Raw genomic sequence first — 72089 nt, 5'->3', positions numbered from 1 at the left:
AGAAATTAAACTCCAGGTCTACACTCTTGTTTGCTCTCAGTTTGTGGGAGTAAACCTATTTTGTCTGCTTCTGGTGCACCATGATCGGTGCAGGTAGGGGAGCCTGCATGGGCTGTAGGGTCCATGGGTCTCCCCTGTGGCCCCAAAGGTTGTCATTGCTGTGGGTGTCCCAGGAGATCCTCAAACGGACTTGGGAGATCTGCGCACCACCTCCCCAATAATTAACATATCAGTCCCATGGGATGGGGTTATCAGGCCTTGAAAAGTCACGGGTGGGGGGGCCTCATACCCCCACTCCCAAATAATTCACATATTGGCCTAGGGGGTGGGGTTTCGGGAGTCCATCAGAAGTCTACGGGATGGGGGCCACACACCCTCCTTCCCAATATAATACAAAGGTCTGACCCCTTGGGCCCTGGTCCAACCCTGGTGGTCCTATACATTAAAAAGGTTGGAGCCTGTGTTCTTTTTAAGCAGAACCTTGAACCACAGAACCTCTGTTGATCCTCAGTCCTGTATAAAAAAAAAATGTTGGCCCGAGAGGGGATTCCTTTGTGTCTTGCTTCCTACTTAGTCAGATAATACAAAATACCACACAGTGGCTCAAACACAATGAAGCAATACATATAACACAAAACCACCTACAAAGGAGTTTCACTCCATAAAACGAAACACATCAACAACTCTCTTTTCAGAATAAGGCTTCGGGTTTTATTTATGCTATGCTCTCTAACAGAAAGACTTGCCCAGATGTCAAATGAATAACATTCAAATGTATATAGATACATATGTGTATATGCAAGCAATAATACCATACTTGGAAAATGAAACAGTTAAATGCATGGATAATAATAAACAGAAGAATAAGCAAGGAATACTGGACATCCTGCAAGAAATCAGAAAGACATATACACTAAATACATCAGATGATTACTTTGGATGTGCACTCTGACTCACTCACACATCACAAAGTCAAAACTCAAAAACAAATCACCTCACAGGTTGCAAACACTGCATCTTAGCCCACTCCAGACTGGGGGATTCACAGCCAGGGTTAAGAGCATCAGCAAACCAGGTACTGCTGTACCGAAGTAGATGCGTCCATCCCCATTCGGCTTCCAAAATCCCGGGGCCCGATTCACAGAACTAACTTAAGACAAAATCCTAAACTTACTACCATTTTGGTATTCACAGAAGGCACTTACTCATTTCGGTATTCACAGAAGTTAGGAGTCCTAACTTTAGGAATCCTGAATGCCTTCTGTGAATACCGAAAGTCTTAAAGTTAGGATTTTTCTCAGTGTAGGAGTAGTTAAGTTAGGACTCCTAACTTTCGGAGTCCTAAATGCCTTCTGTGAATACCGAAAGTCTTAAAGTTAGGATTATTCTCAGTTTAGGAGTAGTAAAGTTAGGACTCCTTACTTTAGGACTCCTAAATGCCTTCTGTGAAAACCAAAAGTCTTAAAGTTAGGATTTTTCTCAGTTTAGGAGTGCTAAAGTTAGGACTCCTAACTTTAGGAGAGCCTTTAACAAGGGAGAGGGACTTTAACAGCCAGTATAGCCCAGCTACGAAGGTCTGTAAGGCTATTAAAACATTCTGCCACTAGAGGGCAGAATGTTCTAACAAATAAAACAAAGGCTTTAGGGAGCGCAAGGGAATTTAAATCCCCCAGGCTCCCTGAAGCCTTTCTTCACAGCCACAGCTGTGAACAAAGAAGCATTGGAATGTTGGAGCCCTGGGCTTATACTAGCCATTATAAGCCCATAGCACTCCATTGATTTAAATTGAGTTTTTTAACATTCCAATGTTCTAATATGCATTTTATTTAGCGCTCCTCCCACAATAGATTTTGTAATTTTCTATTAATCAACTGATACATGGAATAGTACATTTACTATCATTGTCAAGATAGGTTTATGCATCATGCAAGGCAAGATCAGCTTTTACACTGCATCACTATTTTGCCTAATTACTAATAGTTAGATCAAGTATTCGACCAAACCGAAGCTCAAAAACAGACAACCTTATAAAAAGGTGTGTAAAACACTTTCACGGTCGCAGATTTCATGTATTACGTTTATTCACACACAGACATGAAAGCCAGACTGTGTTATCAGAAAGTAAATGTTTAACTCACAATCCCTTAAATTATACATTTTTAACTTAATATATTTTTATGGACGTATATGAGGGTTTGTTCTCTTTGAATTGATATATTAGAACTCTCTCTCTCTCGCAAATGTAAAACACACAGACTTATGCACAGTTCTGACTTTCCCCGTTGCTCTTCCTCAAAGCCCATCCTTCTCACACAAACATATGAAGTGGCCTAGCTCCTCATTCCAATAAGAGGCCTGCTTCATCACATAGGCACAGAAGCACTTAATGCACTTCACACATTTGGAGTTTCTGCCAATTTCACCATGTATTTCAAGCCATTAGCAACTGCCAATTTAAAGAACGTCTGAAAATAAATGTAAACATGTCAGAAAGATTAATGGTTCAAAATCAGGGAATTATCTTTGGTAAAATGCATAGACTCCATATTAGGCGGACAATTGAAATAGAAAATATCTTCTCAGTCTATACATTTCCCAAAAAACTTGCATTGCATAAATTCTCTAAAATTATGCAGCGGTGGACACCTTTTTAAATAATTGCATTTATGTATCTATCAATAATTGAACGTTAGTAATCCCTACACATAAAATAGTTTTTGTTAGGTCTCGCCAAGCATTGCAGCGCATGCGCTACTCGCTTTGCAAGCCATGCTGTAATAGGGTATTTTTTAGAAATGGAGTGGAAGCCCCACCCTTATTTTTCATTTGCTGGCATCATCATCCATGGTAAATGCTGGCTTCTGATTGATAATGACATTAAAGTAATGGGGTAACCCAGTAACCCTCAGAACCTGGGTGGGTAATTGAACAAAAAACAATGGTTCTGTTGGGGACACAATTACACTGAGAAACGTACTGAATACATATAAGAAAATCATATATCCAAGGAGGATATATCTGAAAAATGAACACTGACCACAATGGAAGGAAAGGCACATTTTAGTATTCAACCTTAAAATAGATTCAATTAAAAAATGAATTAGACAAGCTGTCCAAAAACAAATAAACCATAAGCTAAAGATACATAAGGTGAGTGAGTCGTGACTGGTGACTGAGTGCTCCAAATATACAGTGAATCATAAATATAGACAAAAAACAATACATCAAGAATATCCACTGTGAATCACAATAGTCTCAAGATGACAAATTATTTCTTTAGTTTGTTGGGACTCTGTGCAGACGGATATATAGACAGAATGTCGACGTTTTGACCCTATATAGGATGTACTGATTTTGAGCATCAAAGGTGGGTCTTCATCAGGACTGGAATATATTAGGACAGCCTCACTCAATGTAGGTGTGTCATTTGTCCTTTTTCATCTAGAAGGGGTGTGTCAATCGTCAGTATACCCACTTGAAGAGGAGATTGTCAGCCGACAACCTCCTGCGGTCTGATTTGCGCAGTCTTTCTTATTTGTTTATTTGTATCTCCAACACCCGCCGGTGCAGAGGTCTTGGGGTGGGGCCGCCTTGGCGATCGCTCGAGCGGAAGGCCCGGGACGTCTTATTCCGTCTGTTCAATTTCTGAAATTACGTCAATCGAACGTGCTTTGGTGGCTTCTTTACAAGTTGGCGGTGCATTCTTTAACCCCCTCTCCATGCCTTCTTTATCCCCCTCCATGCATACTTACATCCCACCCCCCTGTTGTCTGTGCGTTCTTTACCCCCCCGCCCTCCTTCCCGGTGGTGTGCCTTCTTTAACATCACATGCCCTCCCTCCAGTTGTCTGTGCCTTGTTAAACCCTGCCCTCCCATCTGTTGTCTGTGCCTTCTCCCCCCACCCGCCCTCCCTTTCGTTGTCCGTGATGCCTATCATTTGCAATATTATAGGTCTCGCATTTACGCAAGTTTGAGCTATTGGCATTGTAAATGACAATGCCTTTTATTATAGCAGTGGAGGTGTCAGGGTGACGCTGCGACAAATGAGTGACTTATCATGGTCATCATTCAAATTTAAGAAAAGTTGATTCTACCTCCACGAAGCAAGATTTGTAATTGATTAAGTCTATCTTCTTTCACTCTGAACTATTACTCTGGATGTCACTCCATGCTCTTCATGAATATATACCAGTGAACCTGACTATAAGGATTGTGTCCCTAAGATATATCTGTTTTGGGACTCATATTACTGGTGTGACCTTAGAACTCGGCTTCATCTGCATTAGATAACAAGATTCTTGGTGTTCAATATCAGTGCATTATTTCCGTCTTCTTGGCCTTGAAAAAGTCTCCAAAGAGACGAAACACGTGTCGGCAGGACAAGCTGGAAATATTTTTAATATTTATGAAATAAAGATTTGAAGTCTAACGCTTGGCTCTGGATCCGTACTTTGGAAGTCCATTTCCTATCAATGAACTGTATTCTGTAAACTTGTGATAATTACTTGGATCATTACATATCTTGTGAGAGTGCTTGATTAATGCCTGTTCTTTCTTTGGTACTTAACATTAGCAAAAACCTTTTTTGCTAATCTAACACTCCTGGTGGTGGGTGTTTGACAGGACAACAGAGCACCTCACATTAAGAATTGTATATAATTTACATTACACGTATACGTGTTTAGAGAATTGTATTGCTCATATGTGCGGACGTTTCTCACTCTTGAGAAACACTACCACCACAATCCCGTACTGCCTTTTATTAATGTTTTGGTTTTTAAAACATAAATATAACGCATTGTTATTTACAATGGCAATAGCTTAAACTCACATAAATGCGAGACTTATTGCATTGTAAAAGCTTGTTTTCTTTTGCTTGTTGAAAAAGCAGATTACCATAGTAAATATGTATTATCAAAATGAAAGGGTCAGTTTCCCATAGTAATATTCAAACCTATGACTATTAAGGTAAAAGCCATATTCCCCAATATTCGGCTAAACTATCATGTTTTGCGGATCCATGTATGTATAATGTATATAACAAGGACCCCCTGAACAATGATTAGTTCAATTCCTAGGTCAGGGACAAACACACCTAGGCAATTATATCCTCTTGTCTATATAATAATGAATGGGAGAATTTACAATTCCAAAAATCGAGTACTGTCTTTATTATAGAAATGTTTTCAAAGTTTCATTAAAACATTTTTATACATAGTTCAAATAGTTCAAATAAAAAATTATAACAAAATACAATATACAACAATTCCAAACACAATATTACTAAAAACAATATATCAGAATAGAAAAGAAAGGGGGCATAAAACAAATACAAGGCAAAAGGATAATAAATGGGGCACAATAATTAATAAAAAAAATTGAGGATCCATGTACCCATGCATATCAAAATAATTGGATGGACATGACAGACATTACTCAGTGGTGGCTAGCAGGGATCGAGGGTGGCAGGGCGGAGGGTTAAGGGGGTAAAGATAAAAAATAAAACATACCTCCTTGCCCCGTCTCTCCTCATCGTCCCTCGTTGTCGTCAATCTGCTGCTGCTGGAACAGGAAGCACCCAGACTCTCCTGACCAATCACAATGCTGCAATGCAGGTTGGTCTGATTGCCATGGTTCAGTGGTAAGCCAGGGAACAGGAGCCTGGGCATGATCTCCACACAGGCTGTAATGCAGCCTGGGTGGAGAACATGCAAAGTGCGCATGACTGTTTGACCAGCTCGAGAGGGTCGACCAAACAGTCATGCGCACTTACGGAGTGCTCACCACTCCTCCCCCTGCTACCAGAGCAGAGCAGCAAAGTAGTGGGGTGACACTCTTCCACCTTAGCAGAGGAGCCACCACTGACAACAATTTTAACAGGATGCAACATATTTCACAGCTAATATTCTGTTATTATTGCTGCTTAATGGGGTTCAGCTGATAGGCACCAGTCCTCCTCCTGCATTGTACAGCCACAGAGAAATATGTACATTATTCCACCTTTTAGTGCATCGTGAATGTTGGACAATTCAATGTTTAGTTACCTTCTGCACACTGTCTCTGTAATGCACAGCACACAAATGTGTATGACCTCATGGAGCTGACTGGTGAACAAACGTTTCGGCTTTGAGTGCAATAACAGAAAACTATCTGGCCAGAGCGAAATATCTTAGTTAATGGCTGTAGAATGGGGAAGAGTAGAGTTAGAAATAGACTACAAGTGGAAGTTAACAAGCATCGGCACAACCACACACACAACCACACACACTACCACACACACACAACCACACACACAACCACAAGCACACACACAACCACACACACACACACACACACAACCACATAACCAGACATACATCCACAACACACATAACCACAACCACACAACAACACACACACAGAACCACACCCACCCACAACCACACACACACACAACCACACACACACACATGCACAACCACAACCACACACACAACCACAACCACACACACAATCACACACACAACCACACACCCAACCACACACACAACCACACACAACCACACTGAAACACCCACACACACCTAACCACACCCATACAGACAACCACACACACAACCACTTACAACCACACACACACAACCACGGACACACACATGACCACATACACAACCACCCACACAACCACAAACACTACTACACATACACAACCACACACACTACCACCCACACACAACCACACACACAACCACAAGCACACACACACACAACCACACAACCAGACACACAACCACACACACACAACCACACACACAACCACACACAAGCACACAACTACACACAGAACCACACGCACAACCATACACACAACCACACACACAACCACACACACAACCACACACACAAGCACACACACAAAAGCATACACACAAGCACACACACACATCCACACAACACCACACACACAACCACCCACAGACACAACCAGACATCCACACACAGACCCACAACCACACCTACACACAACCACACACAACCACACACACACAACCACACACACAGAACCACACAAACCCACAACCACACACAACCATAACCAAACACACAACCACATACACAACCACACACACTACCACCCACACACAACCACACACACAACCACAAGCACACACACAAGCACACACACACACACAACCACACAACCAGACACACAACCACACACAACCACACACACACAACCACACACACACACAACTACACACAGAACCACACACACAACCATACACATAACCACACACAACCACACACACAACCACACACACTACCACACACACAACCACACACTACCACACACACAAGCACACACACAAGCACACACACACACAACCACACAACACCACACACACAACCGCACACACACACACAACCACACACACAACCACACACAACCAGACATCCACACACAGACCCACAACCACACCCACACACAACCACACACAACCACACACAACCACACACAACCACACACACACAACCACACACACAGAACCAGACAAACCCACAAAAAAAACACAACCATAACCACACACACAACCACACACACAACCGCAACCACACAGACAATCACACACACAACCACACATATAACCACACATACACAACCAAACACAACCACAGACACAACCACAAGCCCACACACAACCACACACACATCCACACACACAACCACAACCATGCACACAACCACACAGATACAACCACACACACCTTTCTACACCCATACAGACAACCACACAAACAATCACACACACAACCACACACACACAACCATACACACACACAACCACATACAAAACCACACACACAACCACACACACAACCACACACACTACCACACACACACAACCACACACAACCACAAGAACACACACAACCACACACACACACACAACCACACAACCAGACATACAACCACAAACACAACACACACAACCACAACCACACAACAACGCACACACAGAACCACACCCACCCACAACTACACACACACAACCACAACCACACACACACAACCACACACACACGCACAACCACAACCACACACACAACCACAACCACACACACAATCACACACACAACCACACACCCAACCACACACACAACCACACACAACCACACAGACACAATCACACACCTAACCACACCCATACAGACAACCACACACACAACCACTTACAACCACACACACACACAACCACGGACACACACAACCACATACACAACCACCCACACAACCACACACACAACCACACACACTACCACACACACAACCACACACACTACCACACACACACAACCACACACACAAGCACACACAACTACACAACCAGACACAGAACCACAAACACAACACACACAACCACTTACAACCACACACACACAACAACGGACACTCACACAACCACATACACAACCACCCACACAACCACACACACAACCACACACACACACAACCATATAAACACACAACCACATACACAACCACACACACAACCACACACACTACCACACACACACAACCACACACAAGCACACACACAACCACACACACACAACCACACACAACCACACAACCAGACATACAAACACAACACACACAACCACAACCACACAACAATGCACACACAGAACCACACCCACCCACAACTACACACACACACAACCACAACCACACACACACGCACAACCACAACCACAACCACACACACAATCACACACACAACGACACAGCCAACCACACACACAACCACACACAACCACACAGACACAACCACACACACCTAACCACACCCATACAGACAACCACACACACAACCACTTACAACCACACACACAAACAACCACGGACACACACATACCCACATACACAACCACCCACACAACCACCCACACAACCACACACACAACCACACACACTACCACACACACAACCACACACACTACCACACACACACAACCACACACACAAGCACACACAATCACACAACCAGACACAGAACCACAAACACAACACACACAACCACTTACAACCACACACACTACCACACACACACAACCACACACAACCACAAGCACACACACAACCACACACACACACAACCACACACAACCACACAACCAGACATACAACCACAAACACAACACACACAACCACACAACAATGCACACACAGAACCACACCCACCCACAACTACACACACACACACAACCACAACCACACACACACAACCACACACACACGCACAACCACAACCACACACACAACCACAACCACACACACAATCACACACACAACCACACACACAACCACACACACAACCACACACAACCACACAGACACAACCACACACACCTAACCACACCCATACAGACAACCACACACACAACCACTTACAACCACACACACACACAACCACGGACACACACACAACCACATACACAACCACCCACACAACCACCCACACTACCACACACACAACCACACACACTACCACACACACACAAGCACACACACAAGCACACACAACCACACAACCAGACACAGAACCACAAACACAACACACACAACCACTTACAACCACACACACACAACCACAGACACCCACACAACCACATACACAACCACCCACACAACCACACACACAACCACACACACTACAACACATACACAACAACACACACTACCACACACACAACCACAAGCACACATACAAGCACACACACAAGCACACACACACAAGCACACAACCAGACACACAACCACAACCACACACACAACCACACACAACCACAAGCACACACACAACCACACACACACACAACCACACACAACCACACAACCAGACATACAACCACAAACACAACACACACAACCACACAACAATGCACACACAGAACCACACCCACCCACAACTACACACACACACACAACCACAACCACACACACACAACCACACACACACGCACAACCACAACCACACACACAACCACAACCACACACACAATCACACACACAACCACACACACAACCACACACAACCACACACACCTAACCACACCCATACAGACAACTACACACACAACCACTTACAACCACACACACACACAACCACGGATACACACACAACCACATACACAACCACCCACACAAACACACACACTACCACACACACAACCACATACACTACCACACACACACAACCACACACACAAGCACACACAACCACACAACCAGACACAGAACCACAAACACAACACACACAACCACTTACAACCACACACACACAACCATGGACACTCACACAACCACATACACAACCACACACACAACCACACACACAACCACACACACTACAACACATACACAACAACACACACTACCACACACACAACCACAAGCACACATACAAGCACACACACAAGCACACACACAAGCACACAACCAGACACACAACAACAATCACACACACACCACCACACACACAACCACACACACACAAACCACAAACACACAAACCACACACACTCACACAAAACCATGCACACTCAACCACACACACAACCACACACAACCATACATCCACACACACACACCCACAACTGCACACACACACAACAACAACCACACACACACACAACCACAAACACTACACACACAACCACACACACACAACCACACACAACCACACACACAACCACACACACTGCCACACACACAACCGCACACACACACACACAACTACACACACAACCACACACAACCACACACACACAACCACACACACACACACACGCACCACATGCACACAACCACACACATACAACCACACACACACACACAACTACACACATGTGTGTGGGTGGTAGTGTGTGTGGTTGTGTATGGTTATGGTTGTGTGTGATTGTGTGTGTGGTTGTGGTTGTGTGTGTGGGTGTGGTTGTGCGTGTGTGGTTGTGTGTGTGGTTGTGGTTGTGTGTGTGTGTGTGGTTGTGGGTGGGTGTGGTCCTGTGTGTGTGTTGTTGTGTGGTTGTGGTTGTGTGGTTGTGGTTGTGTGTGTTGTGTTTGTGGTTGTATGTCTGGTTATGTGGTTGTGTGTGGTTGTGTGTGTGTGGTTGTGTGTGTGCTTGTGGTTGTGTGTGTGGTTGTGTGTGTGTGGTAGTGTGTGTGGTTGTGTGTGTGGTTGTGTATGTGGTTGTGTGTGTGTGGTTGTGTGTGTGTGGTTGTCTGTGTGGTTGTCTGTATGGGTGTGGTTAGGTGTGTGTGGTTGTGTCTGTGTGGTTGTGTGCATGGTTGTGTGCATGGTTGTGTGGGTGGTTGTGTGTGTGGTTGTGTGTGTGCTTGTGGTTGTGTGTGTGCTTGTGGTTGTGTGTGTGGTTGTGTGTGGTTGTGTGTGTGGTGTTATGTGTGGTTGTGTGTGTGATTGTGTGTGTGGTTGTGGTTGTGTGTGTGGTTGTGGTTGTGTGTGTGTGGTTGTGTGTGTGGTTGTGGGGTTCTGTGTGTGTGGTTGTGTGTGTGGTTGTGGGTCTGTGTGTGGATGTCTGGTTGGGTATGGTTGTGTGTGTTTGTGGTTGTGTGTGTGGTTGTGTGTGTGTGGTTGTGTGTGTAGTGTGTGTGGTTGTGTGTGTGTGTGTGGTTGTGGTTGTATGAGGGTGCAGTTTTGGGTGCGGTTGTGGGTGTGTGTGGATGTATGGATGGGTGTGGCTGTGTGTGGCTGTGTGTGCGTGGTTTTGTGTGAGTGTGTGTGGTTTTTGTGTGTGTGGTTGTGTGTATGGTTGTGTGTGTGTGTTATTGTGTGTTTGTGTGTGTGTGTGGTTGTGTGTGGTTGTGTGTGTGGTTGTGGGTGTTGTGTTTGTGGTTGTGTGTCTGGTTGTGTGGTTGTGTGTGTGTGTGCTTGTGTGTGTGCTTGTATGTGTGCTTGTGGTTGTGTGTGTGGTAGAGTGTGTGGTTGTGTATGTGTGGTAGTGTGTGTGGTTGTGTGTGTGGTTGTGTGGGTGGTTGTGTATGTGGTTGTGTGTGTGTCCATGGTTGTGTTTATGTGTGGTTGTAAGTGGTTGTGTGTGTTGTGTTTGTGTTTGTGTGTCTGGTTGTGTGGTTGTGACTGTGTGTGCTTGTTTGTGTGTGTGCTTGTGGTTGTGTGTGGTTGTGTGTGGTTGTGTATGTGTGGTTGTGTGTGTGGTTTTGTGGGTGGTTGTGTATGTGGTTGTGTGTGTGTCCATGGATGTGTGTGTGTGTGTGGTTGTAAGTGGTTGTGTGTGTGGTTGTCCGTATGGGTGTGGTTAGGTGTGTGTGGTTGTGTCTGTGTGGTTGTGTGTGTGGTTGTGTATGTGGTTGGGTGTGTGGTTGTGTGTCTGATTGTGTGTGTGGTTGTGGTTGTGTGTGTGGTTGTGGTTGTGGTTGTGTGTGTGTTGGGTTGTGGGTGGGTGTGGTTCTGTGTGTGTGTTGTTGTGTGGTTGTGGTTGTGTGTGTTGTGTATTTGGTTGTATGTCTGGCTGTGTGGTTGTGTGTGGTGTGTGTGTGCTTGTGTGTGTGCTTGTGGTTGTGTTTGTGGTTTGTGTGTGTGTGGTTGTGTGTGTGGTTGTGTGTATGTGTGTGTGTGTAGTTGTGTGTGTGGTTGTGTGTGGTCGTCTGTATGGGTGTGGTTAGGTGTGTTTGGTTGTGTCTGTGTGGTTGTGTGCATGGTTGTGTGCATGGTTGTGTGTGTGGTTGGGTGTGTGGTTGTGTGTGTGGTTGTCTGTGTGGTTGTGTGTGCTTGTGGTTGTGTGTATGGTTGTGTGTGTGTGGTTATATGTGTGGTTGTGTGTGTGGTTGTGGTTGTGTGTGTGTGGTTGTGTGTGTAGTTGTGGTTGTGTGTGGTTGTGAGTTTGTGTGCTTCTGTGTGTGTGGTTGTGTGTGTGTGTGGTTATGTGTTTGGTTGTGTGTGGGTCTGTGCGTGGATGTCTGGTTGGGTGTTGTTGTGTGTGTGGTTGTGTGTGTGTGTGTGGTTGTGTGGTTGTGTGTGGTTGTGTGAGTGGTCGTGTGTGTGTGTGTGTGTGCTTGTATGTGTGGTTGTGTGTGTGGTTGTGTGTGTGGTTGTGTGTGGTTGTGTGTATGGTTGTGTGTGCGGCTTTGTGTGCAGTTGTGTGTGTGTGGTTGTGTGTGTGGTGGTGTGTGTGGTTGTGTGTGGTTATGTATGGTTGTGTGTGGTTGTGTGTGTGGTTGTGTGTGTGTGGTTGTGGGTGTGTGTGGTTGTGGTGTGTGTGGGTGCAGTTGTGGGTGCAGTTGTGGGTGTGTGTGCGGATGTATGGTTGGGTGTGGTTGTGTGTGCGTGGTTTTGTGTGAGTGTGTGTGGTTTGTGTGTGTGTGGTTGTTGGACTTGGCCACGTGGCGTGGTTCTCCCCACGCTACTCAGCTCCCCATTAGCCCAGCTCCGTACCTAGAAACCCCTAGCTGCCCTGCCCATGTCCGACCAAACGCCCACAACCCGCATCGGCCTGTCCCCGGCCACCTTCCCAGCTGCACGCCCCAAACCCGCAGGGCCCCATAGGCCCACCGGCAGCCATTTTCCCTTCCCGAGACCCCTGACTCGGTGGGCCTAGCATTGCCCCAGCCCCAGCGCAGCGTAGGCTCCAGATGCACCAGCCCCTGTTGGGAGGGTGAGTGCTACCCTAGTGAGAGAAGACAAGGAGTTTCGATGGCACCTCTGGCCTCCCCTGAGAGACTGGTTTCTGTCACACCTCTGGTCTTCCTCCTGGGGGCCAGTTTCGATTGCACCTCTGGCTGCCCCGAGTGCTGGCTCCAGACCTGCTGGGCATCTGGGAATTCCCGGACGCATCCTCAAAGGGATAAAAGAACTAACCGTCGGACCTCACCCACGGGCCGCCCCCACAGCTCTGGATCTCTGCCTGTGAGGGTCCGGACATCAAAGGGCCACTGGACTATATCAAGGCCGGCCCCTGAACTAGCGGGCAGTTGTATCTTGGACAAGGAAGACCTGCTGATCTGATCGCGGCTGAACTAAACCTCCTAACTCTTTGAGCCCTGCAGACGCTATCGCGGCTCCTTCTTAGAACTGAAACATCGGAGCCCTGCTGACCTCGTCACGGCTCGAGCTTGAATCTTGAATATTCCTACCGAACCTTTTGAGCCCTGCTGACGTGGTCGCGGCTCCTCCAGAACTTCCTCCAGAGCAAGCCCTGCTGACGTCGTCACGGCTCGAGGAACCTTCTAGTCCAGCTGGACTATCGACGCTACCAACACGAGTTGAATCATCCTCAAGTGAGTAGGATCACCAGTGCGGCTACCATCTTCCGTATCCCCCCAGCTCGAGGATTGAGAGCTGTGTGCAGGGTACGCTACGTACTGGCCTATGAGACTAAGACTGTCCCACTACCCCTCCCTAAAGACTTGAGACTTTCTGCGATCCCTGGATCATTGTATATATGAGTGATAATACTTGTTACGTGATTATAAAGAAGTTGATAACGAAACCCATGGTGTGGTGTCTGTTCATAAGTGTGGTGTTGTCCTCGTGTGTACGATACGCTACTTGAGTTCTTCCCTGGTGGAGATCTCTCATAAGGCTTGGCAATATTGGTGGGAGAGGCGGGTCACGGAGGAGTCGGGTAGACATAAACTGGTCTCTGGGATCGCCCTTTCTAACAATGGTGGCAAGCGACGGGATAGGAGCCTACGTCTAGAATCGTACAGTAAAGCGACCCGAACAAGGGCAACCATGAGTCTCACCGGAACCAGCGTAAAAACCGCATTTTAGAAAGAAAACCTGGAAGATTATACCCACAAAGAATTAAAACAATTCTCTAAAGATTTCCGCATCGCTACCACTGGGCTGAGCACCAAAGACGACTTCCAGAAAGCCCTGACGGCCTGGGTAGAAGCCGGGGCCCCCCTCCCCACGACAGAAAGAAATGGTGAAGAGGAGGAGCCGCCGACCGAAACTGACGGCCTGAGGGAAGAGGGATCCGAATCCCTGCCACGGAATGCCAGCACGGAGAGAGGTCTGTCGATAGAAGAAATGGCAGACCGAGAGCGCAACTGAAACCATGAGCTGGAACTGGCCCGACTTAAAATCGAAGGAGAAATAAAGCTGGCGGAAAATAAATTAGCCGTAGAGCAGTTAAGGCTGCAAGGAGAATTGGAAGAAAAGAAGCCCCAGCGGGAGCTGGAAGAAAAGAAGCTCCAGCGGGAGCTGGAAGAAAAGAAACTCCAGCGGGAGCACGAAGGAAAGAAACTCCAACTCGAACATGAGCGCAGCTTGAAAGAGCTCGAAATTAAAGCCCGGAACGAAGAGACCCAACCCCCGGGGAACAGAGACCCTGGACCCCCGGTCGAACCAAAAGTACACATCCCCAAGGATGTAGTGAAGGAATATTATAAAAATTACGATATCCAGCAGTCGTTCAAAGCGTACGAGGTCGCCATGACCGCCCACCGAGTACCTGAGAAGGATTGGTTGGCCGGATTATGGGGCCGCTTCCTCAGCGAGGAAAGAGACACACTGCTGGATCTGCCCTCCCCCGTCATGAACTCCTACACCCATATGAAGACGCCCTCATGGCTCATTATGGGCTCACTCCGGAAATGTACCAGCAGAGATTTTGAGACTGCAAAAAGATCCCCGGCACCACTTGGGTAGAATATGTGAATTTCTACAGCCGAGCTTTGGAAGGGTGGATCAAGGGTAGCAAAGTGACCACCTTCCAAGGACTTGTAGACCTTGTCGCCTATGAACACCTATCCAACAATTGCTTTGTAGAACTGAGACAGCACCTTCTGGATAGCAAGTTGGCCGACCCCCGGACGTTGGCTGACGAGGCTGATCGATGGGTGAACACCAGAGTCCCTCAAGGGCCTGTGGGGGACTATAGCCGAAATGAACAAGGATCTCCCCGTCAGAGAGGCGCAGGGAATCAGAATAGACAGAGGGGTTCCCAGGCAGGGCCTCCCCGCAGTCCCCCTAGGAGCCAGCCAGGGATCCCCCCGCCGGACGCAAAGGCCGGATTCCCTCCCGTTAGACTAGGACCCAGAATAACCACAGCCTGCTACCGATGTAATCAAACAGGGCACTATACCAATGACCCCAACTGCCCCCTGCTCAAGAAGACCCCTGCTGCAGGTCCCCCGGCGCGCCACCGCGCCAACGTAGCCCTAGAAGAAGAAGAGGAGATGGAGGACCCGAGGGGTGGGAACCAGCAGCCATGACCTTAGTTTCCCTGGGGGATAGAGAAATGGTCCCCAGAACCTTTCTGCCAGATAACACAGAGAAATAGATCTCCGCTGACAACTCCGTCCGCACCTGTAGAATAGCTCAGGTCCCATTCGAGTGGGAGGGCATCTCCGGAGAGTTACAAGTTGCAGTCCGCACCGACATGCCCGTGGACTGTCTCCTTGGTAACGATCTAGAGAGCTCCCCCAGGAAGCAAGTAGAACAAAAGACTCACCTCGAGATGGTGGGCCTACCCGAGTGGGCCTGCGTGACCACCCGATCCATGACGGCCCGGGTGGCCGCCCCTGAGGAGGTGACTACCGAAAACCCTCGCCCCGTCTCCACCGAGCCGGAGGGTAGTGGGCAGACAGAAGGCCTTGACCTCTTTCCCGGCGAAAGCAGAGACCCCGACCCCGGTCCCTTGGACCATGCTGGTGATCCAGCCCTGAGCACGGACGATCTCCCTGAGTTGGCCCAGTGGCGCCAAGAGGGGGGGCCCTCCCGGAGAGGAGTTCTGCCTGGAGCAGACTTCTTGTCCCTCTCTAGTGGGGCCGCGGCAGCAGGCCGCTGCCCAGGGCGCCGGTGACCAGTCCGGCTCCCACCACGTCTATTGGGAAAATGGCCTGCTATATAGCAAACAAAAGTCTGCCGAACTAGGGTCAGCCCGAGTGCTGGTGGTACCCCTACATTTCCGCGGATTTCTACTGAACCTGGCTCACGATGTGCCCTTGGCGGGACACTTGGGTCAAGACAAAACGTACCACCGGTTGGTCACCCATTTCTACTGGCCACAAATGCGCTCTGATGTGGAGGCCCACTGCAGGTCCTGCCCCACGTATCAGGCCAGCGGAAAGAGCGGAGGGCGATGCAAGGATCCTCTCCAACCCTTCCCGGTGGTCAGTACCCCTTTTGAACGGGTAGGAATCGATATCGTGGGGCCCCTCGACCCCAGAACGTCCTTAGAACACCGGTTCATTCAGGTCCTGGTGGATCACGCCACCCGATATCCCGAGGCCATCCCCCTCCGAACGGTGACAGCCCCCGTAGTGGAGCGGGCCCTCATGGGGATCTTCTCCCGGGTGGGGTTCCCGCGAGAAGTAGTGAGCGGCAGAGGAACGAACTTCATCTCCAAGTACATGAAGTTTCTCAGGCAACAGTGCGGGGTGACGTACAAGTTCACCACCCCGTACCACCCCCAAGGTAACGGCATGGTCGAGCGGTTCAACCGCACCCTCAAGGGGATGATCATGGGCCTCGAGGAATCCCTGAGACGCAAGTTGGACGTACTCCTCCCCTGCCTGCTGTTCGCGTACACCAAAGTCCCCCATTATGGGCTCACTCCGGAAATGTACCAGCAGAGATTTTGAGACTGCAAAAAGATCCCCGGCACCACTTGGGTAGAATATGTGAATTTCTACAGCCGAGCTTTGGAAGGGTGGATCAAGGGTAGCAAAGTGACCACCTTCCAAGGACTTGTAGACCTTGTCGCCTATGAACACCTATCCAACAATTGCTTTGTAGAACTGAGACAGCACCTTCTGGATAGCAAGTTGGCCGACCCCCGGACGTTGGCTGACGAGGCTGATCGATGGGTGAACACCAGAGTCCCTCAAGGGCCTGTGGGGGACTATAGCCGAAATGAACAAGGATCTCCCCGTCAGAGAGGCGCAGGGAATCAGAATAGACAGAGGGGTTCCCAGGCAGGGCCTCCCCGCAGTCCCCCTAGGAGCCAGCCAGGGATCCCCCCGCCGGACGCAAAGGCCGGATTCCCTCCCGTTAGACTAGGACCCAGAATAACCACAGCCTGCTACCGATGTAATCAAACAGGGCACTATACCAATGACCCCAACTGCCCCCTGCTCAAGAAGACCCCTGCTGCAGGTCCCCCGGCGCGCCACCGCGCCAACGTAGCCCTAGAAGAAGAAGAGGAGATGGAGGACCCGAGGGGTGGGAACCAGCAGCCATGACCTTAGTTTCCCTGGGGGATAGAGAAATGGTCCCCGGAACCTTCCTGCCAGATAACACAGAGAAATAGATCTCCGCTGACAACTCCGTCCGCACCTGTAGAATAGCTCAGGTCCCATTCGAGTGGGAGGGCATCTCCGGAGAGTTACAAGTTGCAGTCCGCACCGACATGCCCGTGGACTGTCTCCTTGGTAACGATCTAGAGAGCTCCCCCAGGAAGCAAGTAGAACAAAAGACTCACCTCGAGATGGTGGGCCTACCCGAGTGGGCCTGCGTGACCACCCGATCCATGACGGCCCGGGTGGCCTCCCCTGAGGAGGTGACTACCGAAAACCCTCACCCCGTCTCCACCGAGCCGGAGGGTAGTGGGCAGACAGAAGGCCTTGACCTCTTTCCCGGCGAAAGCAGAGACCCCGACCCCGGTCCCTTGGACCATGCTGGTGATCCAGCCCTGAGCACGGACGATCTCCCTGAGTTGGCCCAGTGGCGCCAAGAGGGGGGGCCCTCCCGAGAGGAGTTCTGCCTGGAGCAGACTTCTTGTCCCTCTCTAGTGGGGCCGCGGCAGCAGGCCGCTGCCCAGGGCGCCGGTGACCAGTCCGGCTCCCACCACGTCTATTGGGAAAATGGCCTGCTATATAGCAAACAAAAGTCTGCCGAACTAGGGTCAGCCCGAGTGCTGGTGGTACCCCTACGTTTCCGCGGATTTCTACTGAACCTGGCTCACGATGTGCCCTTGGCGGGACACTTGGGTCAAGACAAAACGTACCACCGGTTGGTCACCCATTTCTACTGGCCACAAATGCGCTCTGATGTGGAGGCCCACTGCAGGTCCTGCCCCACGTATCAGGCCAGCGGAAAGAGCGGAGGGCGATGCAAGGATCCTCTCCAACCCTTCCCGGTGGTCAGTACCCCTTTTGAACGGGTAGGAATCGATATCGTGGGGCCCCTCGACCCCAGAACGTCCTTAGAACACCGGTTCATTCAGGTCCTGGTGGATCACGCCACCCGATATCCCGAGGCCATCCCCCTCCGAACGGTGACAGCCCCCGTAGTGGAGCGGGCCCTCATGGGGATCTTCTCCCGGGTGGGGTTCCCGCGAGAAGTAGTGAGCGGCAGAGGAACGAACTTCATCTCCAAGTACATGAAGTTTCTCAGGCAACAGTGCGGGGTGACGTACAAGTTCACCACCCCGTACCACCCCCAAGGTAACGGCATGGTCGAGCGGTTCAACCGCACCCTCAAGGGGATGATCATGGGCCTCGAGGAATCCCTGAGACGCAAGTTGGACGTACTCCTCCCCTGCCTGCTGTTCGCGTACAGCAAAGTCCCCCAGAAGTCCCTGGGTTCAGACCCTTCGAGCTGCTATATGGGCACCCCATCCGAGGACCCCTCAGCCTGGTCAAGGAAGGGTGGGAGACGACGTCCTTGGAGCCCCCACCAGATGTGTTTCGATACATTCTGGCTCTTCGCAACCAAACTCAGAAGTTCCGAGAGCTGGCCGAAGCAAACCTCGAGGTCAGTCAAGAAGAAATGAAAAGGTGGTATGACCAGAATGCCACTCTGGTCGAGTTTCAGCCGGGACAACAGGTCTGGGGGATGGCCCCTGTGGAACCCTGTGCCCTGCAGGACAAGTAGACAGGTCCCTTCAAAGTGGTGGAACGAAAGAGCCTGGTTACCTACCTCGTTGATGTACAGTCCCCGAGGAACCCCTTGCGGGTTCTTCATGTGAACCGCCTGAAACCCCACTTCGTGCGGCCCGAGTTGAGTTTACTCCTCGCCACCGACGACGGGGCGGAAGAAGAGATGGATCCTCTCCCCGATCTCTTGTGTGCGAAGGAGAAAGATGGCTCCGTAGAGGGAGTGAGTCTCGCCCCCTCCCTCACCCCCGAGCAGCGCGAGGACTGTCGCCAGTTATTGGGACAGTTTTCTGACCTTTTCTCCCTCGTCCCCGGAGTCACCAGTTGGTGTGTCCACGATGTGGACACCGGGGACAGCCCTCCGATATGTCACAGGGCCTACCACGTTCCCAACAGAGTGCGAGCCTGCATCAAGGCTGAAGTCTCCAAGATGCTAGCCCTGGGAGTGGTCGAAGCCTCCGACAGCCCATGGGCCAACCCCGTGGTGCTGGTTCCCAAGGCCGCGGCCCCTGGCGCTGTCCCCGAGCTGAGATTCTGTGTGGACTACCTAGGGCTCAACGCCGTCACCAGAATAGACGCTCACCCCATTCCCCGAGCAGACGAGCTCATTGACCGCCTAGGGTCTGCTCGATACCTCAGTACCTTCGACCTGACCAGTGGATACTGGCAGATCGCCCTGACAGAAGGGGCCCGAGAGAGGTCCGTCTTTTCCACCCCGGATGGTCACTACCATTTCCGGGTGATGCCCTTCGGCATGAAAAATGCCCCCGCCACCTTCCAGAGACTGGTGAACCAAGTACTGGCTGGGTTGGAAGAATTCAGCGCCGCATATCTGGACTATATTGCGGTATTCAGCTCCCACTGGTCCGAACATCTCCTCCACCTCCGGGAGGTCTTGTTAGCCATACAGAGGGCGGGTTTCACCATTAAGGCCAGCAAATATCAAATCGGACAGGGGTCCGTGGTCTACCTGGGGCACCAGGTCGGCAGCGGCCTCGTAGCACCTCTCCAACCCAAGATCGATGCGATCGTGGCCTGGGAGGCCCCCTCCACCCAAATGGAGGTGCGGGCGTTCCTCGGGCTCACGGGGTACTACCAAAGATTCATAAAGGGGTATGGCAGTATCGTAGTGCCCCTCACGGAATTAACCTCCAAAAACCTGCCAAAGAAAGTTAGCTGGACCCCCGCCTGCCAAGAAGCGTTTGAAGCCCTGAAGCACGCCATGTGCACTGCCCCTGTGTTGCAGGCCCCCGACTACTCCAAAGAGTTTGTCGTCCAGACGGACGCATCCGAGCATGGAATCGGGGCCGTCCTGTCCCAATTGAATGAGAAAGGCCTGGATCAGCCAGTAGCCTTCATTAGCTGGAGGTTACTCCCTCGAGAACAAAGGTGGAGCACCATCGAGCGGGAGGCCTTCGCGGTGGTTTGGGTCCTGAAGAAGCTGAGGCCCTACCTGTTTGGTACTCACTTCCGGGTCCAAACCGACCACCGACCCCTCCGGTGGCTAATGCAAATGAGAGGGGAGAACCCCAAATTGTTGCGATGCTCCATCTCCCTCCAGGGGATGGATTTCACTGTTGAGCACCGGCCAGGTGTTGACCACGCCAACGCCGACGGCCTGTCACGATTCTTCCGCCTCAGTGAAGAGAACCCCCAAGGGGATGGGTAGTTCTCTCCGCCTTTCAGCTGGGGGGGACGCGTGTTGGACCTGGCCTCGTGGTGTGGTTCCCCCCCTGCTACTCAGCTCCCCGTTAGCCCAGCTCTGTACCTAGAAACCCCTAGCTGCCCTGTCCATGTCCGACCAAACGCCCACGGCCCGCATCGGCCTGTCCCCGGCCACCTTCCCAGCCCGTGCACCCTAAACCCGCAAGGCCCCATAGGCCCACCGGCAGCCATTTTCCCTTCCCGAGACCCCTGACTACGTGGGCCTAGCATGACTCCAGCCCCAGCGCAGCGTAGGCTCCAGCCGTGCCAGCCACCGTTGGGAGGGTGAGGGCTACCCTAGTGAGAGAAGACAAGGAGTTTCGATGGCACCTCCGGCTTCCCGTGAGAGACTGGTTTCTGGCACACCTCTGGTCTTCCCCCTGGGGGCCAGTTTCGATTGCACCTCTGGCCGCCCCGAGTGCTAGCTCCAGACCTGCTGGGCGTCTGGGAATTCCAGGACGCATCCTCAAAGGGATCAAAGAACCAACCGCCGGGCCTCACCCACGGGCCGCCCCCACAGCCTCGGACCTCCGCCTTTGTGGGTCCGGACATCAAAGGGCCACTGGACTATATCAAGTCCCACCCCTGAACTAGCGGGCAGTTGTATCTTGGACAAGGAAGCCCTGCTGATCTGATCGCGGCTGAACTGAACCTCGTAACTCTTTGAGCCCTGCTGATGCTGTCGCGGCTCGTTCTTGGAACTGAAACATCGGAGCCCTGCTGACCTCGTCGCGGCTCAAGCTTGAATCTTGAAGACTCCTACCAAACCTTCTGAGCCCTACTGACGTGGTCGCAGCTTCTCCAGAACTTCCTCCAGAGCAAGCCCTGCTGACGTCGTCGCGGCTCGAGGAACCTTCTAGTCCGGCTGGACTATTGACGCTACCAACACGAGTTGAATCATCCTCAAGTGAGTAGGATCACCAGTGCGGCTACCATCTTCCGTATCCCCCGGCTCGAGGATTGAGAGCTGTGCGCAGGGTACGCTACGTACTGGCCTATGAGACTAAGACTGTCCCGCTACCCCCTCCCTAAAGACTTGAGACTTTCTGCGATCCCTCGATCATTGTATATAAGAGTGATAATACTTTTTATGTGATTATAAAGAAGTTGATAACGAAACCCACGGTGTGGTGTCTGTTCATAAGTGTGGTGTGGTCCTCGTGTGTACGATTCACTACTTGAGGTCTTCCTCAGTGGAGAGCTCTCATAAGACTCGGCATTATTGGTGGGGGAGGCGGGTCACGGAGGAGTCTGGTAGACATAACCTGGCCTCTGGGATCGCCCCTTCTAACAGTGGTTGTGTGTGTGGTTGTGTGTGTGTGGTTTTGTGTGGTTGTGTGTGTGGTTGTGGTTGTCTCTGTTGTGTTTGTGGTTGTGTGTCTGGTTGTGTGGTTGTGTGTGTGTGCTTGTGTGTATGCTTGTGTGTGTGCTTGTGTGTGTGGTGGTGTGTGTGTGGTAGTGTGTGTGGTTGTGTATGTGTGGTAGTGTAGTGCAGTTGTGGGTGCAGTTGTGGGTGTGGGTGTGGATGTATGGTTGGGTGTGTTTGTGTGTGTGGTTGTGTGTGCATGGTTTTGTGTTAGTGTGTGTGGTTTGTGTGTGTGTGGTTTTGTGTGGTCGTGTGTGTGTGTGTGTTTGTGTGTTTGTGTGTGTGGTTGTGTGTGTGGTTGTGGTTGTCTGTGTTGTGTTTGTGGTTGTGTGTCTGGTTGTGTGTGTGTGTGTGTTTGTGTCTGTGCTTGTATGTGTGTTTGTGTGTTGTTGTGTGTGTGGTAGTGTGTGTGGTTGTGTATATGTGGTAGTGTGTGTGGTTGTGTGTGGGGTTGTGTGGGTGGTTGTGTATGTGGTTGTGTGTGTGTCCGTGGTTGTGTGTGTGTGTGGTTGTGGTTGTGTGTGTGGTTGTGTGTGTGTGGTAGTGTTTGTGGTTGTGTATGTGTGGTAGTGTATGTGGTTGTGTGTGTAGTGTGTGTGGTTGTGTGTGTGTGGTTGTGGTTGTGTGTGGGTGCAGTTGTGGGTGTGGGTGTGGATGTATGGTTGGGTGTGTTTGTGTGTGTGGTTGTGTGTGCGTGGTTTTGTGTTAGTGTGTGTGGTTTGTGTGTATGTGGTTTGTGTGTGTGTGGTTGTGTATGTGGTTGTGTGTGTGTGGTTGTGTGGTTGCGTGTGGTTGTGTGTGTGGTTGTGTGTGTGTGTGTGATTGTATGTTTGTGTGTGTATGTGTGTGGTTGTGTGTGGTTGTGTGTGTGGTTGTGGGTGTGTGTGTTGTGTTTGTGGTTGTGTGTCTGGTTGTGTAGTTGTGCATGTGTGCTTGTGTGTGTGCTTGTATGTGTGCTTGTGGTTGTGTGTATGGTAGTGTGTGTGGTTGTGTATGTGTGGTAGTGTGTGTGGTTGTGTGTGTGGTTGTGTGGGTGGTTGTGTATGTGGTTGTGTGTGTGTCCGTGGTTGTGTGTGTGTGTGGTTGAAAGTGGTTGTGTGTTTTGTGTTTGTGGTTGTGTGTCTGGTTGTGTGGTTGTGTGTGTGCTTGTGCTTGTGTGTGTGCTTGTGGTTGTGCGTGTGCTTGTGTGTGTGTGGTAGTGTGTGTGGTTGTGTATGTGTGGTAGTTTGTGTGGTTGTGTGGTTGTGCATGTGTGCTTGTGTGTGTGCTTGTATGTGTGCTTGTGGTTGTGTGGGTGGTAGTGTGTGTGGTTGTGTATGTGTGGTAGTGTGTGTGGTTGTGTGTGTGGTTGTGTGGGTGGTTGTGTATGTGGTTGTGTGTGTGTCCGTGGTTGTGTCTGTGTGTGGTTGAAAGTGGTTGTTTGTTTTGTGTTTGTGGTTGTGTGTCTGGTTGTATGGTTGTGTGTGTGTGCGTGTGCTTGTGTGTGTGCTTGTGTGTGTGCTTGTGGTTGTGTTTGTGGTTTGTGTGTGTGTGGTTGTATGTGTGGTTGTGTGTGTGGTTGTGTGTGTGGTTGTGTATGTGGTTGTGTGTATGTGTGTGTGTGTAGTTGTGTGTGTGGTTGTGTGTGTGGTCGTCTGTATGGGTGTGGTTAGGTGTGTTTGGTTGTGTCTGCGTGGTTGTGTGCATGGTTGTGTGCATGGTTGTGTGTGTGGTTGGGTGTGTGGTTGTGTGTGTGGTTGTCTGTGTGGTTGTGTGTGCTTGTGGTTGTGTGTATGGTTGTGTGTGTGTGGTTATATGTGTGGTTGTGTGTGTGGTTGTGGTTGTGTGTGTGTGGTTGTGTGTGTAGTTGTGGTTGTGTGTGGTTGTGAGTTTGTGTGCTTCTGTGTGTGTGGTTGTGTGTGTGTGTGGTTATGTGTTTGGTTGTGTGTGGGTCTGTGTGTGGGTGTCTGGTTGGGTGTTGTTGTGTGTGTGGTTGTGTGTGTGTGTGTGGTTGTGTGGTTGTGTGTGGTTGTGTGAGTGGTTGTGTGTGTGTGTGTGTGCTTGTATGTGTGGTTGTGTGTGTGGTTGTGTGTGTGGTTGTGTGTGGTTGTGTGTATGGTTGTGTGTGCGGCTTTGTGTGCAGTTGTGTGTGTGTGGTTGTGTGTGTGGTGGTGTGTGTGGTTGTGTGTGTGGTTATGTATGGTTGTGTGTGGTTGTGTGTGTGGTTGTGTGTGTGTGGTTGTGTGTGTGTGTGGTTGTGGTGTGTGTGGGTGCAGTTGTGGGTGCAGTTGTGGGTGTGTGTGCGGATGTATGGTTGGGTGTGGTTGTGTGTGCGTGGTTTTGTGTGAGTGTGTGTGGTTTGTGTGTGTGTGGTTGTTGGACTTGGCCACGTGGCGTGGTTCTCCCCACGCTACTCAGCTCCCCATTAGCCCAGCTACGTACCTAGAAACCCCTAGCTGCCCTGCCCATGTCCGACCAAACGCCCACAACCCGCATCGGCCTGTCCCCGGCCACCTTCCCAGCTGCACGCCCCAAACCCGCAGGACCCCATAGGCCCACCGGCAGCCATTTTCCCTTCCCGAGACCCCTGACTCCGTGGGCCTAGCATTGCCCCAGCCCCAGCGCAGCGTAGGCTCCAGATGCACCAGCCCCTGTTGGGAGGGTGAGTGCTACCCTAGTGAGAGAAGACAAGGAGTTTCGATGGCACCTCTGGCCTCCCCTGAGAGACTGGTTTCTGGCACACCTCTGGTCTTCCCCCTGGGGGCCAGTTTCGATTGCACCTCTGGCCGCCCCGAGTGCTAGCTCCAGACCTGCTGGGCGTCTGGGAATTCCAGGACGCATCCTCAAAGGGATCAAAGAACCAACCGCCGGACCTCACCCACGGGCCGCCCCCACAGCCTCGGATCTCCGCCTGTGAGGGTCCGGACATCAAAGGGCCACTGGACTATATCAAGGCCCGCCCCTGAACTAGCGGGCAGTTGTATCTTGGACAAGGAAGACCTGCTGATCTGATCGCGGCTGAACTGAACCTCCTAACTCTTTGAGCCCTGCAGACGCTGTCGCGGCTCGTTCTTAGAACTGAAACATCGGAGCCCTGCTGACCTCGTCGCGGCTCGAGCTTGAATCTTGAATACTCCTACCGAACCTTCTGAGCCCTGCTGACGTGGTCGCGGCTCCTCCAGAACTTCCTCCAGAGCAAGCCCTGCTGACGTCGTCACGGCTCGAGGACCCTTCTAGTCCAGCTGGACTATCGACGCTACCAACACGAGTTGAATCATCCTCAAGTGAGTAGGATCACCAGTGCGGCTACCATCTTCCGTATCCCCCCGGCTCGAGGATTCAGAGCTGTGTGCAGGGTACTGTTGGACAGGCCACATGACGGGCTCGCTCCCTCCCCGCATGACAGAGCCGGGACGTCAGCTCTCCAGGTGCTACCCACCGAAGCAACTCACACTCCGTCCCCTATGGGACCCCAACTCCCGGACATCTCTGTATCACGGGCCCGGGCCACCGTCAGCACCATTGCCCGGCCCGGCCGCCATCTTGGACACTGCACCACGAGGCCGCGTGGCCTCAGCCCGACCCCAACCCTGGGCCTGGCCAGGCCCCGACATCCCGGCACCACCATCCACCCAGGAGGTGAACGGCCCACTTGGCAGGTCAATGGGAGAAAGAAGTGTCGATGGTTCTCCCCCGCCAGGTGCCGATCGCCCCCAGCCTCCCCGGGCGCTGGCTCCACCCCCCTGCTGGGTGTCTGGACTCCCTCATCCCGGACCTCCCGACCTCCAAGTGCGAGGGTCCGGACATCAAAGGCCGCCAGACCTATAACTGGGGCAGCTCCAGAGCAGGAAGGCAGTTGTATCCTGGAGTCGAGAGACACCGAGAAGAACTCATCCTTGACGGACTGCTGGCGCTGCCGCAGCCCTACCTTGTGAACTGTCGTCCTGCCGCTGGCGCTGCCGCGGCCCTCTGCAAATCTACATCCTCGTCGGGACCTGCTGGCGCTGCCGCGACCCGTTGTAACTATCATCTTCGTTGGGACCTGCTGGCGTTGCCGCGATCCGTTGTAATCACCGTCCTCGTTGGAACCGGCTGGCGCTGCCGAGATCCGTTGTATCTACCACCTTCATCGGGACCTGCTGGCGCTGCCGCGGCCCGTCCCTCAAGAAACACCGAGCTCGAGGATTGTGAGCTATCCATCATCTCATCGCAACTACCAGTTTGGTAACAAGACTGTCCCGCTACCCCCTTTCCCATCCAAGAGACTAGAATCGAGGGGACCCCTGAGTCCAGACCTCCTTGTACCATTCTACCGTACTTCAAGATTGCTTATAAAGAACGTTAAATCTTATCTTTGTGTGGTGCCTATCTGTGGGGGGGAAGTTACTTGTCTGTACGATCGCTGGAGACGGCTCTCCCCGGAGACCTCTCCCCTTGTCCTCGGCCGACCCTCCAGGTCCCGTCTAACATTGGTGGCCAGCGGCGCGATCCGAACCAACGCGTAATCGTACAGAAAGCAACTCACCCCACGACTAAACCACAATGCCGGCCCAGGAAAGCGGGTCTACAGAGAAATTCCAAATGGACAAGCTGGAGGAGTACAACCATCGAGAATTAAAACAATTTTGTATAGAACTGGGCATTGCTACCACCGGTCTGAGCACAAAAGATGACTTTAAACACGCCCTAGAATCATGGGCAGAGGTAAACACCGCTGGTCCCCGGGACCAACACAGCGAAGCCCCGGAAACCAACCCCGCTCCTTCCGAGGAAAGGAGAGCAGGTCTCTCCCGGGAAGAGATCCAAGAGCGAGAGAAAACCAGACTGCATGAATTAGAGTTGGCACGGCTCAAAATGGATGGAGAACTAAAACTAGCGGAACAAAAATTGAACCTAGAACACTTACGGCTCCGAGAAGAGCGGGAGGAAAAACAAAGACAAAGAGAGCTTGAAGAAAAAAGACTGGCATATGAACACGAGTGCAAACTAGCCGAAATAGAACTACGTAAGCAAGGCAAGGACCTGGGGGTGCCCGAGCGACCACGCACCCCAGGAACTTCAGAATCAAAGGTCCACATTCCCAAAGATGTCGTCCGAGAGTTCTACCGAAACGACGACATACAGCAGTGGTTCAAGGCCTATGATATCGCCATGTCCTCTCACCGGATCGATCGAAGTGACTGGGGAGCCGGTCTATGGGGGAGGTTCGTCAACGAAGGCCGGGATGCCCTGTTACAGCTCCTGGATCACCAAATGACGTCCTATGATCACATGAAGGCCGCCCTCCTCACTCGATATGGGCTAACTCCCGAAATGTACCGCCAGAGGTTCCGCGACTGCACCCGAATCCCGGGTACCACTTGGGTGGAATATGTGAACTATTTCAGCCGAGCCCTCGAGGGATGGATCAAGGGGAGCAACGTAACGACCTACGAGCAGCTTTTTAACCTTGTTGTGTGGGAGCACCTCTCCAATAACTGCTTTGTCGAGCTCAGGCAGCACCTCCTCGACAGTAAAATGACTGATCCACGGCAGCTCGCCGCCGAGACTGACCGATGGGAGGACACCCGAGTGGGCCGGGGTGGCCCGAACGAGCAGAATAGGAACAACCAAGGCCATCACCGCCCCGAGGAGGAGGAGGCCAGGGCCGGGGGAAAGACACCGTCCCGGCCGCTCCCACTACCAGCACCCCGCCCCCGGCCAACAGGGGCAACCCCCCGATGCGCCCGGGGTTCAGAGCCAATGTCACGTGCCACCGATGCCAGCGAGTCGGTCACTACGCCAATGACCCGAACTGTCCACAGAACCAGACTCCGAGGCCCCGCCAGGTAGCGGCCGCCGCCCTCGGAGAAGAGCAAGTCTCCGAGGAACAGGAAGAGTACGAACACGAGCAACAAGAGTGGGAACCGGCCGCCATGGTCCTGGCGTGCCTGGGGGCGAGAGACATGGTCCCGCGGGCTCCCCTACCCGCCAACACTAGAAAGTATAGTCAGTGGGTGAGCATAAATGGGCGCAAGGCCGAAGCCCTACGGGACACATGCGCCAGTGTGACCGCCGTCCGCTGTCACCTGGTGACCCCCGATCAAATAATACCGAACATTCTCTGACCCGTCCGTTCAGCCGACAATTCAGAGAGCATGTGTCGGATGGCCTGCGTCTCCTTCGAGTGGGGAGGAGTATCCGGCATGCTGAAGGTGACGGTCCGAGATGATGCCCCCGTGGACTGTCTCCTGGGGAACGATCTCGAGAGTTCCCCATGGGCCGCCGTAGAAAGAAGAGAACACCTGGGGATGCTGGGCCTTCCGGACTGGGCGTGCGTAACCACCCGGTCCATGGCGGCCCGCGCCATCCCCCGACCAGAAGAACCCGAATGGCCAGCACCTCCTCCCCCGATCGCTCCAGTGGGGGACGCCGACACCGTCAACCCCCCAGAACAAACCCAAGAAGAACTCGCTCAGCCCCAGGATCTCCCAGACCTGGCTCAGTGGCGTCAAGAAGGGGGACCCACTCAGGAACAATTCCGTCAAGAGGAAAAGACATGTCCCTCCCTCGAGGGACTCCGACAACAAGCCCTCGCCCAGAGCACGGGAGATACCGCCGGGGCCCACTGGATCTATTGGGACAATGATCTATTGTACAGTGAACAGAGAATCGCCGAGTTGGGGGCCAGTCGAGTGTTAGTGGTGCCCCTCCGTTTTAGAGACTTCCTGCTGAACTTGGCCCACGATGTCCCCCTGGCCGGACACTTGGGTCAGGACAAAACCTACAACCGCCTGGTGACCCACTTTTACTGGCCCAAGATGAGAAATGACGTACTCAACCACTGCCGGTCTTGTCCCACTTGTCAGGCCAGCGGGAAGAGCGGCCGCAAACTCAAGGCGCCCCTGCAGCCCTTTCCGGTGGTCACCACCCCGTTCGAAAAAGTGGGAATAGACATTGTGGGGCCCCTGGACCCCCGAACAGCCCAAGGACATCGTTTCATTCTGGTACTGGTGGACCATGCCACCCGCTATCCTGAAGCCATCCCCCTTCGAACTGTAACCGCACCGGTGGTCGGCCGAGCCTTGATGGGGATCTTCTCCCGGGTGGGCTTCCCCCGGGAAGTCGTCAGCGACAGAGGCACGAACTTCATTTCGAAATACATGAAATCCCTCTGGCAGCAGTGCGGGGTCACCTACCGATTCACAACCCCCTATCACCCACAAGGGAATGGACTGGTTGAGCGGTTCAACCGTACACTCAAGGGAATGATTATGGGGTTAGAAGAGCCCCTCCGCCGCCAGTGGGATGTGCTCCTCCCGTGCCTCCTCTTCTCCTACCGAGAAGTCCCTCAGAAGTCCCTCGGCTTCAGCCCCTTCGAGCTCTTGTACGGGCACCCTGTTCGAGGGCCCCTCAGCCTAGTCAAGGAAGGTTGGGAGATGGCCCCCCTGAAAACCCCTCCAGACGTCTACAAGTACCTCCTGACCCTCCGCAATCAGACCAGGCGGTTCCGAGAAATCGCCAAAGCCAATCTTGAAGCCAGTCAGGAGGACATGAAGAAATGGTACGATCAGAACGCCTCCTCCATAGAGTTCGTACCTGGCCAGCAAGTATGGGTGATGTCCCCCACCGAACCTTGTGCCCTGCAAGATAAGTGGACGGGGCCCTTCAAGGTGGTCGAACGCAAGAGCCCCGTCACCTATCTCATCGACATGGAATCTTCCCGGAACCCCCTCCGGGTCCTCCACGCCAACAGACTCAAGCCTCACTTTGTGCGCTCGGAGCTCAGCCTATTGATGGCTACAGACAGTGGGACAGAAGAAGACTCCGAGCCCCTCCCTGACCTACTGAGGACACGTGAAAAGGATGGTTCGGTAGACGGGGTCCGGCTGTCAGATGCCCTGACCTCCGAGCAGCGCCAAGACTGTCGGGCTCTCCTGCTGCAGTTCGCAGCTCTCTTTTCCCTCACCCCAGGGGTCACCCCCTGGTGCCTGCACGACGTGGACACGGGGGACAGTCCCCCCATCAGACATCGGGCGTACCGCGTGCCAGATCGGGTACGTGCCTGCATCCAGGAAGAAGTCTCCAAGATGCTCACCCTCGGAGTCATCGAACCCTCAGACAGCCCCTGGGCCAGCCCAGTCGTACTGGTCCCCAAAGCTGCTGCCCCCGGCGCCACCCCTGAGCTCCGATTCTGCGTTGACTATCGGGGCCTGAACGCTGTCACCCGGACCGACGCTCACCCCATTCCCCGAGCCGATGAACTGATCGACCGTATGGGGGCTGCCCGCTACCTCAGCATCTTCGACCTGACAGCGGGCTACTGGCAGATCGGCCTCACCCCCAGGGCGCAAGAACGGTCCGCTTTCTACACCCCGGATGGCCACTACCATTTCAAAGTGATGCCATTCGGCATGAAAAACGCCCAGGCAACTTTTCAACGCCTGGTGAACCAGGTATTGGCGGGCCTCGAAGAATTCAGCGCCGCCTACCTGGACGATATCGCGGTTTACAGCAGCCACTGGTCAGATCACCTCCGCCACCTCCGAGAGGTCCTGCGGGCCCTCCTTCAGGCCGGCCTCACAATCAAGGCCAGCAAATGTCAGATTGGCCAGGGGTCCGTGACATACTTAGGACACCAAGTGGGGAGCGGTCTGGTGGCCCCCCTCCAACTCAAGATCGCTGCCATCCAGTCCTGGCAACCGCCCGTAACGCAAACCGAGGTCCGGGCCTTCCTGGGGCTCACCGGATACTACCGGCGGTTTGTGAAGGACTATGGCAGCATTGTGGGGCCCCTCACGGCCCTGACCTCCAAGAACCAGCCAAAAAGAGTCGACTGGACTCCCGATTGTCAAGTGGCCTTCGAAAAGCTGAAGGTCGCCATGTGCACCGCCCCGGTACTCCAGGCTCCCGACTACAGCCGGGAGTTCATCCTCCAGACTGATGCCTCTGACCATGGCATTGGGGCCGTCCTCTCCCAGCTGAACCCCGAGGGAATCGACCAACCAGTGGCCTTCATCAGCAGACGTCTGTTGGCCCGAGAACAGCGCTGGAGCACCATCGAGAGGGAGGCCTTCGCTGTGGTATGGGCTCTCAAGAAGCTCCGGCCCTACCTCTTCGGTACCCACTTTCGGGTGCAAACAGATCACCGCCCCCTGCAATGGCTGATGCAGATGCGGGGGGAGAATCCCAAGCTCCTGCGATGGTCCATCTCCCTGCAAGGGATGGACTTCACGGTTGAACACCGCCCCGGCCAGGAGCACGCCAACGCGGATGGCCTGTCACGATTTTTCCGCCTCGACGAAGAGAGTCCCCAAGAAGATGGGTGACTCTCCCCGCCTTCAGCTGTGGGGGACGCATGTTGGACAGGCCACATGACGGGCTCGCTCCCTCCCCGCATGACAGAGCCGGGACGTCAGCTCTCCAGGTGCTACCCACCGAAGCAACTCACACTCCGTCCCCTACGGGACCCCTACTCCCGGACATCTCTGTATCACGGGCCCGGGCCACCGTCAGCACCATTGCCCGGCCCGGCCGCCATCTTGGACACTGCACCACGAGGCCGCGTGGCCTCAGCCCGACCCCAACCCTGGGCCTGGCCAGGCCCCGACATCCCGGCACCACCATCCACCCAGGAGGTGAACGGCCCACTTGGCAGGTCAATGGGAGAAAGAAGTGTCGATGGTTCTCCCCCGCCAGGTGCCGATCGCCCCCAGCCTCCCCGGGCGCTGGCTCCACCCCCCTGCTGGGTGTCTGGACTCCCTCATCCCGGACCTCCCGACCTCCAAGTGCGAGGGTCCGGACATCAAAGGCCGCCAGACCTATAACTGGGGCAGCTCCAGAGCAGGAAGGCAGTTGTATCCTGGAGTCGAGAGACACCGAGAAGAACTCATCCTTGACGGACTGCTGGCGCTGCCGCAGCCCTACCTTGTGAACTGTCGTCCTGCCGCTGGCGCTGCCGCGGCCCTCTGCAAATCTACATCCTCGTCGGGACCTGCTGGCGCTGCCGTGACCCGTTGTAACTATCATCTTCGTTGGGACCTGCTGGCGCTGCCGCGATCCGTTGTAATCACCGTCCTCGTTGGAACCGGCTGGCGCTGCCGAGATCCGTTGCATCTACCACCTTCATCGGGACCTGCTGGCGCTGCCGCGGCCCGTCCCTCAAGAAACACCGAGCTCGAGGATTGTGAGCTATCCATCATCTCATCGCAACTACCAGTTTGGTAACAAGACTGTCCCGCTACCCCCTTTCCCATCCAAGAGACTAGAATCGAGGGGACCCCTGAGTCCAGACCTCCTTGTACCATTCTACCGTACTTCAAGATTGCTTATAAAGAACGTTAAATCTTATCTTTGTGTGGTGCCTATCTGTGGGGGCGAAGTTACTTGTCTGTACGATCGCTGGAGACGGCTCTCCCCGGAGACCTCTCCCCTTGTCCTCGGCCGACCCTCCAGGTCCCGTCTAACAGGTACGCTACGTACTGGCCTATGAGACTAAGACTGTCCCACTACCCCCTCCCTAAAGACTTGAGACTTTCTGCGATCCCTGGATCATTGTATATATGAGTGATAATACTTTTTACGTGATTATAAAGAAGTTGATAACGAAACCCACGGTGTGGTGTCTGTTCATAAGTGTGGTGTTGTCCTCGTGTGTACGATACGCTACTTGAGGTCTTCCCTGGTGGAGATCTCTCATAAGGCTTGGCATTATTGGTGGGAGAGGCGGGTCACGGAGGAGTCGGGTAGACATAAACTGGTCTCTGGGATCGCCCCTTCTAACAATGGTGGCAAGCGACGGGATAAGAGCCTACGTCTAGTATCGTACAGTAAAGCGACCCGAACAAGGGCAACCATGAGTCTCACCGGAACCAGCGTAAAAACCGCATTTTAGAAAGAAAACCTGGAAGATTATACCCACAAAGAATTAAAACAATTCTGTAAAGATTTCCCCATCGCTACCACTGGGCTGAGCACCAAAGACGACTTCCAGAAAGCCCTGACGGCCTGGGTAGAAGCCGGGGCCCCCCTCCCCACGACAGAAAGAAATGGTGAAGAGGAGGAGCCGCCGACCGAAACTGACGGCCTGAGGGAAGAGGGATCCGAATCCCTGCCACGGAATGCCAGCACGGAGAGAGGTCTGTCGATAGAAGAAATGGCAGACCGAGAGCGCAACTGAAACCATGAGCTGGAACTGGCCCGACTTAAAATCGAAGGAGAAATAAAGCTGGCGGAAAATAAACTAGCCGTAGAGCAGTTAAGGCTGCAAGGAGAATTGGAAGAAAAGAAGCCCCAGCGGGAGCTGGGAGAAAAGAGGCTCCAGCGGGAGCTGGAAGAAAAGAAACTCCAGCGGGAGCACGAAGGAAAGAAACTCCAACTCGAACACGAGCGCAGCTTGAAAGACCTCGAAATTAAAGCCCGGAACGAAGAGACCCGACCCCCGGGCAACAGAGACCCTGGACCCCCGGTCGAACCAAAAGTACACATCCCCAAGGATGTAGTGAAGGAATATTATAAAAATTACGATATCCAGCAGTCGTTCAAAGCGTACGAGGTCGCCATGACCGCCCACCGAGTACCTGAGAAGGATTGGGGGGCCAGATTATGGGGCCGCTTCCTCAGCGAGGAAAGAGACACACTGCTGGATCTGCCCTCCCCCGTCATGAACTCCTACACCCATATGAAGACGCCCTCATGGCTCGTTATGGGCTCACTCCGGAAATGTACCGGCAGAGATTTTGAGACTGCAAAAAGATCCCCGGCACCACATGGGTAGAATATGTGAATTTCTACAGCCGAGCTTTGGAAGGGTGGATCAAAGGTAGCAAAGTGACCACCTTCCAAGGACTTGTAGACCTCGTCGCCTATGAACACCTATCCAACAATTGCTTTGTAGAACTGAGACAGCACCTTCTGGATAGCAAGTTGGCCGACCCCCGGAACTTGGCTGTCGAGGCTGATCGATGGGTGAACACCAGAGTCCCTCGAGGGCCCGTGGGGGGCTATAGCCGAAACGAACAAGGATCTCCCCGTCAGAGAGGCGCAGGGAATCAGAATAGACAGAGGGGTTCCCAGGCAGGGCCTCCCCGCAGTCCCCCTAGGAACCAGCCAGGGATCCCCCCGCCGGACGCAAAGGCCGGATTCCCTCCCGTTAGACTAGGACCCAGAATAACCACAGCCTGCTACCGATGTAATCAAACAGGGCACTATACCAATGACCCCAACTGCCCCCTGCTCAAGAAGACCCCTGCTGCAGGTCTCCTTGCGCGCCACCGCGCCAACGTAGCCCTAGAAGAAGAAGAGGAGATGGAGGACCCTAGGGGTGGGAACCAGCAGCCATGACCTTAGTTTCCCTGGGGGATAGAGAAATGGTCCCCGGAACCTTCCTGCCAGATAACACAGAGAAATAGATCTCCGCTGACAACTCCGTCCGCACCTGTGGAATAGCTCAGGTCCCATTCGAGTGGGAGGGCGTCTCCGGAGAGTTACAAGTTGCAGTCCGCACCGACATGCCCGTGGACTGTCTCCTCGGTAACAATCTAGAGAGCTCCCCCTGGAAGCAAGTAGAACAAAAGACTCACCTCGAGATGGTGGGCCTACCCGAGTGGGCCTGCGTGACCACCCGATCCATGACGGCCCGGGTGGCCGCCCCCGAGGAGGTGACTACCGAAAACCCTCGCCCCGTCTCCACCGAGCCGGAGGGTAGCGGGCAGACAGAAGGCCTTGACCTCTTTCCCAGCGAAAGCAGAGACCCCGACCCCGGTCCCTTGGACCATGCTGGTGAGCCAGCCCTGAGCACGGACGATCTCCCTGAGTTGGCCCAGTGGCACCAAGAGGGGGGGCCCTCCCGAGAGGAGTTCTGCCTGGAGCAGACTTCTTGTCCCTCTCTAGTGGGGCCGTGGCAGCAGGCCTCTGCCCAGGGCGCCGGTGACCAGTCCGGCTCCCACCACGTCTATTGGGAAACTGGCCTGCTATATAGCAAACAAAAGTCCGCCGAACTAGGGTCAGCCCGAGTGCTGGTGGTACCCCTACGTTTCCGCGGATTTCTACTGAACCTGGCTCACGATGTGCCCTTGGCGGGACACTTGGGTCAAGACAAAACGTACCACCGGTTGGTCACCCATTTCTACTGGCCACAAATGCGCTCTGATGTGGAGGCCCACTGCAGGTCTTGCCCCACGTATCAGGCCAGCGGAAAGAGCGGAGGGCGACGCAAGGCTCCTCTCCAACCCTTCCCGGTGGTCAGTACCCCCTTTGAACGGGTAGGAATCGATATCGTGGGGCCCCTCGACCCCAGAACGTCCTTAGAACACCGGTTCATTCAGGTCCTGGTGGATCACGCCACCCGATATCCCGAGGCCATCCCCCTCCGAACGGTGACAGCCCCCGTAGTGGGGAGGGCCCTCATGGGGATCTTCTCCCGGGTGGTGTTCCCGCGAGAAGTAGTGAGCGACAGAGGAACGAACTTCATCTCCAAGTACATGAAGTTTCTCTGGCAACAGTGCGGGGTGACGTACAAGTTCACCACCCCGTACCACCCCCAAGGTAATGGCCTGGTCGAGCGGTTCAACCGCACCCTCAAGGGGATGATCATGGACCTCGAGGAATCCCTGAGACGCAAGTTGGACGTACTCCTCCCCTGCCTGCTGTTCGCGTACCGCAAAGTCCCCCAGAAGTCCCTGGGGTTCAGACCCTTCGAGCTGCTATACGGGCACCCCATCCGAGGACCCCTCAGCCTGGTCAAGGAAGGGTGGGAGACAACGTCCTTGGAGCCCCCACCAGATGTGTTTCGATACATTCTGGCTCTTCCCAACCAAACTCGGAAGTTCCGAGAGCTGGCCGAAGCAAACCTCGAGGCCAGTCAAGAAGAAATGAAAAGGTGGTATGACCAGAATGCCACTATGTTCGAGTTTCAGCCCGGACAACAGGTCTGGGGGATGGCCCCTGTGGAACCCTGTGCCCTGCAGGACAAGTGGACAGGTCCCTTCAAAGTGGTGGAACGAAAGAGCCTGGTTACCTACCTTGTTGATGTACAGTCCCCGAGGAACCCCTTGCGGGTTCTTCATGTGAACCGCCTGAAATCCCACTTCGTGCGGCCCGAGTTGAGTTTACTTCTCGCCACCGACGACGGGGCGGAAGAAGAGACGGATCCTCTCCCCGATCTCTTGTGTGCGAAGGAGAAAGATGGCTCCGTAGAGGGAGTGAGTCTCGCCCCCTCCCTCACCCCCGAGCAGCGCGAGGACTGTCGCCAGTTATTGGGACAGTTCTCTGACCTTTTCTCCCTCATCCCCGGAGTCACCAGTTGGTGTGTCCACGATGTGGACACCGGGGACAGCCCTCCGATATGTCACAGGGCCTACCACGTTCACGACAGAGTGCGAGCCTGCATCAAGGCTGAAGTCTCCAAGATGCTAGCCCTGGGAGTGGTCGAAGCCTCCGACAGCCCATGGGCCAACCCTGTGGTGCTGGATCCCAAGGCTGCGGCCCCTGGCGCTGTCCCTGAGCTGAGATTCTGTGTGGACTACCTAGGGCTCAACGCCGTCACCAGAATAGACGCTCACCCCATTCCCCGAGCAGACGAGCTCATTGACCGCCTAGGGTCTGCTCGATACCTCAGCACCTTCGACCTGACCAGTGGATACTGGCAGATCGCCCTGACAGAAGGGGCCCGAGAGAGGTCCGTCTTTTCCACCCCGGATGGTCACTACCATTTCCGGGTGATGCCCTTCGGCATGAAAAATGCCCCCGCCACCTTCCAGAGACTGGTGAACCAAGTACTGGCTGGGTTGGAAGAATTCAGCGCCGCATATCTGGACTATATTGCGGTATTCAGCTCCCACTGGTCCGAACATCTCCTCCACCTTCGGGAGGTCTTGTTAGCCATACAGAGGGCGGGTTTCACCATTAAGGCCAGCAAATGTCAAATCGGACAGGGGTCCGTGGTCTACCTGGGGCACCAGGTCGGCAGCGGCCTCGTAGCACCTCTCCAACCCAAGATCGATGCGATCGTGGCCTGGGAGGCCCCCTCCACCCAAATGGAGGTGCGGGCGTTCCTCGGGCTCACAGGGTACTACCAAAGATTCATAAAGGGGTATGGCAGTATCGTAGTGCCCCTCACGGAATTAACCTCCAAAAACCAGCCAAAGAAAGTTAGCTAGACCCCCGCCTGCCAAGAAGCGTTTGAAGCCCTGAAGCACGCCATGTGCACTGCCCCTGTGTTGCAGGCCCCCGACTACTCCAAAGAGTTTGTCGTCCAGACGGACGCATCCGAGCATGGAATCGGGGCCGTCCTGTCCCAATTGAATGAGAAAGGCCTGGATCAGCCAGTAGCCTTCATTAGCCGGAGGTTACTCCCTCGAGAACAAAGGTGGAGCACCATCGAGCGGGAGGCCTTCGCGGTGGTTTGGGTCCTGAAGAAGCTGAGGCCCTACCTGTTTGGTACTCACTTCCGGGTCCAAACCGACCACCGACCCCTCCGGTGGCTAATGCAAATGAGAGGGGAGAACCCCAAATTGTTGCGATGCTCCATCTCCCTCCAGGGGATGGATTTCACTGTTGAGCACCGGCCGGGTGTTGACCACGCCAACGCCGACGGCCTGTCACGATTCTTCCGCCTCAGTGAAGAGAACCCCCAAGGGGATGGGTAGTTCTCTCCGCCTTTCAGCTGGGGGGGACGCGTGTTGGACCTGGCCTTGTGTGTTGGTTCCCCCCCTGCTACTCAGCTCCCCGTTAGCCCAGCTCCGTACCTAGAAACCCCTAGCTGCCCTGTCCATGTCCGACCAAACGCCCACGGCCCGCATCGGCCTGTCCCCGGCCACCTTCCCAGCCCATGCACCCTAAACCCGCAAGGCCCCATAGGCCCACCGGCAGCCATTTTCCCTTCCCGAGACCCCTGACTACGTGGGCCTAGCATGACCCCAGCCCCAGCGCAGCGTAGGCTCCAGACGCGCCAGCCCCCGTTGGGAGGGTGAGGGCTACCCTAGTGAGAGAAGACAAGGAGTTTCGATGGCACCTCCGGCCTCCCGTGAGAGACTGGTTTCTGGCACACCTCTGGTCTTCCCCCTGGGGGCCAGTTTTGAGTGCACCTCTGGCCGCCCCGAGTGCTAGCTCCAGACCTGCTGGGCGTCTGGGAATTCCAGGACGCATCCTCAAAGGGATCAAAGAACCAACCGCCGGACCTCACCCACGGGCCGCCCCACAGCCTCGGACCTCCGCCTTTGTGGGTCCGGACATCAAAGGGCCACTGGACTATATCAAGTCCCACCCCTGAACTAGCGGGCAGTTGTATCTTGGACAAGGAAGCCCTGCTGATCTGATCGCGGCTGAACTGAACCTCGTAACTCTTTGAGCCCTGCTGATGCTGTCGCGGCTCGTTCTTGGAACTGAAACATCGGAGCCCTGCTGACCTCGTCGCGGCTCGAGCTTGAATCTTGAAGACTCCTACCAAACCTTCTGAGCCCTACTGACGTGGTCGCAGCTTCTCCAGAACTTCCTCCAGAGCAAGCCCTGCTGACGTCGTCGCGGCTCGAGGAACCTTCTAGTCCGGCTGGACTATTGACGCTACCAACACGAGTTGAATCATCCTCAAGTGAGTAGGATCACCAGTGCGGCTACCATCTTCCGTATCCCCCCGGCTCGAGGATTGAGAGCTGTGCGCAGGGTACGCTACGTACTGGCCTATGAGACTAAGACTGTCCCGCTACCCCCTCCCTAAAGACTTGAGACTTTCTGCGATCCCTCGATCATTGTATATAAGAGTGATAATACTTTTTATGTGATTATAAAGAAGTTGATAACGAAACCCACGGTGTGGTGTCTGTTCATAAGTGTGGTGTGGTCCTCGTGTGTACGATTCACTACTTGAGGTCTTCCCCGGTGGAGAGCTCTCATAAGACTCGGCATTATTGGTGGGAGAGGCGGGTCACGGAGGAGTCTGGTACACATAACCTGGCCTCTGGGATCGCCCCTTCTAACAGTGGTTGTGTGTGTGGTTGTGTGTGTGTGGTTTTGTGTGGTTGTGTGTGTGGTTGTGGTTGTCTGTGTTGTGTTTGTGGTTGTGTGTCTGGTTGTGTGGTTGTGTGTGTGTGCTTGTGTGTGTGGTTGTGTGTGTGTGGTAGTGTGTGTGGTTGTGTATGTGTGGTAGTGTAGTGCAGTTGTGGGTGCAGTTGTGGGTGTGGGTGTGGATGTATGGTTGGGTGTGTTTGTGTGTGTGGTTGTGTGTGCATGGTTTTGTGTTAGTGTGTGTGGTTTGTGTGTGTGTGGTTTTCTGTGGTCGTGTGTGTGTGTGTGTTTGTGTGTTTGTGTGTGTGGTTGTGTGTGTGGTTGTGGTTGTCTGTGTTGTGTTTGTGGTTGTGTGTCTGGTTTTGTGTGTGTGTGTTTGTGTCTGTGCTTGTATGTGTGCTTGTGGTTGTGTGTTGTTGTGTGTGTGGTAGTGTGTGTGGTTGTGTATATGTGGTAGTGTGTGGTTGTGTGTGTGGTTGTGTGGGTGGTTGTGTATGTGGTTGTGTGTGTGTCCGTGGTTGTGTGTGTGTGTGGTTGTGTGTGTGGTTGTGTGTGTGTGGTAGTGTGTGTGGTTGTGTATGTGTGGTAGTGTATGTGGTTGTGTGTGTAGTGTGTGTGGTTGTGTGTGTGTGGTTGTGGTTGTGTGTGGGTGCAGTTGTGGGTGTGGGTGTGGATGTATGGTTGGGTGTGTTTGTGTGTGTGGTTGTGTGTGCGTGGTTTTGTGTTAGTGTGTGTGGTTTGTGTGTATTTGGTTTGTGTGTGTGTGGTTGTGTATGTGGTTGTGTGTGTGTGGTTGCGTGTGGTTGTGTGTGTGGTTGTGTGTGTGTGTGATTGTGTGTTTGGGTTTGTGTTACTATCCTTGTGGGGACTTGGGTGTGATAACACACTCACGCTGTGGGGACTTGATTGCACTGTGGGGACCTGAACCCAGGTCCCCACAAGGCAATGCCCTTTAAATAACAAAAAATGACTTCAGGAACATCTGTGTCAATTTTTACAACTTTTTAAAAAATTGCCTTGTGGGGACCTGTGTTTCATGAAGTGTGTTTAGATTTTTGCTCGCTCTGCCCCTGTAGAAAGGAGACGGTACTGCAGCCTTAAACACACTTTGCATTTAAACACACTTTCTTTACCAGGAACACATGCTAGCAGCAGAAAGCACAGACATTTGAAAGGAAAAGCTGCATAACACAGTGTTAAAAATATTTTTCATGCAAAGTAACCTTTTCCCTCTTTATTAAAGTAAACCTTTATTCACATGAAGCTTTTGAATTCAGACCATTTGTGTCTAAAATTGTTAGTTGTTTTATATACATTTCTAAAAGCAATTTGGGTCAGTTTTGAGTTAAGAACCTGTGAAAGTGCCTTGATACCGCGTCAGGATAGTCAGTGCTATATAGATAGACTTACAATATAATACGATCAACACAGAGCTGAAAATGACAAATTACACTGTTGTAATTAATCTTGTTAAATAGATAAATACGTTATGAATTCAGGGTAGCACATGAATGTAATAATTTGGACAGCTGACATTGCAGAATAACTACTTTTATCCTGTCTGAACTTTCTTTGATTGTACACAACCAAAATAAATAATACAAGCCACTTTTGTTAGTTTTAGTAATATTGATTACCTATTTTGGTGAAAAGCCCTTTTACAACAGTAAGTGATTAATAAATATGAAACGTAAAGACTTCACAAACACTTAATTTGATAATAACTACATCCTGTTTAAACTATCTTGAGGAACTGCTGATGTCGACGAAAAACGGCAGACAACGGCCCATTGTTCAGTTTAAACACAATTTATTATTGCAGAGTAATACAGCAAATTTTTAAAAGTATTTTTGTTATTTTTGTTAAGTGTTCACATTCGTTATTTACATGTATAGTGTAAATAAACATAAGCATGTTGCCATTCTTAAGTGACTACTGCGTGTGTAGATGCGAGAATTGTTAACTTGATTGGTTTACTGCAAAAAGGTCAAACTTTGCGCAGTGTGAGCGCACACAGGGCTCTGTTTGGAATCCTCTGCTCTGTGTCTCTTTACATCACAGAGTTTGAGAGCAGGCAGCTGAGGTGTGGCTGTGGCAGGAGGAAGCGCTGATCCATAAAAGCGGCCGCTTTGGAGTGCCTTTCGCCTACACACACCTCGGGATAAAGGATTGCATTAGCATATCTATAGCAGGTGGGCAGACGTCCCATCCCCCAGAGCAGCCCCTGTGCTTTCAGCATTCTCCCCAGAAAAGCTTTAACAAGCAGTTTTCAGCCTCAGAGTTCCCAGTCGTGGGAAGTAAGCGGTGGTAACACAGAGAGGCCTCACAGGTGTGCAGTCACCAAGAAGCCTTAACACTGTTTAGAAATAAAATATTTTTATAAAAGAACTGAAAAGTTAAGTTAAATTGCTCCTTTATTATTCTCTGCATTAAAGGGTGCTTTTCGTTCTTAGGTTTCCTACTTCGTATTTTTTTTAAATGGACCGAAATATTACTATGAAATTAATACTTTTATTTGGTAAGCTAGTTTACCCGACTGCATGTTTGGTTAATCAATTGTGCACTTAGCAATTCAAAGAGGGCACTGAAGGTTGTTAGTAACCCCAGCAGTAGGCAACAGTCTGACATTTGAGCACATTTTTGTTTTTTGTGATCATACACAGGCTCTTTGCATCACATCACATTACCATCAGCCTGGAGTTGAAACAGAATGATGGTACACAATTTAAGAAAATAGCTCTTAAGTGACCAATGTTCTATGGGTCGAGCCAGGATTTCACACAAATGCTCTCATTAACGACGTATTTTATAATCCTCCATAATATAAATGTACAGCAATACCGTCTCTGTGTAAACTCTATTTTTTATTTAGTTTACTTCTCAGAATGATCAACAACAGACGCAATCCAGCTGCATGAGGTGTTTATATACTCTATAATCGCACCATCTGACACAGTAGTGTAACCTGAAAGATGGCTTGCACTGTCTGTCTGTATGCCTTGTATTTTACAGTTTATCTGAGCCCTGCAGTCGTAAGCAGAGGCTGTGTGATGTACGTTATCGAAGAGAAAAGTATTGCAAGTGCAGAGTGTAAGAACTGTATTTGAAGGGATAGCTCTACTGTAATTTATCTGGATTTTGCACCTTTAGGATCCTTCATGTGTCACTGATTATTGTAATCAGTACACTAGGCTTAGACCATGGGTACTCACAAACATTTTCCCAGGGCCTGCAAAGTTTGGTCGTTTGTGTGACCGAGGGCCGTAAGGATGCCAGCAGGGTGGCGTGCAGTCAGTGTAGGGGAAGCAAAGCATAAATATTTAGTGGCTGAACAAAACTGCTCAATGTTAAGCCGGTATACCTAGGATGAATCCGGACTTCTCCACTTGACCAAATTGTGTGATCTGGACAATTGTTTTTTTTTTTATTTCCCTCCGTTTTCTTTATCATCATATAAGAGGAACTTGAAATACATGACCTAAGGATGCATGCTATTCAAAACCATCTCCTGTGCTTGGATGTAGTCACTAATGGCAATGAAATACTTCTGAATGCACTGCTATACTTTGATTTACTAAGGTGAAATAGTTTTACAGGTCAACTAAATACACTTTTAGAATTTTGAAAAGACTATCGTATTTTTACACATTTGCTGTCTTTAAAAATGTAGGTGTTCCTAAAGTTAAGGGCCTTGTTACTGCCTTTCCCTAACTGCAGTTAACCTTTAAATGCGTTCTTGCTATATATTTAACATTTTTCTTCATGTTAGTGCTGAGTCAAGTAAACAGCAGCCCAGTGCTGCTGCCCAGGGGCTGCATGCAAAGGTCAGGAGGGCCGTCATTGCACACCAGACACCAGCACTTTCCAGGGCACTACATCCCCCAACAGGCCCAGCGGCAGGCACCGCCAACGCACACCAGCCATGCCAGGAGGCACATAAAGGCCACTCGGGGCACCTGCGGCATGGGAGCCCGTCATTGCACACCAGGCACTAGCAGTTTCCAGGGGATTACATCCCCCAAAAGGCCCATCGGCTGGCACCGCAAAGTGTACCAGCAGCACCAGGAGGCGCATAAAGGCAGCTCGGGCTCCTGTGACTCCCGCGGCACGAGATGTGCGCTGGCCAAGGGCGGGCCCATCTACGCCTGTCAAAGCCCGGTGGAGGCAGGGCTGGGACACCCCTCTAACCCCAGTATTTCAGGTCGTCTGGAGCCTGCATCAAGCTGGGTAGGAAAGATCCAACCCTGAATTCTTGTCTAACTATCTCTATTATTGACTCATTATTATCCCTAGCTACTAATGCCATATCTAAAGAGCTAGCCCTTACAGAGCACAGACTCTCTCTGGGGGATGGTGCCTACGGCTCCAATGATGGCGAACAGTACTTTCTACCAGTACACCTGCTTCCTCAAAACTCAGTATTGAGCCCAAGTCGCGGCTTAACATTCAGGGGGCTTCCGAACATTGTGACCTCCCATCAAATAACACTGCACCTGTTATTGACATCCCTCCCTCCCGCACCCACTAACCTCACTGTCCTCTAGCCCCCTCCCTTTCTGACTACGAACAGTAAGAGGAAGAAAGGTCCCACTAAAGAATCTCCCTCAACCCGAGCAAAGAAACTCAGGAAATCATCTCCTCAACAAACAAGATCTAAGACCGGTTCTGATGTTTATGAACTCCCACAGTCGCTGGTCCTATTGGAAGACTCTCTCTATTAATCAGCCTGATATTATCACAATTGGATAATATTGAACAAAAAATCGAGGAGTTACTAGGCCCCAGTAAAGTTCCAACACAGCCACCCTTTACACAATAACCAACCATTACACCCTATGCACACCACAAATAATCATGTTGGTACCCTTGATGGAAGGAGGGGTAGAGGAGGGAAGAGTATGGGGTTTAGGATGAATGAAAGAGGGGAGGTAGAGGATATATTGATAGAGGTATAGGGTTAGAAATGGGGCAGTGCATTGGAGAGATTAGTAGAGTGAGGTTTGAGATGAGTTAGAGTGGAGGTAGAGAATATATTGCGCGAGATATATGGTGAGATCTATGGTAGTGCAAAGTAATAAATATAAAGATACATAAGTTCATGAAAGGTATCTAAATGCATAAGGAAGGTAATTTTTGTACAATACAGTTGCATAAACTAAGACTTTCAAGTGTTTTTGTACTTGTGTGTTTGTGTTAGGTATTAGATAATTCTGTACCATTACAGACCACTATCCCACCTGAAATAAAGGAAAAAGCTAAAAACCTTTATTTTCACACTATAATTCCTTCCATCAAGCTGAATCTGTTATCAGTTTCATATCTATAGCACCAAGAGGCTCCTAGCGTACATGTTTAACAAATGGCCAGATAATACTAAAGAATGAAGAAAATAACAAAACACACACAAGCCAATTTGCCTAGTAAACAAAATATGAAATGAAGCTAAGAAAAAGTAATTATCCTAGGCTAGACCCATGGCCTGGGAACAAGCCTGGTGTTATATATCAGCTTAACACATTGGGCCTGGCTTCAGATGGAGGAAATTCTTACAAAGAACTGCCGGTTACTTGCAAGAGGCATCTTAAAATGTGTATTATGATGGTGTAACAATTGAATTACAGCACAGTGAATGTTTAAGATTTACAGGTTTTAGCGGTCTATATTGAGCTAGAGGGTAAATCGAAGAAAAACGTGAAAATAAACTGAAAATCCACAAATAAACTTACAAACTTGTCTGCAATACACTTACTACCAATCCAAAATTAGGACATGATAGACCTATTCGACCATCATCTGTTTTTACAGTCCTGCAGACTTCTTTAGAAAAGCCAACCTACCCCTTGACTGGATGTATGAAAAATGGGCCCCATATGCCCCAAACAACATCACAGACAGGGACACCCCCATGCATGGCACCACTGGCCAGGGCCACTCAGCAGATAAGGTGCTTGTTCTGCTTCACATCAGCATCACATCTCTTGCAAGGACATGACAGGGGCACAACTGCCTCAAGGCCACTTGATGAAAATGAGGCCACGATCTGCTTCACAACAGCATCACTTGCAAGTACCACTACCACCCATCCATAGTACTGATGTCCGCGCCACTCAGCAGACATGGGGGCAGGTATGTGTGGCATCACTGCCCCAAGCACACACAGCTGAACCGAGGCCTAGCATGCGCCCCTGACCACCACCTCCATCACACTTGTGGTGTAAGGTGAGGACACACCAGGTGTCGCACAAATTCACAGCCATCATTCTCAACGCAGGATTTCTGCTCTCACTTCACCATGTTACCCTACAACCAACCCAGGAGTGCAGAAACCGAATCCAAGCACCTACATCCATCGATGCACAAGCATTGTGGGAAACCAGGCCTAACATGTTATTTCCAACCAAGTAACGCCCTTCAGTGGCAAGGTTTGTTAAAAATGATAAAAACGGATTTATCATTGAATGGACCAGTCAACCAATAAATTAAAGAGTTTCTATCCACTCGGCTGCTAGCGCTGTCCTATTAGAAGTTGGGCCACTGTCGCCAGCTTCTGGCGACAGCACCACCCCAGGCACCAACTGTAGGTGCTTCCATGCTACCTATCTCAATGTGCTGCTTTCATAGCCAGCACGAGCACTGTCTCCAGTGCCACAACCCACTAGGCGCTATATCCATGCTTACGCACATTCACAGCTCCTCTCTATCCCAACGACCACTTCCAACCAATGCAGGGGCCATAGGACGCAATGAGCCGCACTATCGCTCGTCCCTATTCACTATGTTCAGTCAGAAAACTGATAATGCGTGTAAACCTGGGATGTACTGCACGTACAGTGCCGGGTCACACGAAGAATGCCCTTACAGTACCCACAGTACGCCCGTGTGGTGCTCTTGACACAGCCCTCTGACAATTACCATTGCAATGTGTCTCCTCACCTCATGCAGATCTGCGGATTAAGTGCATGCTGCATCGCTCTCATGTGTAGCCTACACATCACAAGCTTGATTCCTGGCACAGACACTCAACGTTTTGTCCTCCCAACAACAAAAGCAAGAGCACTGAATCTAACAACGCTCCAAGTACAGACAAGTAAGGACAGCTCCTGAGAAAAAAATCAATTGAGGTATTCCTTGAAAAGTTGTGTCCAAAATGTCCAGGGCAGGTGGGGCCTCACTTGGGAGGTTGTTCATGAAACTCAGGCGCACACAACAGGACTCTTGGGGCAGGGTGTGGGAAGATGTGCACAGCAGGGGTAAAGGGATGGCCAGTGCAGGTGATGCTTTTCCTTTGTAAATGAATTGCTGCTGGCTTCATATCCCCCTGCTGTGCACATCTTCACACTCCATACTGCACAGCACATCAAATGTGCTTAGGTAAAATCGCTGCTCCAGGCAAGGATATCACCTCGTGGTACCCCTCTCAAAGAAAACAAAAGGTAGGGGCCAGGGAGGGTTGCTGAAACCTTCAGAGGCTGGCTGCCTCCGGCTGGTTCTGGGCCTCTTTGAAGGAGTCTTTAAGATCACATTCTCGGATTCTAAAGCATCTGAGAATAAAAGTGGAGGCTTAATACAAATGAAAGTGGGGAAACGGTTTTCATACTTTCATTATTTTAGATCACTGCAAATCAGGAAAGTGTGTTGTGTTGTCATCTGAACCTTGGCAGCCCGGGCTGAAGTTGACGACGGGGGGGGCTGAAGCCCGTTCAGCCCAATTGGTGTTGCACGCCTGGTGTAGAGTGAAGTGTAGTAGAGTAGAGTGGCAGAGAGTGTTGTAGAATGGCATGGAGAAGCATTGAGTGGAGTGTCATAGAGTGAATTGGTGTAGCGTAGACTGGAGTGGTGCCACATGGAATGTCGTAGAGTGAAGTAAAGTGGCATGGAGTGTAATAGTAGTGGAGTGGAGTGGCATAGAGCTGCATAGAGCATCGTAAAGTGGCATTCTGTGAGGTAGAGAGGAATAGCATAGTGATGAGTGTCATAGAGTGGACTAAAGTGACATAGAGTAGAATGGTGTAGAGGGTAGTGTTGTAAAGCGATGTAGAGTTGATTGGCATAGAGTGGAGTAAAGTGGCATGGAACATAGTCAAGTGTAGTGGCATAGAGTGTCAGAGTAGCATTAAGTGGCATAGAGTGGAGTCTCTTAGAGTGGCATGGAGTGGCATAGAGTAGAGTGGCATAGAGTGGCTAAAATGGAGTGTCATAGAGTGAGGTGTCATAGAGTGGAGTGGTGTGGCGTAGAGGGGAGTAAAGTGTCAGAGTGGAGTGGACTAGAGCAGATTAGAGTTGTATAGTGGCTCAGAGTGGAGTTGAGTGGCCGAGAGATAAGTTGCATAGAGTGGTGTACCGTAGAGTGGCATAGAGTGGAGTAAAGTTGGTTATAGTGGAGTGGCGAAGAGTGACATAGAGTGGAGTGGAATAGAGTGTCATAGAATGGAGTGATGTAGAGTAGAGAGGTGTAAAATAGTGTTGTAGAGCAGCGTAGTGTAGAGTGTTGTAAAGTAATGTAGGAGCTACATCTTCCTCGGAGTCCTACATTTCCACCTCAACATCCTCAACAACACTGCCATACTCCTTAAAAGCATGAACAATATTAGCCTCACCCATCTAGTAACCAGCCATACTCACAACCCAGGACACATGCATGACCCCATCTTCACGGCCAGTGACAGTCAAGTACAGTCAAGTCACGATTTCACCTAGAGAGACCACACCATTATCCCTTCGTCATCAAAAGACCCTCCCAGCACTTCCACAAAGCCTCCCAGTTCCCCCTCCACAGCTGGATCACAGTGTCAGACAGGCAGTGGACCGATGCCCTCAACACTTCCCACCCTGATACCGCAGCAAACCTAGAACAGGCTGTCAAGAACGTCTTTGTCTGAATCACTGACTGCACCAAAAGAGTCGCCCCCACCAAGCCCAGCAAATGCAAAAGATCCACCAAACAGAAAAGTTGGTACACAATGGAACTAAGAACCATGAAACAACTACAAGCAACTAGAAAGGAAATGGAGCGGTAGCAAGGATTCCACAGACAGAGCCACCTTCAAGACAGCCTTCAACCACTACCACCAGCTCCTGAAGGAGATGAAGATCAACACCCTGGCAGACCGCACTAAAGCCAGCCCAAATCACAGCAAAGAACTCTTCAACAACATAAGAGGGTTTTCCAACCCCTCAGCTACTGAAATCATCATCACCCCTTCCCAGGAACTTTGTGACACCCTGCAAACTTCTTCCATGACAAGATCTCTACCATCTACAAAAACTTAGAACCCCAACCCGCCCCCTCTGACCTCATCAGCCACCTCGTGCATACAAATGTGACCCCTGAACACCTACTCACTTCCCGGGACCAGCATACCCCACAGAACACCGCAGCCCCCATAGACTACTGACCCTACCACATCTGCAGACTCTGGAGCAAGTAAATAAGCAGTAAGCTTACTACCATTTTCAACGCATCCATTGCCACCACCACCTTTCCCTAATAAATGATAGTATTCATAAGTTAAACCCCTTCTGAAGAAACCATCTGTCGACCCCACCAAACTCAAGAACTCCCATCCCATTCCTGTGCTACCCTTTTTCCCCCCAGAGTTCTCGAAAAAAAACATCACTCCCCAACTGGCAGAACATCTGGAGAATAACAATCTTCTGGACACCTCCCAAACTGGATTTCACACAAACCACAGCACTGAAACTGCCCTGATCGCTGCCTCTGACGACATCAGAACCCTCCTTGACCAGGTGTAAATGGCAACCTTTATCTTCCTCGACCTTTCTGCAGCATTCAACACTGTATCCCACCAGGCCCTAATTAAAAGACGTCATCCCATTGGAATCCAAGGAGATGCCCTCACATGGATTGCCTCCTTCCTCACTGGGAGAACCCAAAGAATCTCCCTACCTTCGTTCACCTTGGAACTCAAAAACATCATCAGCTGCATCCTTCGGGGCACGTCCCTAAGCCACACACTGCTCAGCATTTACATGGCCCCTTTGGTCAATATCATCAGAGCCCATGGACTAAACCTCATATCCTATAAACACAAAACCCAGCTCATCCACTCACTCTAAGAAGACCTCACCACCACGAGGGCCAACATCGGCAGTTGTATGAGTGTCACAGACTGACTGAAAAACAACTGCCTGAAATTCAACACAGACAAAGTGGAAGAGCTGACCTTCAGCAACACCTCCTCCCCATGTAACGACTCCTCATGACCCTTCAAACTAGGACCATGGCTCTCCATCAGTACCAGATGAACCATCACTCAAGTCCTAGTCATCAGCCGCCTGGACGACAGCAACTCACTATACACAGGAATCACCACTAAACTCCAGAAGAGACTACAAACCATACAGAACGCGGTGGCCAGACTCATCTTTGACCGCCCCAAATAGACCACATCGCCCCTCACCTCCACTGACTCCCCATACAGAAGAGAAGTCAATTCAAAATGCTGATCCACACCTACAAATCCCTACACAACTAAGAACTAGCATACATCAACCACCACCTGAACGTCCACCAACTCTGCAGACACCTACGCTGCTCATCCCTCCATCTTGCACACAACCCCTGCGTCTGCTGAAGTAACAGTGAAGGGTTCTCCTTCTCCAACCTTGCTCCTAAATCCTGGAATGACCTCTCGTTTCACTTCCGGACCTCGATCTCTCTCCTAGAATTCCCGAAGGCACTTAAGACCGGACTGCTCAACTGAACCCACCCAAAGCAGCAAGTCCCTTAGCACCTGGATACCCTCACAGGTGATTACACACACTTTATAAATCCTGCTTGATTGAGTGATTAATTAGCATTGATTAGCTAGAACACCTCAGAAAAGTGTGTAGGAAGTGGAAGCCACTTTCAATTATTGACTCATTCACCTCCAATTCAAGAGAAAACCTGATTCTGAAAAATCTGATTAGTCACAAGAAATGAAATACAGTGATAAGGAACTGGAACACTATAGTGAACATGTTAGAGGCTATATGGGCACTAAAAGAATATAGGGATGAATCTGAAAAGACATATTGGTGGAGCAATGTACTCTATCCAAGGAAGTGATCCTTCAAACATTTTGGGTAGAATATATAACTAAACTATTTGGTGTTCAAAACAGCATAGCCCCTGTGCTCATATTTTACAGTTCTGTTCTTATTGCAATTGGGTTAACAAATTAAAAAGTGGGAGTGACTATTCCAATTGATTAAGGGAATTTTTTGATATCATTAGGCTCAGATGGCCTAAATAAGACAGAATGTTAAGCAAGCTCGTATTTGGTGCACCATGGTCTTAGTCTCAATTTTTCCAGTCATCGTAGAGAGCTTCCATGCACTGCAAGTATGAAAGGGAGCACTATTGGTGCCTATATTTAAGAGGATCAATAGTTTAATACTTCGTATTACAGACTGCTTGTCCTGCTATGTCCACCTACCAAAATATTCACCAAGATACTCTATTATGAATTACATACTTGGATAACCGTAAAGGAAATATTACCTTATAAATAGAAGACCATGTTGGCAATGTATAATGAAGTGACAATAGCACTCTTGGTTAGCCAGAGCTTTACATAGAATGTTGTTCCATATCATAGTGTGTTTGTCAACTTTTCTAGCACTTTTGAGTGTGATGCCCAAAAAGATTCCCTACTAGTGACTAGTTCACAAGAACTAAAACGAGACCTACTGGGTCTGAAATATTACAAGGCTGTGTGATTCAATATGGTCGCACATACCCCATATCATGGAGTACTGAAAGGTGCCATTGCTTGTTTGCCTTCTATGGCCTGTAGTCCTTTTTTTGAAATCGGAAAATTGATACACTGCTAATTCTTTAATCTATAGAATAAAACCATGATTTCATAGTATGCTCTTAGAGAGCCCAGCGTTTTTGCACTAAACTTCAGCTTTAAGGAGAAGCTTGCTACGATTCAGTGCTAAAAATCGTACATGGAGCACTTAGTGCAATATCTTTAAAGCAAGGTCAGACATTTTGCTAATACAATTCACATTAGAGTAGAAGTGCAAGCACATAGACAGTTCCCGGTGCATGTTGCAGATAATCTCTCAGGAATGCAAGATTCGAGTTTAAAAAAATATATATTAACAGATTTAAGGTAGCGTGTCTTTTGTTTTCAATTTAAATTGTTCTCCGTTTCTTTCCCAAATTGACTTGCTGGCTGTGTTTAAAAACAATTTGCCAGGTCAGTCAATGAGCCTTCTCACAGGCCTAAGACTCGAAGTTCCTATTCCCGTCACTGCAACCTTTTTAACAATACACTCGAAGGACAGCAGCTCCGCCCGATCCCTGCTCCATCCTCTGTGGCAACCCATCCCCCTCCCCCTCCTGTTGATGTGCAAGGTGAGGGCCCCCATTGTCATTCTTGTGGGCCAGGAAGAGGTGCGAACGAGCGCAGTCCCGGGCAACTCTGAATGACAAAGAGCCTAGACCTTGACACTGCCAGCTGCAGCCGAGCCGCTTTAACCCTCTGACCCCAGTGTCTGTAGATGTCTACCAACTGCAGAAACAAACTGGAGTCATCTTCAAACCAGCAACTTGTAACATTCTTTACCTTATCTAATGAGGCTTAGCCCCACAGACGAAAATCCCCCCCCAAAAATGTATATTGCAATTCGATGTGGTAATTTTTTTTGCCATAGAAAGCTCAGATTTAAACATTAATTTACGCACAAATGTTGCTAGCGTGCCAATGTCTGTGTGTGCGTTTTTTAATGTCCTTTACAGTCTATTGGTCCTTTTTTTCCAAATGATATACCTTTTACACGAACACCCTATGAGTAGCATTTGTTTAATTCAAAAATCTTTCATATCTCGTGGTGTTTTCCTCCAAGGTCAATGACATACCCACATTAGTAGGTAGTATCCCTGCCTTTAATAAAACGTTGCATGACTACTGCTCCGATCACTAACTTCTATTCTTGGCCATCTGTCATCATTTTTAGGTCTGGGCGAAACTTAAAACACACTATCGTAATTTGTGCAATTTTAGGATTTCTTATTACTCGAAAGTCCTGAAATTATGCCATTTCTCTATGTTGTGTAAATATGTGTTTTTGACAGCAGCATGTTACCGCAAACATATGGGGATAACGCATATGGCCAGAACAAAAGCGGATGTTGCTCTCTTCACCTGTGTTTTTATGTGATTTTTCCCCACGAAATATGTCCTTTCATCAAAATTGACATGAGGACACATTTCACGCTAAAATATAGTGTTAAATGATGGATTCGTATTTTGCATTATTATGCATGATTTTTTTTTATATGTAATGTAATTACACAAAAGCAAATTTAGTATACCCCTCTAATTGTTCTCATTTGACAAGCTCTTTGCCCTGTGCATGCTGCCAATTAGATGTCTAGGCTTTCTCTGATTGTCCCCTTTCTTTGGTGTACATGAACACAGAAAGCCACTCTCTTTCTGATTAGGCTAGCACTGTGTGGCCGACTATAGATGTGTTGTATTCCTACCAATATTATAATTTGTGTGCCTATTTCTCACAGCTCGTGCTCCATCAATAGGCACTACTCCCCAGAACAAAATAAAAGCACCTTTCTGGTAACTCACGCACAACAAAAAAACACTTCCCACATAGGGTGATAAATACAACATTCTGCAAGCCATGCACTCCCTGATGGTTTATTATGTCACCCATCCAAAAATGTGCTTCAGCATCACACACAGGGGTATGAAGCGCTATGTAGGAGCTATAGTACAATACAATTCAATGATAGCAGCACCCCAGTCCTTACTACTGGTAGCAGGCTGCTATTGGCTCTTAACCCCATCTGTGCCTGATAAAACTGCAACTGCTACGCATGTGTTCCATGCTCAGAATAGGATTTGTCTACATTGAGCTCTTCTTCTCCTTCAGTCCTGGTGCCGCTGTACCTGCTGCACTAATGATAGCTGTGCCCCCGTGCTCTAACCTGGGGGCAGCTTGCACTGTGGTCCTCAGCCATCTGGGCCATGGGAGTAAGTTGCACTGGGCTCCTTACATCGTTATCCCTGGATTGACTCTACCTGCAGCACTAAGGTTAGCTGCATTCCTGAGCAGGAAGCATGCTGCAGATGGCTCCTCAAAGATCTGAGACGCGGTGCCACTGCACCTGCTGCACTAAGGTAAGCTGCATTCCTGTGCTGAAGCATGCTGCAGACGGCTCCTCAAAGGTCTGAGCTCCGGTGCCACTGCACCTGCTGCACTAAGGTAAGCTGCATTCCTGTGCTGGAAGCATGCTGCAGACTGCTCCTCAAAGGTCTGAGCCCCGGCGCCACTGCACCTGCTGCGCTAATGATAGCTGCATTCCTGTGCTGGAAGCATGCTGCAGACTGCTCCTCAAAGGTCTGAGCCCTGGGGCCACTACACCTGGTGCACTAATGATAGCTGCATTCCTGTGCTGGAAGCATGCTGCAGACGGCTCCTCAAAGTTCTGAGCCTCGGCGCCACTGCACCTGCTGCACTAATGATAGCTGCATTCCTGTGCTGGAAGCATGCTGCTGACGGCTCCTCAAACGTCTTATCCCCAGCGCCATTGCGCCTGCTCAATCCCCATGTCTGGGTTTTCCCAGCAGTTCTCTCAGAAGAATAAACTTCAATAAAAGTGGTGATTAGTTTTCCCATTTACATCAGTCACCACATAGATCTCTATCGAAAGCTTACATGGAAAATCTGGAGGTGGCTCCACTAGGAAGCTTGTCTGTGTAGAGCGGGGTGTCATATAGTGGCCTAGAGTGTTTTAAAGTTGAGTGGTGCAGAGTGGCATTGAGTAGAGTGTAATTGAGTGTTGTGGAGTGGACTAAAGTGGAGTGTCAGAGTGGATTGTGGGGGCGTAGTGTGAAGTGGCATAGTGTAGAACAGAATGTCGTAGAGTGAAGTGAAGTAGCGCAGAGTGGAGTAGAGTGTTGCAGAGTGGAGTATAGTGGAGTAGAGTAGAATGGAGTAGAATGGAGTGGCATAGCGTAGAATGCCATGGTGGAGTGGTATAGAGTGTAGTAGAGTGGCATGTGGCAGAGTGAAGTGTATCACAGTGGAGTAGAGTGCCCTACAGTTAAGTGGCGGAGAGTGTCATAGAGCAGAGTGGCCTACAATGAAGAAGCTCAAGTTTGACATCCTTCATGCCTTGCAGAATTCTTAAGTCCTGCTGCCGTCATTTAGACTACGATTAAAAAAGGGGGTGGTGATGAACAGAGTGTCTGAATTAAGCAGACCACTCTTACCCAGTCAAGAGATCAGGGCTTGATCCATCACCGTTATTTAGCTCACTGCATCACCCCAGTTCAGAACCTGGCTATATGCAAATTAGTCTGACCCAGTGCCTCATGGAACAGGGCAGACCAAACTACCAAGCCAATTCTTCACCGGAAAGTAGACAAGCTTCCGGGGACAGGTTTCTGGCATTTCAGCCGTCGTCGGCCCGGCTTGCTTGAATCCTGGTGGTGCAGTGAGCAAGGGACTCATGTCTGAGAAAGAAGTGTCGATGGTTCTCCCCCGCCAGGTGCCGATCGCCCCCAGCCTCCCCGGGCGCTGGCTCCACCCCCCTGCTGGGTGTCTGGACTCCCTCATCCCGGACCTCCCGACCTCCAAGTGCGAGGGTCCGGACATCAAAGGCCGCCAGACCTATAACTGGGGCAGCTCCAGAGCAGGAAGGCAGTTGTATCCTGGAGTCGAGAGACACCGAGAAGAACTCATCCTTGACGGACTGCTGGCGCTGCCGCAGCCCTACCTTGTGAACTGTCGTCCTGCCGCTGGCGCTGCCGCGGCCCTCTGCAAATCTACATCCTCGTCGGGACCTGCTGGCGCTGCCGTGACCCGTTGTAACTATCATCTTCGTTGGGACCTGCTGGCGCTGCCGCGATCCGTTGTAATCACCGTCCTCGTTGGAACCGGCTGGCGCTGCCGAGATCCGTTGCATCTACCACCTTCATCGGGACCTGCTGGCGCTGCCGCGGCCCGTCCCTCAAGAAACACCGAGCTCGAGGATTGTGAGCTATCCATCATCTCATCGCAACTACCAGTTTGGTAACAAGACTGTCCCGCTACCCCCTTTCCCATCCAAGAGACTAGAATCGAGGGGACCCCTGAGTCCAGACCTCCTTGTACCATTCTACCGTACTTCAAGATTGCTTATAAAGAACGTTAAATCTTATCTTTGTGTGGTGCCTATCTGTGGGGGCGAAGTTACTTGTCTGTACGATCGCTGGAGACGGCTCTCCCCGGAGACCTCTCCCCTTGTCCTCGGCCGACCCTCCAGGTCCCGTCTAACAGGTACGCTACGTACTGGCCTATGAGACTAAGACTGTCCCACTACCCCCTCCCTAAAGACTTGAGACTTTCTGCGATCCCTGGATCATTGTATATATGAGTGATAATACTTTTTACGTGATTATAAAGAAGTTGATAACGAAACCCACGGTGTGGTGTCTGTTCATAAGTGTGGTGTTGTCCTCGTGTGTACGATACGCTACTTGAGGTCTTCCCTGGTGGAGATCTCTCATAAGGCTTGGCATTATTGGTGGGAGAGGCGGGTCACGGAGGAGTCGGGTAGACATAAACTGGTCTCTGGGATCGCCCCTTCTAACAATGGTGGCAAGCGACGGGATAAGAGCCTACGTCTAGTATCGTACAGTAAAGCGACCCGAACAAGGGCAACCATGAGTCTCACCGGAACCAGCGTAAAAACCGCATTTTAGAAAGAAAACCTGGAAGATTATACCCACAAAGAATTAAAACAATTCTGTAAAGATTTCCACATCGCTACCACTGGGCTGAGCACCAAAGACGACTTCCAGAAAGCCCTGACGGCCTGGGTAGAAGCCGGGGCCCCCCTCCCCACGACAGAAAGAAATGGTGAAGAGGAGGAGCCGCCGACCGAAACTGACGGCCTGAGGGAAGAGGGATCCGAATCCCTGCCACGGAATGCCAGCACGGAGAGAGGTCTGTCGATAGAAGAAATGGCAGACCGAGAGCGCAACTGAAACCATGAGCTGGAACTGGCCCGACTTAAAATCGAAGGAGAAATAAAGCTGGCGGAAAATAAACTAGCCGTAGAGCAGTTAAGGCTGCAAGGAGAATTGGAAGAAAAGAAGCCCCAGCGGGAGCTGGGAGAAAAGAGGCTCCAGCGGGAGCTGGAAGAAAAGAAACTCCAGCGGGAGCACGAAGGAAAGAAACTCCAACTCGAACACGAGCGCAGCTTGAAAGACCTCGAAATTAAAGCCCGGAACGAAGAGACCCGACCCCCGGGCAACAGAGACCCTGGACCCCCGGTCGAACCAAAAGTACACATCCCCAAGGATGTAGTGAAGGAATATTATAAAAATTACGATATCCAGAAGTCGTTCAAAGCGTACGAGGTCGCCATGACCGCCCACCGAGTACCTGAGAAGGATTGGGGGGCCAGATTATGGGGCCGCTTCCTCAGCGAGGAAAGAGACACACTGCTGGATCTGCCCTCCCCCGTCATGAACTCCTACACCCATATGAAGACGCCCTCATGGCTCGTTATGGGCTCACTCCGGAAATGTACCGGCAGAGATTTTGAGACTGCAAAAAGATCCCCGGCACCACATGGGTAGAATATGTGAATTTCTACAGCCGAGCTTTGGAAGGGTGGATCAAAGGTAGCAAAGTGACCACCTTCCAAGGACTTGTAGACCTCGTCGCCTATGAACACCTATCCAACAATTGCTTTGTAGAACTGAGACAGCACCTTCTGGATAGCAAGTTGGCCGACCCCCGGAACTTGGCTGTCGAGGCTGATCGATGGGTGAACACCAGAGTCCCTCGAGGGCCCGTGGGGGACTATAGCCGAAACGAACAAGGATCTCCCCGTCAGAGAGGCGCAGGGAATCAGAATAGACAGAGGGGTTCCCAGGCAGGGCCTCCCCGCAGTCCCCCTAGGAACCAGCCAGGGATCCCCCCGCCGGACGCAAAGGCCGGATTCCCTCCCATTAGACTAGGACCCAGAATAACCACAGCCTGCTACCGATGTAATCAAACAGGGCACTATACCAATGACCCCAACTGCCCCCTGCTCAAGAAGACCCCTGCTGCAGGTCTCCTTGCGCGCCACCGCGCCAACGTAGCCCTAGAAGAAGAAGAGGAGATGGAGGACCCTAGGGGTGGGAACCAGCAGCCATGACCTTAGTTTCCCTGGGGGATAGAGAAATGGTCCACGGAACCTTCCTGCCAGATAACACAGAGAAATAGATCTCCGCTGACAACTCCGTCCGCACCTGTGGAATAGCTCAGGTCCCATTCGAGTGGGAGGGCGTCTCCGGAGAGTTACAAGTTGCAGTCCGCACCGACATGCCCGTGGACTGTCTCCTCGGTAACGATCTAGAGAGCTCCCCCTGGAAGCAAGTAGAACAAAAGACTCACCTCGAGATGGTGGGCCTACCCGAGTGGGCCTGCGTGACCACCCGATCCATGACGGCCCGGGTGGACGCCCCCGAGGAGGTGACTACCGAAAACCCTCGCCCCGTCTCCACCGACCTGGAGGGTAGCGGGCAGACAGAAGGCCTTGACCTCTTTCCCAGCGAAAGCAGAGACCCCGACCCCGGTCCCTTGGACCATGCTGGTGAGCCAGCCCTGAGCACGGACGATCTCCCTGAGTTGGCCCAGTGGCACCAAGAGGGGGGGCCCTCCCGAGAGGAGTTCTGCCTGGAGCAGACTTCTTGTCCCTCTCTAGTGGGGCCGCGGCAGCAGGCCGCTGCCCAGGGCGCCGGTGACCAGTCCGGCTCCCACCACGTCTATTGGGAAACTGGCCTGCTATATAGCAAACAAAAGTCCGCCGAACTAGGGTCAGCCCGAGTGCTGGTGGTACCCCTACGTTTCCGCGGATTTCTACTGAACCTGGCTCACGATGTGCCCTTGGCGGGACACTTGGGTCAAGACAAAACGTACCACCGGTTGGTCACCCATTTCTACTGGCCACAAATGCGCTCTGATGTGGAGGCCCACTGCAGGTCTTGCCCCACGTATCAGGCCAGCGGAAAGAGCGGAGGGCGACGCAAGGCTCCTCTCCAACCCTTCCCGGTGGTCAGTACCCCCTTTGAACGGGTAGGAATCGATATCGTGGGGCCCCTCGACCCCAGAACGTCCTTAGAACACCGGTTCATTCAGGTCCTGGTGGATCACGCCACCCGATATCCCGAGGCCATCCCCCTCCGAACGGTGACAGCCCCCGTAGTGGGGAGGGCCCTCATGGGGATCTTCTCCCGGGTGGTGTTCCCGCAAGAAGTAGTGAGCGACAGAGGAACGAACTTCATCTCCAAGTACATGAAGTTTCTCTGGCAACAGTGCGGGGTGACGTACAAGTTCACCACCCCGTACTGGAGTTCTGGACTTTTTGGTTCCGTCCAGAGGTGTCAGGGTACAACACCCAAAGACCCCGGAGTCCCACCTGCCTTGGTGCACAAATGAACAGAAACACGGGCTTCTCGATGGTGGCGTCAAAGACCAAAGGTTTATTACTGCAGGGACACAGAAGTCATAGATACTACACACGGGCAGTAACCAGGAGCCTGTTCGATTTGCACAAAGTGGGTTTCTCCTTATATACCAAAAATTGTGCTCTAGGCAAATATTTCACATGTCGGTACATTCCCAAACCTTTTGTGTCTAAACAATAAATATTTGGCGTTACACAGGAACTGTCGATAATATCTGATACCAAACATCACGAAGAGGGGTTCCCACCAGTCCATCACAATCCCTTGTCAATATTGTATTCAGGAGCCGGACCGCCTCATCGTAAAGTTCGTTACCTCCCCCTAATAAAGGCCCAGAAGGAAAGGAGCAGAGCCAGGTGCAGAAGATAGAAAAGCGGGATAAGAGATGTTTGTGGGTTGTAAATGGGCAAGGCTACCGGCTTCGGCCGCCTAATCATGATCAGGTACAATGGACACGAAGACCAGTTTGGCAGGACTGGCCTCGGGCAGAGGAGGCAGCCTTTGTCGAGTCATGCAGCTACAGCGTGATCTGGTTTAAGGTGCACGTGTCACGTAAGAGGTGAATCTCCGGCTAAAGCTACGTGTCCTTAATCAAAGTGGAGTGAATGAAATGATCAGAGGCTATTGCATATGTGAGGGCAAGGAACCACAAAATGGCGGCCACGACTAAGATGGATGCCGTGTGTATATCAGAAATGTGTCGGTGGAAGGAGTGCTCTTGCTCGTAGCGTAGCGAAAACACTAGGATATACTAAATGGATCATTTGCGGTTCACTGATATCATTTTTATGTATTTCCGACAAACTTGAAAACACGGGTTCAAGTTGTCACGGAACCGTCACGGAACCTCAGACCCTCCTTTTGCCCTTACATAGGCAATTACTCAATCTATGTCTGAATCTAGTTCTATGTTCATCAGGTCAGTGACATGCTGTTGTATCATCATCCTTTCTCGTGTCTTTTCTCCAAACGCAGGTGGTTTTCTGAGACAAATTGCAGTACAAAGACTACGCAGAGCAGGACCACACTGGATAATCAGACAACATGAGAATAGGAATACTAAGATGACACCAATGACCATTAGAATCTTCCATCCCCACGCTGAGATCAGAGTCCAAACCCACTCCATGAAGGACCAATTTCCCTTGTCTACATGTATGGAGTCCGAAATCTTGTGCAACTTAGAGATCGCCTCGTAAACTGTTGGAGCATTATTAGGAATAAAGACACAGCAGCTCGATTGGATCATTCTGCATACCCCACCTCGATCTGCAAGTATAACATCTAGAACCATACGGTTCTGTAATGTCATGAGCCTATCCGCCTGAAGCTCAGCTGTCAGATTGCTAAGGGCACCAGCAGTTTCGGTAATAGTAGATTCAACTACCCGTGTTAGCTGACGTATGTTTCTACTATTGGCCATAGGCCCCCAGAACGGAAGGAAGCCTTTGAAGAAGTCTCCAGCTTCCTGGCCAGCGGTATCTTCCTTGCTGAAAACACCTCTTGCTACTCTTGTTCTGTGGTAATCCGGTGAAGCAGTGTATGTTGGAGGCAACAATCGAGCAATATAACATGATCCTGAGAAGTCGGCAGGCAACCATGTATAAGCTCTGTCTCGACAAATGAAGTAGGTACCCCTAGCAGTGAGGAAGGCAGGGGAGGAGTTAGCCGAAAACACATAAGTCTCTACGCACTCACTCCTCCCTAGCTGAGCTCTCGGATTTCTCCCATTACCTTGCAGACAGACCTGACCTCGGTGAGGTACGACCCAGATTGGAGTTGAGCTTCTACGCTTGTTTTCTCCTAAACTAAGGCGATACTCTGAAGTATTCCAACTTAAATATACTCGCAATTCGTCTCTAGGGTAAGATGGAGTATTATTGACATCCTTAACCATGTCAATAATTCCCTGGACTAAGGCTTTGTTGGCAGAGTTATATTTAGTGGAACGTGGTGGACGTGGAGGATAGGTTTCAAGGGCATAAGCAAAGATGGTTTGGAAGGCCTGAAATGATCCATTATAACTGTAAGGCAAAACCAAATAGGGAATACCTTTATCCATAGTGTGAGGTATCAAGCCACACACCCAGCAGTCTGTAGTGTTAACTACCAGTTGGTGTTGATGCAAGAGCTGTACAAAAGTGTTATTAATGAATTCTGAGCGTCGGGCTTGCTCATGTTCTGGAAATGAGTGAAAAGAGTGTATAGAAGAAACAGTAGAAATAGCTGGATCAAGGGGAGGCACTGCAGAAACTGGCACGAAAATCAAATTTATGCTAAAAACAATTCCACCCACCAATGTTGCTAAAACAATCAAAAATGTAACGGCACATTGCATCAAGAAACATTTGCTGTGAAGAATTCTATTTAGTCTGTTTCTGCGAACGTAAATCACATTTTCTCGTTGCAGCGCAGGAAGTTCCATCTTCTACAATCCGCTCGCGACCACTGATGATGTGTGCGTAGATGAAAATGCCTCTGTCAGCCCTGGGAGTTCCCAAAACTAACAGAAAGATCGACCTTGTGTCAGACCCCTGCAAATTCAAACTAGGCACACAGCCACGACCCTACGGCTACCCAGACGGCAAGGCAATTAAAAAAAACAATAGACAATAGCAAACTTCCTGGCTGAAAAGCAAAAGTTCAATATATATATATATATGTCAAAATCACAATATGCAGTTGCCTGCTTTATTTGTCCGTTTTATGGCTTCTAGGGTTGTATCTCTTCTTCGCTGGTACTGTTTGATCGGAAAATAGTGTATCACTAGCAGTTGTTGTAGAGTTTAAGTTCGCAGATGGCAAAGTTTCTTTTGATGCTGGAGACAAATGTTCAATGTTCAAAGCAGTCTTTTCAGGAGGAGAGTCAAGTTTCAAAGTGTCAGTAATCAAATCGGCATCGCTGAAAGGGACAAATTTCGGAGTTATTTCAGATTCGGAGGCACCAATTCCCTTCTTCACCCAGTCGTCGTAGGGCAGCGGCAGTGGAACACGCTTTACGTGAGAAGCGTGGATCCAGTGCTTGCGGCCAGCAACACGTACAGCTGTCCTCGTCGTCAGCAGGACCTGGAAGGGGCCGATGTAGCGAGGCTGAAGATTCTTTGTCCTCGCGAAGTTCCGGACCACAATGAAGTCACCCGGTTTCAGTTGATGCCCTGGACTCTCCGGAGGCTTTGGTAGTGCATCAAAAACCTGTTGATGAATAAGACTTAATTTAGCAGTCAAGTCGTAAAGGTAGTCTATTAACATAGGATATTCAATGGAGCAAAACCTTTTAGGCCTTGGCACACCCCAGATATTTGCTGGGCGGCCAAACACAATCTCATATGGAGAAAGCCCTATTCTAGAATGCACTGTTGCTCTCGTTGATAACAAAGCCAAGGGAAGTGCGTCTGGCCAAGCCAAACCTGTGGATGCTTGTATTTTGGCTATTTTAAGCTTGAGGGTGCCATTGTAACCCTCGACTAAACCAGCAGACTGGGGATGGTTCGCACTATGAAATTTTTGTTTCAATCCTAGACCAGCACACACACTCTGCATAACTTTCCCTATAAACTCACTTCCGTTATCTGACCATACAATCCGTGGCATTCCGTACCTAGGGAAAAATTCTTTTAGAAGAATTTTGGCAGTAGATAGAGCAGTGTTGTCTTTTAGTGGGTATGCTTCTATCCACCTGGAAAAAGCACAAACTACCACCAGGACGTATTTTAAATTGTTGCAGCGTTCCATGTGAATGAAGTCTAGCTGGATCACTTCAAAGGGACAGGAAGGAGGAGCAAAATGACCAGCTGGAGTTGGAGTTCCCTTGCCAGGATTATGCATCAAGCACACCATACAATTTTTCACCACTCTCTCTGCACACTTACTGATTCCCTCATTCTTCCAGACCGGAGCTAACATCTTACATATCCCTTTAGAACTTATGTGCGCCACTCCATGCGCCATCGTCACTACTGCAAGCACATACGCATCAGGCAACATCCAACGCTGCTGTTCTGTCAAATCGATCCAACATCCATTCGAGTCCAATTTGCCCGTACTTTCTCTCCATACGCGTTTCTCTTCCTCAGTCGCTTCTTTCTGAATCTCTTTCACACTTTCCATTGTGTCCTCACACATTCCAGACTCAGCAATCCATCTTGCAGACGTAGCAACATACATTCTACTCATCATGTCTCTAGCTGTTTGTTTAGCGGTCTCATCAGCAAAGGCATTTCCACGACCAACATCATCTGTGATTGCTTTATGAGCACTGCACTTCACAATCGCAACTTCAGTCGGTAAGGTTAGAGATTCCAACAAGTCGTTAACTAGCTGACCATGCTGAATTTTAGTCCCATGGGACGTAATGAAACCCCTTTCTCTCCACAACCGGCCAAAACTATGGGCCACGCCAAATGCGTACTGACTATCTGTAAACACATTCACTCTCTTTCCTTCAGCTAAAACACACGCTCTCGTAAGAGCTATTAATTCTGCAGCTTGGGCAGAATTCTGACTTACTCTTGCAGTCTCCACAATCGTCTTCAAAGTCGTTACCGCGTAGGCAGCAGTTACATCACCATTCTCCAATTTAAAACATGACCCGTCCACATACAGCGTACCCTCCGGGTCGGATAGAGGAGTATCCCTCAAATCGATGCGACCTTTTGTCTCTTCCTCCGTTCTAAAATAACAGTCATGTGGCTCAGAATCACTCGACTCTTGATCAGTCGGCAACAATGTTGCTGGATTCAATACATTGCATCTTTTGATCTGAATATGACTCGCTAATAACGTCAACTCGTAACCAGATAATCTCGCACTAGTAAGGTGTTGTGTCTTCGTTCGGTTCATGAGTGTATCCACTGCATGAGGAACCATGACCACTAGCATATTGTTCATCACCAAACCAGCAGATTGTCGAATGGAAGCTGCAGCTGCCGCTGTAGCCCTCAAACAACTAGGCAATGCTCTAGCTACCGGATTTAATGTTGATGAGAAATACGCACAAGGGCGTTGTTTGTCACCAAACTTCTGTGTCAGAACACTCAACGCGCAACCTTCTCTTTCGTGAACGTAGAGCGTGAATGGCTTGCTATAATCAGGTGTACCCAATACAGGAGCTGAACACAGTGCTTTTCGTAATTCAATAAAACTCTCTTGACATTCATCAGACCATGGCACCGGACTCGGAACATTTTTCCCAGTCAAAGCTACCAATGGTTTCGCTAAAAGAGAAAAATTTGGAATCCACTGCCTACAGTAAGAGGTAATACCTAGAAAGGCACGTACTTCCCTCTGTGTGCGTGGAACACTCATCTGCATAATTGCTTTTATTCTTTCTGGGGTCAACTTCCTTCCCTCCTTTGATAAGAGGTGACCTAGGTAGGTTACTTCTTGGCAGCAGTATTGCATTTTGGAAGGTGACACCTTATGATTCAAATTAGACAAATGGTGCAATAGTGAAATTGTAGCTGCTTTGCAAGTTTCTTTGTCATCGGCAGCCACTAAAAGGTCGTCTACGTACTGTACTAGGGCAGAACCTGGAGGAAGGACAAAAGAATCTAGCTGACTTTTTAAAGCTTGACTGTAAATGGATGGACTCTCACAGTAGCCTTGTGGAGCGCGTTTAAATCTGAAACTGCGACCTCCTAAACAGAAGCCGAAAATATCCCTACTTTCTTCAGCTATTGGAATGCTGAAAAATGCATTCTTGAGGTCTATAACTGAGAACCACGTAGCTGTGGCAGGAATCAATGTTAATAAGGCAGTAATGTCTGGCACTACAGGAAACTGCGGAATTACAATCTTATTAACTTCTCTAAGGTCTATGACAAACCTATAGACTGGAGGCTTTGTAGGATCAGTTCGTTTCAAGATCGGTAATACAGGACTGTTACAGACATTTCCTCGCGTTTCTTCAACCACACCTTTTGTAATCAAATCTTGCACGATTAGTAAAAGTGCACGTTCCCCTTCATTCGAGATTTTATATTGAGGAATTCTTGGAAATTTTACATTCGCTTTCAAAGTTACTACATATGGTGGAATTTCTAGTAGACCTACATCATTGGGACCAGTCGCCCAAAGAGAATCAGGGAGTGAACGTAGCTCCGGCGGGAGTGCGTCCATTGACAAGTACATCGGAGAGGTGAGTCTTTTACCCAAAGTAAGCTGTACTCCTTCCGGAGAACAGTACAATGTCGCATATAGTCGTTTTAACAAATCTAAACCAAGCAGATTTTCATTACAACCTGTCGTCAAAATCAGGGGTGCTTTCAATTGACACGGTCCAACAGAAATAGACAAAGGACCAGATATCGGATTGTACACAGGGGCGCCTGAAAAACCTACGGAAACATTTGTTGAGCCAGACAAAGGTGCGCCAGGGAGTTTCGCATGAATTATAGAACTTTTTGCGGCACCAGTATCCAACAGAAACGGTTCGATTACACCTGATGTTGCTACTGCGACATAAGGCCCACTCTGATCCACTGGAACTGATACTACTCCCTCTCTCTGTCCATGGCTGTCCTAGTACCCATTTTGTTGGAATCCCTCATCAACTTCACAATAATCCTCAACAAGATATTGCTGAGATCTATTCTGTTGAGCTGACTGTACATTTCGTTGATCAAAGTGATTAGAAGGACGATCATTCGTTTGCGGAGGCATAGCACCTCGCCCTCGACCTCTAGAATTCTGCGCATAACCACCACGACCTCTCTGAGCTGCTGCTGCATTATTTTGCGCTAAGATCGGACATTCATTTTTATAGTGACCCTCTTTCTTACAGTACGCGCACTGATTCCACTGATATTGAGGCCTTGATGTACTATAATCTGTCCTTTGATATGAGTTTTGCTGTGTATTAGTCTGATTCGTACGAGGCGGATACGCCTGCTGTAAAAGAACTTTAGTTTTTAAATCTTTCGTTTTCTTCTCTGATTTCTCCTTTTCCTCTTTATCCCTATTTTCGTAGTACTGTGCAGTCGCAAGTATTTGCGCTGTCGTAGATACAGCCCACGCACTTTCTGAGTCTTTCAATTTATTGCATAATTCAGGTAACAAATTATGCACAAATTTATCGACAAACAATCTCTGTCCTCCTTCAGTGCTCATGTCCTGACCACTATGATCTACAAAAGTCTCTTCGAACCTCGTGAAGAAGTCGGAGACACTTTCGTCTTTCTTTTGCTTGCATGCGGATAATTTATCCCAATTAACACGCAACGCAGGCATCAGAGTCTTCATTAAATCAATTATTCTACCTGGCAGATTAGCAATCAAAGGTTCGGGTTTCGCACCACCTATTTGTTGAGCATCTGCTGCAGTGATAGCTGCCCAATCACCACCTAAAGCAGCCTGATGATCCTCTCTACGAATTTTAGCCCACACTGGTTGCGGAACTACATTACCAAACAACATATCAATGTCGGCTAAGTTCATTATACAAGCCTCAACTGTCTGCGTCAATTCCTTGTAATATCCGGCTGGATTCTTACGTGGATCTGGCAAAGCCTGTTTCACTGCTAACACTTCTGCTCGCTTCCATGGAATATGTATCCATACTCTTTGGAACTGTGCTGGAGCAGCTGCAATACCTGCATTTTGATCAGCTTGCACAGCTTCGCGCCAAATTGGAGGAACCTCCCTCATAGGATATTGGCGACTTGGCTTCACTTTACCTTTTTCTAAATCTCTCGGTGAACGAAGAGATGGATCATTTCTAAAACTCAAAATAAGTTCCATCGCTTCCTGTATTTTATCACCCACTATCATTCCTGCAGCAAACTCCTTTTGAACTTTAATTAAATCTTCCAAATCTGATTCGACATCGTCTTCTTCTATTTCCTCACGTAACAACGAGCACATCTCGTCAAAGACGTACCGTTGCGTTGGCTCTCCCCATTGCATAAATGTCTCTAACACATCTCTCGTACTATATCTTCTAACTTTCGTAATCCATCTGAGAGCCGTGGAGTCTAAAACTCCCCGTTCTTCAGTACTTGGAAGCTGACTCCGTCTCTGAACAGAGTCAGGAGTAGGAGTCTTAATCAAGGTTTTATATATAGGAGACAGCATATTAGTAACAGAATCAGTGATTCTTCGACGAACAGAAAGTGGAGTTAGTACACTCGCAGACATAGAGAATGCAGTAGAGGTAGGAATAGATGACGACACAGTAGGAGTATCGAGAAAAATAGTTTGAGGACCAGTAGGTACAGTGGTAGGTATAGGAGCTGGCAGTGCGGGAAGAGGAGGAGCTGTAGGAACATGTACATTTACCACAGGAAGTATAGGAACTTGATTCTGAGGAACAGGAGCAGGAACACTAGGTTGTCCAGCAACCGGCAATTGAACATTCGGGATGAGTGGAGCCGTAGCACCTTGTGCATACGGTGGAGGTGAACGTAACAGATAAGATAGCAGAGGATCGTTTTCGGAATCCTCCAGTGTCTTAGCCATTTTCGATGGCAAGGCAGGATAGCACTTGTCAATCGCTAAGTTATGCTCTCTAATGGCTACATTTATGGCCTTTTCACACTCGTTAGCCTGCAACTGTTTAGTCGCTTGCTCTAGAGTTAACTCTTCTTGTTCTTTTTGCTCTTTCTTCAACCTTTTCATTTCTCTCTGTTTGGATTCTTTCCGCCAATAACGAAAAGAGTCAAACATTGCCGGCCGGGCTTTCTTCCTAAACAATTTCGCTTCTAAGTTGTCAAGAATCTCTTGTTCAAAACTACCATGTAGTGGCCAACTAAGGACACCATCCTTCCTACAATAACGGACCCATATCTCATTATAAGTTATAGGACCCACACCATACTTACAGTATAAATCATATAGGGGAGTCCCAATCGGAGGAACCAGACAAGAGTCCTCTAATTGTGAGTCACTGTTGCAACTAAAACAAGACAACATTTTCCGACTTACCATTTTCAGTCCGGAACACAAAACAAACAAACACGAAACAAATTTGTGCACTTGAACCAAGAACTTAGGCCTACCAAAAACGAACTGATGTATCGATACCCAAAACTAAACCAAATAGATTATCGTAACTAGAACAACCAAAGATAATCTTACAAAACCAAACCAAACCAAGAACCGATCAAGGATTTTTAACAATCCTCACAAAAGTAACTAACCAGCTAGCTATCACTAAATACTTAACTGAGTCACTGAAGACGTCACCAAGGAGAAACCCGTCACGTTTCGCCGTACTAAGGACTGCACCACTTCGGGTCCAAGACAGGGCGACGGTCAAGGCAACGGCCCACTGCAGCCGTCCTGAACGGGAATCCTCGTGGAAGAGAACTTCAGGGCCACTTTTGCGATATGCCGGGATCGATGAAGTGGGGCGCCTCCCTCAGGAATCTTCACACGAAGCTTCTCGAACTCTTCAGGCTTTTGGACCGGTACCGAATGACGTCGAGCCCCACGTTGGGCGCCAATTGGAGTTCTGGACTTTTTGGTTCCGTCCAGAGGTGTCAGGGTACAACACCCAAAGACCCCGGAGTCCCACCTGCCTTGGTGCACAAATGAACAGAAACACGGGCTTCTCGATGGTGGCGTCAAAGACCAAAGGTTTATTACTGCAGGGACACAGAAGTCATAGATACTACACACGGGCAGTAACCAGGAGCCTGTTCGATTTGCACAAAGTGGGTTTCTCCTTATATACCAAAAATTGTGCTCTAGGCAAATATTTCACATGTCGGTACATTCCCAAACCTTTTGTGTCTAAACAATAAATATTTGGCGTTACACAGGAACTGTCGATAATATCTGATACCAAACATCACGAAGAGGGGTTCCCACCAGTCCATCACAATCCCTTGTCAATATTGTATTCAGGAGCCGGACCGCCTCATCGTAAAGTTCGTTACCTCCCCCTAATAAAGGCCCAGAAGGAAAGGAGCAGAGCCAGGTGCAGAAGATAGAAAAGCGGGATAAGAGATGTTTGTGGGTTGTAAATGGGCAAGGCTACCGGCTTCGGCCGCCTAATCATGATCAGGTACAATGGACACGAAGACCAGTTTGGCAGGACTGGCCTCGGGCAGAGGAGGCAGCCTTTGTCGAGTCATGCAGCTACAGCGTGATCTGGTTTAAGGTGCACGTGTCACGTAAGAGGTGAATCTCCGGCTAAAGCTACGTGTCCTTAATCAAAGTGGAGTGAATGAAATGATCAGAGGCTATTGCATATGTGAGGGCAAGGAACCACAAAATGGCGGCCACGACTAAGATGGATGCCGTGTGTATATCAGAAATGTGTCGGTGGAAGGAGTGCTCTTGCTCGTAGCGTAGCGAAAACACTAGGATATACTAAATGGATCATTTGCGGTTCACTGATATCATTTTTATGTATTTCCGACAAACTTGAAAACACGGGTTCAAGTTGTCACGGAACCGTCACGGAACCTCAGTACCACCCCCAAGGTAATGGCCTGGTCGAGCGGTTCAACCGCACCCTCAAGGGGATGATCATGGACCTCGAGGAATCCCTGAGACGCAAGTTGGACGTACTCCTCCCCTGCCTGCTGTTCGCGTACCGCAAAGTCCCCCAGAAGTCCCTGGGGTTCAGACCCTTCGAGCTGCTATACGGGCACCCCATCCGAGGACCCCTCAGCCTGGTCAAGGAAGGGTGGGAGACAACGTCCTTGGAGCCCCCACCAGATGTGTTTCGATACATTCTGGCTCTTCGCAACCAAACTCGGAAGTTCCGAGAGCTGGCCGAAGCAAACCTCGAGGCCAGTCAAGAAGAAATGAAAAGGTGGTATGACCAGAATGCCACTATGTTCGAGTTTCAGCCCGGACAACAGGTCTGGGGGATGGCCCCTGTGGAACCCTGTGCCCTGCAGGACAAGTGGACAGGTCCCTTCAAAGTGGTGGAACGAAAGAGCCTGGTTACCTACCTTGTTGATGTACAGTCCCCGAGGAACCCCTTGCGGGTTCTTCATGTGAACCGCCTGAAATCCCACTTCGTGCGGCCCGAGTTGAGTTTACTTCTCGCCACCGACGACGGGGCGGAAGAAGAGACGGATCCTCTCCCCGATCTCTTGTGTGCGAAGGAGAAAGATGGCTCCGTAGAGGGAGTGAGTCTCGCCCCCTCCCTCACCCCCGAGCAGCGCGAGGACTGTCGCCAGTTATTGGGACAGTTCTCTGACCTTTTCTCCCTCGTCCCCGGAGTCACCAGTTGGTGTGTCCACGATGTGGACACCGGGGACAGCCCTCCGATATGTCACAGGGCCTACCACGTTCACGACAGAGTGCGAGCCTGCATCAAGGCTGAAGTCTCCAAGATGCTAGCCCTGGGAGTGGTCGAAGCCTCCGACAGCCCATGGGCCAACCCCGTGGTGCTGGATCCCAAGGCTGCGGCCCCTGGCGCTGTCCCTGAGCTGAGATTCTGTGTGGACTACCTAGGGCTCAACGCCGTCACCAGAATAGACGCTCACCCCATTCCCCGAGCAGACGAGCTCATTGACCGCCTAGGGTCTGCTCGATACCTCAGCACCTTCGACCTGACCAGTGGATACTGGCAGATCGCCCTGACAGAAGGGGCCCGAGAGAGGTCCGTCTTTTCCACCCCGGATGGTCACTACCATTTCCGGGTGATGCCCTTCGGCATGAAAAATGCCCCCGCCACCTTCCAGAGACTGGTGAACCAAGTACTGGCTGGGTTGGAAGAATTCAGCGCCGCATATCTGGACTATATTGCGGTATTCAGCTCCCACTGGTCCGAACATCTCCTCCACCTTCGGGAGGTCTTGTTAGCCATACAGAGGGCGGGTTTCACCATTAAGGCCAGCAAATGTCAAATCGGACAGGGGTCCGTGGTCTACCTGGGGCACCAGGTCGGCAGCGGCCTCGTAGCACCTCTCCAACCCAAGATCGATGCGATCGTGGCCTGGGAGGCCCCCTCCACCCAAATGGAGGTGCGGGCGTTCCTCGGGCTCACAGGGTACTACCAAAGATTCATAAAGGGGTATGGCAGTATCGTAGTGCCCCTCACGGAATTAACCTCCAAAAACCAGCCAAAGAAAGTTAGCTAGACCCCCGCCTGCCAAGAAGCGTTTGAAGCCCTGAAGCACGCCATGTGCACTGCCCCTGTGTTGCAGGCCCCCGACTACTCCAAAGAGTTTGTCGTCCAGACGGACGCATCCGAGCATGGAATCGGGGCCGTCCTGTCCCAATTGAATGAGAAAGGCCTGGATCAGCCAGTAGCCTTCATTAGCCGGAGGTTACTCCCTCGAGAACAAAGGTGGAGCACCATCGAGCGGGAGGCCTTCGCGGTGGTTTGGGTCCTGAAGAAGCTGAGGCCCTACCTGTTTGGTACTCACTTCCGGGTCAAAACCGACCACCGACCCCTCCGGTGGCTAATGCAAATGAGAGGGGAGAACCCCAAATTGTTGCGATGCTCCATCTCCCTCCAGGGGATGGATTTCACTGTTGAGCACCGGCCGGGTGTTGACCACGCCAACGCCGACGGCCTGTCACGATTCTTCCGCCTCAGTGAAGAGAACCCCCAAGGGGATGGGTAGTTCTCTCCGCCTTTCAGCTGGGGGGGACGCGTGTTGGACCTGGCCTCGTGTGTTGGTTCCCCCCCTGCCACTCAGCTCCCCGTTAGCCCAGCTCCGTACCTAGAAACCCTTAGCTGCCCTGTCCATGTCCGACCAAACGCCCACGGCCCGCATCGGCCTGTCCCCGGCCACCTTCCCAGCCCGTGCACCCTAAACCCGCAAGGCCCCA

Source organism: Lissotriton vulgaris, chromosome 10 (genome assembly GCF_964263255.1).
Source record: "Lissotriton vulgaris chromosome 10, aLisVul1.2, whole genome shotgun sequence".
Taxonomy (NCBI): domain Eukaryota; kingdom Metazoa; phylum Chordata; class Amphibia; order Caudata; family Salamandridae; genus Lissotriton; species Lissotriton vulgaris.
This window is presented reverse-complemented; position numbering follows the sequence as displayed.